A 72,089-nucleotide genomic window follows, 5' to 3' on the forward strand; every position below is an offset into this window, starting at 1 on the left:
TAGCTTTATCTAGCCGCCCGTTGCCACCTCCTTGTTACATTTTCTTTTCTGAGACACATTGTGCCTCATCCACCCTTTCTTCTTTCTCCTTTTGGTATCTTTATCCTCCTCCTCCTTTTTTTTCTTTTTTATTCTTCTCTTTTTTTGTCTTTCTTAGTCTTGTGTATCCTTCTCTTTTGGCTACTGTCTATGACGGTAGTCCCATATGACATGATGGACTGGACTATCTCCATATATAGTGTTATCCACATTTCGTGTAGCCGTGTATCCTTCTCTTTTGGCTACTGTCTATGATGGTAGTCCCATATGACATGATGGACTGGACTATCTCCATATATAGTGTTATCCACATTTCGTGTAGCCGCCCCGTACAGGAAGTGATGTCACAACTCGCTAACATCACACTGACATCACTCCCGTACAGAAGGAAGGTTACAGAAGGAAGGTTACGGAAGGAAGGAAGGAAGGAAGGAAGGAAGGAAGGTAGGTCACTCAAGCAACACGGTTTTTCAGAGTATATGCGACCTTCGGTTGCAATTAACCCTATGGGTCCGACCAGCCAAAATGCATTGTCTACGTCATCACTGCATGTGACGAACAGTGCAATGGCTCCCCCCATGGGTTGAAGATATAACTTTTTTTCTCTCAAAGGAATATATTGCAAGTGTTTTAAATAGTATATTTTGGTTAAAGAGGGATATTATAACATATCAAGGCCTACATGGCTTAATATTCAGGGATCACTTTAAATAATTAATTTGCATTTCATCGCAAGAAATAAGTATTAGATATACCTACCAATCAGCAAGAATTCTGGCTCTCACAGAACTGTCAAATATTTTTTAAGCAGTCCTCCTATTCTACACTCATTACCTGTATTAATTCATCCTATTGACCCACGTTTTACGTTGTTACCTGTATAAAAGACCCCTGTTCACACACTCGATCAATCAGACTCCAACCTTTCCACTAGGGCAAGACCAAAGAGCTGTCTAAGGACCCAGGGAAGAAAATGGTAGATCTGCACAAGGCCGGGATGGGCTACAGGACAATAGGCAAGCTGCTTAGCTCATACAGTGCATATCCCGAACTAGTTCGGGATAATTTGGACCTTATTAACGTCCTGGGTTCAGTTCGGGGCCCTCCCCAGGTTGGCAGAGGGAGAGCAGAGCCCAGGATTACAGCTTAGGCAATTGGCACCGGGTGAAAAAAATGGGTTACAAAAATCGTGGGATAAAAAAAAAATAATAAAAAAAAAATAACGTCCTGGGTGCCTATCCCGAACTAGTTCGGAAAATATTCTCTGTTCCATGCATATCCATGAGGTGTGCAAGGTTTAATCATGGCTAAATCGCCGAAAATAGGGCTTCTAAAATGCTTGGTAGCCAATAGCTAACTTCAAGCTAACTTCATCCTGTTCCTGTACATGCACAAAGGAAAGTGTTCAGGCGCATCATGGCTGCGCACGGCTTGTGCATATACCAGCGTATCTCTATGGTGAATTCTATGGCCATTGGGCGCCCTCTAGTGGTGAAAGCTGGCACTGAAAGCGTTAGTGAGAAGGCAACAACTGTAGGCACAATTATTGGAGCATGGAAGAAGCTCAAGATGTCTATCAAGCTCTCTCTGTCTGGGGCTCCATGTAAGATCTCACCTCGTGGGGTATCAATGATCATGAGAAAGATGAGGGATCAGACCAGAACTACTCAGGAGGACCTGGCCAATGACCTGAAGAGAGCTGGGACCACAGTCTGAAAGATTACCATTAGTAAGATACCGTATTGAGGGGAGGAAGGATGGGGCCATGTATCCTTACTGCGCTACACTGCAGGATTTTAATCAATGGTGGCGACACGGCGTAGTATCTTACAAATGGTATAGTAATCTTTCAGACTGTGGTCCCAGCTCTCTTCAGGTCATTGGCCAGGTCCTCCAGAGTAGTTCTGGTCTGATCCCTCATCTTTCTCATGATCATTGATACCCCACAAGGTGAGAGCTTGATAGACATCTTGAGCTTCTTCCATGCTCCAATAATTGTGCCTACAGTTGTTGCCTTCTCACTAAGCAGCTTGCCTATTGTCCTGTAGCCCATCCCGGCCTTGTGCAGATCTACAGTACCATTTTTCCCCTGGGTCCTTAGACAGCTCTTTGGTCTTGCCCTAGTGGAAAAGTTGGAGTTTGATTGATCGAGTGTGTGAACAGGGGTCTTTTATCAGGTAACAACGTAAAACGTGGGTCAATAGGATGAATTAATACAGGTAATGAGTGTAGAATAGGAGGACTGCTTAGAAAATATTTGACTGTTCTGTGAGAGCCAGAATTCTTGCTGATTGGTAGGCGTATCTAATACTTATTTCTTGCAATGAAATGCTAATTAATTATTTAAAAATCATACAATGTGATTTCCTGGAATGTCTTTCTAGATTCTGTCTCTCATATAGTTGAAGTATACCTACGATAAAAATTGCAGACCTCTCCATTTTTTAGAAGTGGGAAAACCTGCTAAATTGGCAGTGTATCCAATACGTATTTTCCCCATTGTATATGTCTATGTATTCAGTACACTCATGGTTGTGTTTAAATGGAGCTTATTGTTGAACAAAAACAAATTTCACCCTCTGTTTTACACCTGTAAACCTGGGATGATTCTGATTCTATCTGTAAAAACATTATCTACTTAATCTCTATATAATCATACCACACACTGTGAAAATAGAACAGTGGTGGAAAAACGAATCACTTTTTTACTTAAAAATATCAAAACTGCAACTCTGTTACAAGTAAAAGTCCATGATTCTAATGCAGTGGTTCTCAACCTGTGGGTCGGGACCCCCAGGGGGTCCCCACATTATTTTGGAGGGTCCCCAGATGATTAACTTAATGTGCAACATTGTTTTCTCACACAACAGTAAACAAACCAACAAAGTATAAGTGTATAGAGGCTATCTGCACATTTCTAAAGTGACAATTTAAGGACTTTTTAATACCTCTAAAATGACAAATTAAACATTGGCCAAATTGTCAAATATTAGAGGCAGAAATTTTGAATATAGCTGATCTACATGCACACAACGCCTCACAACGCGAGGCGTTGTGAGCATGTAGATCTGCTATTTTTACAATAGAACCATGTTGTACAAAATGTAATGGCTCAACTCTTAGTGCTCGTCGGGGGGGGGGTATTATGCAGAATATCCTGTTTCACAAGTTTTCAAATGAATAAAATGTAAATGTGTTCTAACACACTGTGAGCTTGTAGATCAGTTATTTTCAAATGTCTGAAATGTATATAGGGCTAAAGTTGACTGTACGTATATTATATTATATTATATTATATTATATTATATTCCCAATGCTCTGTAAGCATTTCTGAAACAATAACAACAGGAAATAAATGTATATTGATGATGTACAGTAAGTGTCCTTGTATTTATTTCTATGGAGTTTGAGTGAGTTTGTCAAGGTGCTCTGAGGTACTGTGAACAGCACAATGCTTAGAAAGCTTTATTATTATTATTATTATTATTATTTTTATAATTTTTATCCCACGATTTTGCAACACATTTTTTCACCCAGTGCAATGTAATCCTGGGCTCTGCTCTCCCTCTGCCGTGCCTGGGGAGACAACGGACTGACCTCATGCTTCCTTCAATACATAGTCCAAGTTATTTCTTTTCACCTGACAGGGGGGATTTTCCCCAGGATGGACTTAGCGCGTGGAAGGAACACGTTATTCCAACCAGTTCCTTTCCCCTCCATCAAGCGCCCCAGCTGGCCAGGGGGAGGCATTATTGAGACCAGGATTACTGCATGTTTTTTGTGAGGGTATCAACCCTAGGAGACACGGGGATAACATGCAAACTCCACACAGAAAGGCCCTATCGCCGACCCCACCTAGGGTTTGGGCGCTGATGACAAGGAGGGAGAAACACGCCCCCAGCACCCACAGCGTTCCCCGGCGGGAATCGAACCCAGGGCCTTCTAGCTGTGAGGCTAAGCGCTAACCACTGCGCCACCGTGCCCCCATTATTATTACTAGAAGCTCGGCCGGCCGAGTGTCTAGTCGGCGCCCTGGCCAACTCGGGAACAATTTAAATAGGGGATGAATGCCCTGCCTTTTAATGCAAACCCCATTATACCTGTTGTCATAGGATCTGTTTTGACCTGTTTGCATGTGTCCATTTATGCCCATATATGGGGATATCTGTCTGTCTGCATCCATTTTATGCCCATATATGGAGATCTCTGTAGGACCTGTATTGACCATCTGTTTGCCTGTGTCCATTTATGCTCATATATGGAGATCTCTGTATCTGTCTGTCTGCATCCATTTCATGACCATATATGGAGATCTCTGTATCTGTTTGTCTGTGTCCCTTTATGCCCATTATGGAGATCTCTGTATCTGTCTGTGCCTCCGACTGTGTTGCAGACACAGTGCTAGTTCCCCCTTTAATGCAAACCCCATTATACCTGTTGTCATAGGACCCGTTTTGACCATCTGTTTGCCTGTGTCCATTTATGCCCATATATGGAGATATCTGTATCTGTCTTTTTGCGTCCATTTTATGCCCATATATGGAGATCTTTGACCATCTGTTTGCCTGTGTCCATTTATGCTCGTATATGGAGATATCCGTATCTGTCTGTCTGCATCCATTTTATGCCCATAAATGGAGATCTATGCAGACACAGTGCCGGTTCCGGAAAACCCTGATGTCAGACATCAGAATCCGAACCTGTCGTGCTGGTTCCAGAAAATCGTGTATCGGATCGGGTCGAGGCCAGGCACTGCACTACCTGCTGCGGCGGGGAACGCGCGTGCCGAATTTGAAATAGGGAATGAATGCCCCACCCTTTAATGCAAACCCCATTATACCTGTTGTCATAAGAGCCGTTTTGACCATATGTTTGCCTGTGTCCTTTTATGCCCATATAGGAACATCAGAATACGTAACCATGGCATTTTTTGTTGACTCATGTGGCGTACGTGATCTCAGAGCCTTTTATGATGTGATGTCACAATGAGTCAGCGCTTGCGCCGATTTCCTCCGGAACAGCCTGATGTTAACAATCAGCCCCGCATAAGGAGATTCCGAACGTTTTGCGCCGGTTTGGGAAAACCGTGCATCGGGTCGGGTCGAGGCCCGGCACTGCACTCTGCGCCGCGGCGGGGAACGCGCGTGTCGAATCTGAAGCCGGTGGGACGAACGGTTCTTGAGATACGCGGATTACAGACAGACAGACACACACACAAGCAGAGACTTCTCGCATTTATAGATAGATTATTACCCTTATTATTTTGTGTGTGTATGAATTCAACAGCTAAAGAGACAATCTTAGACGCCCTTGAGGATCTGGAGAAGACTGAGCTGGAGAAATTCTGCAGTGCTTTGCGTGATCGTACAGAAGAACCACACATTCGACGAAGCACCATTGAGAATAAGAGTAGAACAGAGATTGCTGAAATATTAGTTCAAACTTTCACAGAGGACAATGCTGTGGAAGTTACACTGGATATTTTGAAAAAAATCAACTGCAATGATGTTGCACCTAGAGAATCGGAGGGGTAAGCTTTTTTCATAATCGATTACAAATTCTAAATACTGAGCCAAGGATTTAATATCATGTAGGCAAAACCTAATTTATACAACGGCAGTGTAACTTACGGTTACACCCCGCCACTCCGACATGTCTCCTTTCCGATATGTCTCCATTCAGACACTAACCCTATCTCTAACCCTAACCCTAAACTTAACCCCTATGTGAGTGTCGCCACTCCGACAATAAGAAGTACATGTCGGAATGGAGAGCGACTCCCGTAACTTACATCAAGAAAATACTTAAAGTACAAGCCAATAACGTGATGCAACACGTTGTTGGTTTTAGATCTGTTCATGGGCATGGTCTGTTGTCGTATTGTTATTATGCTACTTGTGGTTCACGGCTAGTTGCATTGGGCGGTTGAAAGATAATAATCGTGAAGCCATGTGGGGAAAAACATGTCCCTTTGTGCACCAAGCATCCAGTGTTTTCACGTGACAACTTAGCCATGTACAAGAAAATATGTCCAGAAGTGTTGATTAGTCTTGTGTACAGTATATGTAGATTGATTATTTTCAAGTTTAAATTCTTATTCTATATAAAGGTGCAGGAGTTTTACATACACCTATTTTGAATGTTGTGCAGGCTATTATTTCATGTCAGCTCAAGACACAGATAGCTTACATAGTTATTATCAGATATACCGCTCTGAACATTTGCACCTTAACTAAGCACCCGCCAACCTTGACCATCGGCCTTTTCCAAAAAATCCAGCACCTACTGTACTGAATTTGACTTGGATGTGCGTCCATTATCCTGGACTGATCTGAAGTAGACCAATAATCAAATGATTCTAACAGTCCAGTTTAATATGTGATTCCATGAGATATTAAATTATAAAAGCAAACACTATATTAAGCAAACGTGAATTTTCAGAGTAGAAACAGACTACATTTTAAATGGGTGTGAGGTAAGGGACCTGGATAATGGATAGAGGGCTGCTGACCCAAACAAGTTTGAGAACCATTGATTTATACAAAAGACTTCACCATCACTTCTACTTTAAGTTTCACTTTGGGGCAAAACAAGTCAACATCTTTTACGGTACTATGTAAGCCCACATGTTTCTCTTTCAATGTAAAATATATAATTATTTGATTGAATTGTTTTATTTCTTTCAGAACATTCCAAAGCAGTGGTTGCATCTGCCTCAGGTGAGTGCTGTAAAGTTAGTTGAAATAAAGACCAGAAAAGAAAATTACTCTGAGCAGACTCGATAACAGGAGATTAGATTTAACTGATACAACTGTTTCATGTTGAATATGTTACATATCCAATCAATTGAAAACAGCGGCTGTAGTTTTCATCAAGATGTATCTGAGTATCTGATCCAGTGTCCTGTGTTTTATTTGTATTCTTATTTAGATATGTTTGCAGTAACTTGCAGTAACTGAGGGATACAACACCTGTACTTTAGCATTTTTTTTTCTCTTTTTTTTTGGTATGAATTCAGCTATTAGAATAGAATAAGCGGAATAAGCATAAACTGTAGTCAACAAACTTCCAGCTTTAACTTATACTTATGATGGTTTTTGTATTATTATTTTCAGATTTGAACACCGTACCAGAAAGCACCATTATAAGAATTACACATGATATGTATTTGGTATTGTTTTATACAACAATAACACTTATATGTCCTGTGTAGATGTTCTCATGACACAAACAGTTCTAAAGAATTACAGTTATACTTCTTACCAAGTGTAACAAAGTGTAATAGACAACGCCACCCTTTAGTTGGCTGAGTTAAAGGGAACTCAATATAACCAGTAAACTCTTAAGTTTCCCCTCAGGGTGTCAAATGAATGACCAAGAAACAGTGTATAAAATAATAGTACAATGGTACTGATCTTTATTTAATACAAAAGGTTTTTAAGAGAGCATTAGAAAAGGTAGCTGAGTAATCTTAAAATAGCACATAGTATGAACAATATCTTGACTGTGGGAACCTGGGCGGTCCAGAGGACCCATAAGCATTGGACAAACTCAGTAGCCTACAGCAAGTGAACAGGCTAGATGTAATTCAGTATAAAGTTTGTCAACAGTCACTCAGTTGGGAAGCAGCCAATAAACAAAATACAATAAACAATTAAATCAAAAATAACAAATCATAATACTAAACAAAGGGACAGTTAATAATGAGGGCAGCGGCAGACACAACGCCTAGGCAATCTGTAAGTTAAATATAGAATGTCAGTTTCCATACTACATTATAATGTTCCTTAAATCTACATGATTACTACTTTGCCATGCGTTGCGCCTACCTGCTACTATGGTCCATTTAACACACCACTAGCAGCTCCCAGCTCACAGCCATTGCCAAGCCCTACAGTACAGAAAACGTCCCATTATTTGGATGCTATTTACAAACACAATATCATGTTATTTAAAATGCCCAACTATAAAAGCTAAAGTTAAGAACTCAAATGTTTGCATACCCGATCTCCTTCCCCCAGCCGTGCGTGTACGTGACGGTAGGTGCAGCAAACAATCACCGTACCGTACAGCTGCTAGAACCCCCCTTTTAAACTAATCAATGTGATCGGCTGCAGCTGTGCACTGACGTTGGCTGTGAGGTGACGCTGGCTGGGAGGTCCCACAGGCTACACAAGGATGATTAATAAAATAATTCAGCTTACTTAAAGCAGCGCTGTGTAACATTGCCATTCTAACCCGGGATTGAACGTCGTTTCCTGATATTTTTACCATTGAGCCAATAGAGCCTGCCTGCTTGCTCAGGAGATAAATTTAATTTGGACCTGACCATCAATAAGCAATCACCAAATAAATCTATTTATGTCAGCAGCAACTTGTGTTGGGTAAGTATACCACACTGTCCCTCCTCTCAATCTAGTCCTGTTGAATCCCAGTTTCTGCGTCGGGTTTGAACGGCAGTTGGTGCTGGTGGGACCATCACCACGCACAGCACTGGCCCGGTGTGATTTCACTCCCGCCGTTCTGTAGCCTACTAGTCCGTCCATATCGAACAGGTCCCGACACTGATAATTATTAATAGCCAATAGCCGCAGTATTTCGATAATAGTATATTATGTTTTAAAAAGTTATATTATCTCACTCCCCTTTTTCTTTTTTACCACAGTTTGAGAAGTACTGTCTTAGATCAACCCAGACAGTCCAAAGCTGATACTGACTGAGTTTATTACTTGGTGGACATTCTTCGACCAAAGTGTAAAACCAAGCTTGGGTCCTAACATTTACTGATCTGATGGTAACATAAAATGTGACTTGAATTAGTAGAAGCTGTGTAATGGCCATAATGCAGCGTTTTTCATATAGCGATATGATACATGGACGATATTGGTTCATTCATGGCGATACAATTTCAATGATTCAAAATTGATATAGTGACCTTTTAGCAAAGAAATTAAATCTTTGTGAAACGTGTCAATAGTGCATGGGGGGGGGGACATGGATTATGGATTATCTTTCAACACATATGGACAAACCCACACCTTGACATAAACAGAGATTACACACATTTATCGATAGACCAAGACTAGCTATATGGAATGGTAATTGGACCCCTCTTTCATTTCCCCTCTTAAAATTGGTACAAATACTTACTTACTTATAACGATCATCTTCATAGTAAAATGATACGATACAAAGCCAAACTGTACGATATTTTGCTACTATATCGATATAGTAGATCATGTAGAACGTGTCGATGCAGATCGGCTATTTGAAGTATTTTAAAATGTTTTTCAAAATGGTAAAGCTTTTTCAAAAGTGTGGGAAAAAAAAGAAAATAAGTTTAGGGTTTAGCATGAACGAAAATAGGACCCATTGTCTCATAAACTTTTCCCTCTCCCAGTGGCGTCAAGGACCTAACAGAAAAGCTACAGGGGCTGATCTTGGTAGCTGAGGGGCTGACGGAGGTGAAAGGCATCGATGCAGGAGCTGGTCAACTATACCCGCTCCAACAGGAGAACCACCATCCTCCTCACGGACACCCAGATTGTGCCGGTGAAAGATGCTTTCCGTTGCGCCATCTGCAGAGGTTTGTAAATAATTTTGTTCACGTTGACACTAGGGCATTCACAAATAGTGATTTTTAGTATTCGAATTATTCGACCTCAAAGTATTCGAATAGTCGAATATTCGACAGGACTGGCCAAACTGTCAAATATTAAGTACAAGAGGCGAACATTGCGAAAATATTTATCTGTGGAACCGAGTCACATTAAATGTAATACCTACAATTCCAAGTGCTTGTCAGGGTGGGGGTCCCCAGTTCAAATACACCAGGGCCATTGACAACTCATGACTTCCTTTCTAGCCAAGCTTTATAAACTATAAAGAAAGCAATAATAAAAAAATAATAATAATAAGCGAATATTCGACTTTTTATATTTTATAATATTCGCAAAGATAACTTATTTATAGGTTTTCAAGTGCTCCGGGTAAACATCAAACCCAGCATCTGTCTAGACCTTGCATCTGTCTAAATATGCTATCTAAATAACATTCTTAAAGGTAGGGGAAAGGATAAGTAACAACATCAGATACTTACATAGAAATGGAGATTTCTTTTTTACATAGAAATGGGGATTATTTAATGTGGTTAACATCTATTTTTCTTTGTATTGATGTTTATGCAATATTCCCACGGGCAGATATAGACACGATGACATCATCGCATCATTCAAAAGGCTAGCATTTTTACATAAATAGTTAGTGATACTAACAAATATTGGTTTAGATTTCCCAAAAGGAAATGCAAGTATATTTAATTCAGACCAGAAGCAGGGATAAAAACACTACCGTACATAAACATTAATGACCAGATAAGCAGAGGGAGGGATCTCCCACCACAGCAAATCCAACCCTACGTGAACACAAATCCAGGTTATGGCTTATGATCTATTAACCTGTAACATGTGTCTGTCTGTCTGTCTGTCTGTCTGTCTGTCTGTCTGTCTGTCTGTCTGTCTGTCTGTCTGTCTGTCGTACTTATGGCAAACAGAAATTAAGTTTGTATTCATATGTTCCTGTCTTAAAAACACAATTAAATCGTTAATCACAATTATTTGTGTAACAATTAATAATCGTCAGTTTAAATTTGTAATCGTGACAGCTATAGCGTGCATGCTTGCGTGTCCATGCGAGTTTGTGTGTGCTCAACCTATTACACCCCGTTTTTAGATCTTCTCTTTCTGAAGTCCGGCGCGGAAAGAAATCGGTACGTCTTACGAAATTGCTGCGACTTTGAATTCAATCCGCTGAAATATAAGTAAAGGCCTTGAAATGATCCTGTGACGATCGTTAGCTTCGCTTCGACTTCGACAATTTTCATTTAGGAGCGTCATTGGTATTCAGATCACTGCAAAGTGTCGTCCCCTTTCGGAACTCGGATTTGAAGTAGTCTGTTTTACATGCAAAATTTTCTTTCATTTGCTCTCAGATCAGTACACTGTACACATGTGCACCAAACGCCCTGTAATGGTTCAGTATAGAATAAATATGCGTTCCGTAGACCAGTGTTTCTCAATCTTTTTTGCCTTTCCCTGATTTCTGAATCCAAGTACCCCCTTTACCCGGCAACAGCATTTTGCCTGTCATTATGATATCAATAAATAGTGGTATATGATGCTATATGATAACCCCCCATTTCAGGAACATAAAATCACAAATAAGAAATGGAGTGAAAGAGTTTCAATTCATGTCAATAACTTCAATACATTCAAACAACTTTAAAACACATCCCAGTTACCTATTAACATCTAATGTGGGTTAGCAACTCAGGCTCATGTTTTTTTCCCCTCCTAATTCATTTGTAGTAAATGTTTTAACTATGATCAATATTAGCATGATTTATACTTCTATTTTTCTATTTTTGGGGGCAATTTCTCGAGTACCCATTGCAGTACCTCGCATACCCCTAGGGGTACACGTACCCCCATTTGAGAAACACTGCCGTAGACAACCATAATATTGAACATAGTACTGAGGTGGAAATTGTTCTGATGTTTGACTCTTGCAGATCCGATGACCGAGCCGGTTGTGGACCCACACTGCCGCAGCCTGATTGGTTGCGTGCAGTGCGTCGGGAGATGGATTGAAAACCACACCTCATGCCCCAAATGCTGTGACGGAGAATTAGCAGAATCATATTTTGTATTGAATGGCCTGGATGAGGTGATTTTACACTTAATTTTATTATGGTTTAGTTCCTAATGGTCTCCCTGTGGATGTTGACCACCACAGGGAGAGGCACTGAAGCCTTGTTGGATGCCGTTATGCATCTTAGGTCACTTTTTCATTGGATTCTATTGTTAAGCATTGTACACTTAATTTTAGTGTTGTTTAGTCCCTAATGGTTTCCCTGTGGATGTTGACCACAGGGAGAGGCACTGAAGCCTTGCTGGATTCTATTATGCATGTTAAGTCACTTTTTCGTTGGATTCTATTGTTAAGCATTGTACACTTTTGTACTGCATTGTTGTTTTTGTTTATTATACAACCATTTATTGTACAATTTTACTGCATTTTAGCATTTATTATAAAATGTTATTATTGCAAAGAATGAGCTTCCGTCATCTTTTACAGAGATACTTGTGGGGATCTCTTGTGGGGACCTCACACTCTGAGGAAGACTAAACGTTGAAACGTCAGTCACCCTGTCGCTCTACAATAAATGAACGTGCAGACCAGTTGAGTGCTCCATCTTTTATTTGGGTAGTCATTTTTGAAGTGCCCAGGTAATGTCTTTTTGATATAGTTTGTCCTTGTTGAGCACCGACGAGTCCTTCTACCAATAACTGCTGGCTGAAGCGCGCAGACATCTCCTACTTGTATACTTGTGGGGAGCTTTGTGAAATCGATGTTTCCAAGGATTGTTATTAAAAAAAAAACTAAACGGGTATTTAGTGGTCTTACCCACATGCTGACGGTGAAACAGTCAAGCTTCTGGAGTGAAGGTTATGGGTCAAAGCAACTGCAGACTTTGTTTTAATGATTAATGATTGTGCAAAATGTAACTTGCACTTGAATATACAAATATTCATACACTTGTCAGCTTTGTTAGATGTTAGTCTTTTGGCAAATGGTCAAATATGAACGGCCCTGTACTTTGAGACAAATGGGTCCATGTGTTAAACATACCCATCATTGTAACTTGTTCAGTTTCTGTGACAAGGACCACCTGCCCTGTCCATGGGGGCCCCTTTTCCACAGGCCCGACACCACACCACTCCACAACACACCGCCCACTTGTGACAGGTTTTCCACTACAAGGAACTGGGTAGAGTGGTGTGAAGGTGGTACTAAACGTGGTACTAAAAAGTATCCACTCTAGAGTAGGTCTGAGCTAGGCCAAACGGGGCCAAACACTTCATAATGACTGATCACTCACTGACTTTTCATTTAGACCACCAGGATATAGTTGTAATACATGATAATAGGTTCTATTGAGTTGTGACCACTATTATAATCTATTATAGTGAATTATAATTATCATAGTAATACAATAATAATTTAACTCATTCCCTGCCAGGCCCGATAGTCCCGAGATTATTCCAATGTATTTCCCCGCCAGGCCCGATAGTCCCGAGAATTAAAAAAAAAAAAAAAAAAAAAAATTCAAAAACATTTCTTTTTCAAAAAAATGTTTGGACCCCAAAAAATGGAGTAGGCATGATAGCAATCGCGAAATTGCATGTTTAACCCCCATAGCAACCCCATCTTTCAAGCATGGCAGCCATTTTGGCAGCCATCTTTGTTAAACATAGTGGCTGTTATCTCATGAATGCCTGAACGGATTTCCATTCGGATTTTTTTGTTTGAAAGCTGTGAGCAATGTGGACACACGTGGTGCATTATCTAGGCATGGGTGTGCATGATCCGTGCACACCCAATTACATGGAAGTCTATGGAGACGAATGGCAGGTGGGAGTACGGAGGTATGTTAAAATGGCGGTCAATGTGTTAAAGTGTATTATAATCACAGTTATAATCCATTATAGTGTATTATAATTTAGGATAGTTGTAATACAAATTTATATTGTATTATAATCACAGTTAAAAGGGTCAATTTGTTTTTACCGATAGGGGTATTTTTGTGTAGTGGAAAATGTAGATATTTTTATGTGGTGCGGTGTGGTGTGGTGTAGTGTGGTGTGGTTTGGTGCTAAAACTGCAGTCGAAAAGGGGCTAAAAAGTGTAACAAGATAACATCCAGGAGAATATCTGGACAGTGACAGCCACAGAGATCAAAGCTGCCAACCAGAGAACTGCTGTGCCATGGGAGCCAACATTGTAAAGTAGGGGTCTTCAACGTTTTCAGGCCAAGGACCACTTAGGTGAGAGCGAGAGAAAACGGACCCCCACAACCTTTTCATAGATTCCATTCCGTTCATCATTTGACAACATCATGATCAGAGTATTTTGGATTCATTTCAATGTGTTTTCAGATATTTAACCACTTGAACTGTCAATACTTAATAAACTTGACCTTTCACTCTGTACTTTTCCCCCTCAACATTCAAAGCTCTTTGCCGAAAATAGCCGATCTACAAACTCACAACGCCTCACTTTGAGCTTCTAGATCTGCTATTCTTGGCTAAAGTTCCCAGAATATTGACAATAGGGTTCAAGTGGTTAATATAAAAAAGTAGAAAAATAACTTTCTATCACTCAAAGATTTGGAGTACCCCCTGTAGTAACTCTGAGGATCCCCTGCTGAAGACCCCTGCTGTAAAGTATGGATTGAGTTTGAACAAGGGGGCACGGTGGCGCAGTGGTTAGCGCTTCGCCTCACAGCTAGAAGGTCCTGGGTTCGATTCCTGCGGGGGACACTGTGGGCGCTGGGGGCGTGTTCCTCCCTCCTCGTCATCAGCGCCCACACCCTAGGTGGGGTCGGCGATAGGGTCTTTCTGTGTGGAGTTTGCATGTTCTCCCCGTGTCTCCTAGGGTAGATGCCCTCACAAAAACATGACTACAGGTTAGGTAGTTGGCACTGGATGAGAAAAATGGGTTGCAAAAATGTGGGACAAAAATATAAAGAAAAGAAATAGAAAAAAAAAGTGTTTGAACAGTAAGCTGGATACTTAACTAGAGTATGATGTCATGTGTCAGGCTAAGTCTGACACCTACTGATGACAAGAGGTATTGCATCAAAGTCAAGTCAGTCTTCTGGAGCAATAATTCTCAAAGGGATTTGGGGTAATTTGGTGCCAGGAAAAATGTGACTTGCATCGGTGGTAGTTTTCTGTGTGTTAACACTGTTTATAACCCCACACCAAATTAACCATCCAACTTGAAACTGATGGTTCTGTCTTATAGACCCTCTCATTGAAAGATGATCGGGTTAAAGCCCAGACAGTTTTTAAGATTGTTCTACTACAGACAGTTAAAGCACAATATCTTAGATAGAATACTTCTGTTTTCATTATATATGTAACACAAAGATTTATTCTGTAAATAAACTAAAGATGTAGGCTAATACCATGTTAAATAGATGTACCCAAATTGACCACACCTACAGAAAATGAAACTTTTGGTTGACCTTTTCATAGAAAGATGTGTAATACCTGTTTCGTTTTTTAGGGTTTTCATATGTGTAGAATCAAGTCATGATGTCTGTTTTTTTTCTTCTTCATGTCAGGTCAATCTCACATGTTAAATGCCAGGTCAAGGCAAAACATGAAAACATGACGAACATTCATGGTTCAGTTTATTCATGATTTATTTTAGTTAACATGTCACAAGAACTGATATTCATAATAACTTTGAGTGTAAAATTATACAATATTTATCATTTGCAACTACTTATCGGTATGCTTCTGCTCATACTCTGGATCAGAGCGTAAAACCACCACATCCCCCTTCCCTGGCCCCAGCCTTCCTGATTGGCAAGCACAGCATGCTATTTCTCACATCCTGGTCTATCTCGTCCTCAAGTATCCTCCTTTATCATCAGTAACCATCGGTATAACCACCTGATACACCAACAGGACTTGCTCATCACTGAGCATGTGTATCACACCCTTTCCAGAGATGGTTGCCCTAGGAAATCATGGGGATGTCTGCCTCGCCAAGACTAGACGTAGTATCCCTGGACAGATTAAAGTGAAAATGGGCCCTGTGCAGAAAATCACCACAGCCCCCCCCCCCCCCCCCCCGAGCCACCATCCTTTAATGCCTTGTCTTTATGAGAAAATATAGCATACATTTTCGCATTACTGTCAGGATGTAGATTCTGGACCCAAAAGCGGACGGACACAGGTTCAGGGTTAAACAGGGTTTTAATAGCTCAAAGCAGGTAGAATAGTCCATGAACAGAATATCAAAAACCCTGGCAAACAAATCCAAATCCAGCAGGCAAAAGGGACGTCAAAAATCCATGCAACGGTCAGAAGAGGGAAGTTAACAAAAGCAAGCAGGTGGCACTGGGGAGCTGAGGACACACGAACTGCAGGATATAATCTGGCAACCAGAACAACAGACAAACTGGGTTTAAGTAGGGCTGAGTGTGACACATGAATGGAGTGCAGGTGTGAACCTCCACTCTGACTGGCTGACTGGGAATAAGCAGATGAGTGGGAGTGACGGCACTATAATGACAAGAGATGACAATTAGTCAGAGCAGAAAACACAGGGCAAAAATCATACTCAAAAACAGTCCCAGAACCTAAACCTCAGGCCGTAGTCCTGACAATTACCTTGTCAAGTGCAACATTCAACCGAGCCATATGAATGTTGAGCATTTAAAATCAATATCCATCCATTAAATCAGCAACATGATGGTAGACAGTTTGTTTTAATTGATGACAATGCGAAAGACTGTGGAGATTGTGTACAGTACAGCTGAGCACTAGCCCCCTTGGCTCCAGGTCCCCTGTGCAATGAACTTAGAAGAGACAAAGTGAAGGCACCAAAATGAACCCCTTACAATGTGGTCACCTTAGGTTCCAGGAACTGATTGCATTTCTTAGAAAAGTTGTGAAACAAACAAAGTATAACACGTACACAGTAACAACTGTGGAGCTTTCTTTTCTCCGCCTAGAGGTACCAGAACTAGAAACACCTTTTGTATAGGGGGGTTAAGTAGTATGTTTTCATATATTGATATATTTCATTATTCATATATCTTCGCCTAGTGTTATGAAATAAAATGCATGATAGCACCCATAAAGCTACCACTGGTGCAAGGCTATCACATATTTTCTAACTCTAGACATGTATACCATGACAAAAGTGTGTGTGTGTGTGTGTGTGTGTGTGTGTGTGTGTGTGTGTGTGTGTGTGTGTGTGTGTGTGTGTGTGTGTGTGTGTGTGTGAGAGAGCGTGCGTGCGTGGGTGCGTGCGTGCGTGCGTGCGTGCGTGCGTACGTGCGTGCGTGTGTCGGCTATTTTCGGTACTTATTCATGGTCTGGAGAGGGCACTTTTTAAAGACGGGTAAAAGGGCAGGGGCTTTGATGTCTACCGGTATGTGTGCACGTGCCTGAATAAGACACAGTCAGACAGCAAAGATGACGCATATATAACACTTCACAATAGGAGCTAATGAAGATGTTAAAATGTTTTAATTTACTACTATGTATTGTTTTAGAGATGTTAGCGATTTTGATTTCAGTGGGCTGGGGGCGTGTGTACAAGTGGCTGAATATGTATTTTTAGACACAATAAGCTGGCGATTTCTTTATTACTATTTACAGTAACACTACTAGCCCCCATAAGTCACGTCTGCCCATCACAATCTGTACATTGCCAGGCCGGACATTCCACTAGAAGTGCAGTGTGACAGGTTGTCGACTGGGCCTCAATTAATGGACGCAGTGAAGGAAGTCAGGGCAGCCCCGAGCACACACACACACACACACACACACTGGGCCCCTAATCCCGGGAGCACAGGTCACACACACACACACACACACACACACACACACACACACACACACACACACACACACACACACACACACACACACACACACATATCCTGGTACAGCTCCCTCCTCCTATAGGCTGTGTTTAGGTTAGGCTGCAGCGCACACACATAACTTTGTGCATACCCAACACACATGAATGCAGGGACGTGCTGGGCCCCTGATTCAGCCCGGGAAAAAGAGTTGTAGAGGCCCTCATTGCGCGCTATAGAGAGAGATCTCTCTCTATAGCGCTGCTGCTACTCAAAGATTTGCCATTTCAGATCATGACAAGTGACAAGCCAGTGGGCCAATTACATGAGTTATATTTCGTCGTTGTCGGGTGGAAACCTTGTATGTCCAAAACCGTTTGTTTTGTATTTATCATTTTAAAAATTATTTAAACTAGTGAAAACAGCCGATCTACAAGCACACAACGCCTCGCGGTGCGAGGCGTTGTGTGCTTGTAGATCTGCTGTTTTCACTACTTTTATGCGACGGCCTTGTATGATGAAGCAGGGCTTTGCTTTGCGAAAAAATCTACAAATTTGAAACTTGGAGATATGTGACAATTTACTTTGTTGGCCGCCCATCCCCCAAAATGGAACGAAGGCCGACATTTTATTTAATTTTTTTTTCCTAATGGCCGGCCTGGACCGGCCGGGAATGGGCCGGCCTGGACCGGCCGGGAATGAACCGGCCGTTCGGGAGTTGTCTCGCTTTCCCCAATGGCCAGCACGTCCCTGCATGAATGCATGTACAAGTTCGTAGAAACCCATGTTAAGACTGAATATAAATACTGTGGTTGAACAAAGAGAGGTGTTCTGTTGGAGGGTTCACCATGGAAGCTACATGTGTCTAATATTTAGGCCTATTCCCCGTCTCTTCAATAAAACCAACTATTGATGGACAAAGGACTGGACTTTTACATTTGTTTCCGTGGGCACAGAGAGCCCCCAAACCCCCACAATACACACCATAGGCTACTCGTGACAAGTCTTGCACCTAATGCATGACAAATGGTAAAGGCTGCATTCATATAGATGCCTTAATGGTCCACGTCACATTGATATAAACCAGTATGCGCACGCCGGTCGGCACCAAATGAACCCCACCGTTCATAGGATGCAATGGATGGCACTCGTGTTTAAAAATGCATTCCATCAAACTTTCAGATGCCGTTTTTCTCCCAGTGTGGAGGAAGAATGCTTAGGATTTTTACTGTAAATTCTCACTCTTGAAATATATAATCCTTAGTTTCTGTTGATTGTAAACAATAATAGCGATTCAAAACAGTTGTCCTTCAAACCCCACCTCTATTCACCGTCATCAGAACAGAGGGAGCGCTCCTCTTGATCACCCACCCGATCCACTGGATCACCAGAGCGTCTACTGCTCGCCCAGCTGCAGTCCATGAAGCCAAATTATGCTCCGTCCTGCGACGGTGTCGCGCGCAGAGCCGCAGACCTCCAAGCTCAGAAGGGTTGCATTGGTGACGCGATGTGAGTTTGTATATCAGCTACTCGGTTGACGTGGAACACCGTTGCGCAATGAAGTATATATGTCTCGATAAGGGCGCACCCATGGGAGCACCTCACTAGCACACAAGATATATATATATAGAAATTCTTTATTAGGATAACCCCTTGAGATGTATCATCTCGTTTTCGAGGAGCTCCCACAGGTTGACAAACATCATACATTTTATACATATACACATACACATAGAACTTTCACATATACACTCTAAAAACAAAAACTAGGCTCTACTCAATTTTATTGGTGAAACATTTTTACACTCAAAAATATTGAGTAAATATTACTGTTATGAAATCAGGTAGATGATACTCAATTAATTTGAGTAAAAGTAACCAAAACTTTTACGTACTTATTAACAACTAAAATTGAGTACAATGACCTAAAGAAATTGAGTAGATATAATTAAATTATTCAGTCAATGCCACAAAAGACTACAAGTAAATACATTGAAATATTAAGTAGATCTAATTGAATATTAGAGTATGATTTAACAAAACAAATATGTCACATTTACTTTATTCATTTACTTTTATTGATTTAATTCATATAGTACCATTTACCCCTTGCATTTACTTTACCTTTTACTCCAGGAGTACATGATGTCAAATGAATACACATGAAATAATTATGCAGATAATTATGTTTTTAATCAACTAATTTTGACCAGTGTAACACCACATCAAGTATGAACATTCAACATACTTTAGTATGTAAATGACATGCAACAATGCCTGCAAAAACAATATGTTTAAAGATAATGATCAGGAAAGGGGTATCCTTGACACTTTTAAAATTCTGTTTACTAAAGAGCAGTGTGTGTTCACAATACTGTATATAAGTACCTCTAATTGAACTGTGCATACTGTAAGTAAGCAGTCTGTCAAACATTATGCACCATAAGAACAATGAGCCCATCAAATGAACAGTAAGTCATAACCACAAAATACATTAAAGACAGTCAGAGGCCATTTGGCATGAAAGAAAATCACAACTTGGAATATGAAATAATAAATAAGCATTTACAGTAGCTCAACATTTAAACATATACACGTGTAATGTCTATATGCTAAACTGACCTGTTTGCATTATGACTCGAATGCACCAGAAACAAACACTTTACATTAACTCATTACTATCAGCAACAAATACCATTGCAAAAATGCTGTTTTGACAATAAATCCACAGTAGGTTATACCCACTTTCTGAGAGCATCTTGCTGAACAGTAGTCGGCAAGCAGACATTTTTTCAGTCTCTGAACTTTGGCTGAAAGGTGTCCAGGATCCAACTCAACTAGTACTTTTTGGAACATCTCAAGACCATATCTGAGGTTCTTGGGGTATCTCAGATTAAAGGCATAGAACAGTCCCAACAGATAGCAGCAGACCCCCAAGATTGTTGAGGGCAGTGATGCCCTTAATCACAATACCTACATCAGTAGGTTCATTCATTGAGTCCTCTTGGTTCTGCAGCAGGTAGATCTTCATCTTCATCATCACCTCCTCTGTCAACTTCTCTTCTACTCTGACAGGTGCACCAGCAGCTTCCTTCCTGCACACATTGTGAAGATAATTGTTTAGAGCTCACTTTCAGGCTAAATGTTACAAAACACACAGACACACATTGAGCAATCCTAGCTGTCTCCACACATGCAGCCCTGGGCATAATCTTGAATCAGTTGGACCAGACATGCAACGGATGCAACAGCCATTCAGCCAATGTCACAACCTCATTCTCTGGACATCACTATGCTGTTCCTTTGCATGTGATGGTCTCATCCACGATGACATTAAAACGTCAAAACATTTATTTTACTAACTTGAAAGTCCTTGATCTTGACACTATCTTCTTCCAGATGGTCGATGAGACATCGGATGATGACCTCTCGTGTTCGTTGATTGGGGATTCCTCTCTGCAGAATAGAAAAATAATTATTTGAACAATAAAGAAAAAGTATGACTGCACTTTCATAACTAACATGAACTTTGGCAATACAATTGTTTCCACAACCCAGTTTTAGCAACGGAAGCTGGGAGACTGTCCTTAGTAGCTATTAAGACATACATTTAGAAATGAATAATCAGGAGAGAGAGAGTTGCAGGGGATAAAGATGAGTTTAGCATAAATTAATATAGTAATTATTGTCATTAGCCAGGTGAAATATAATTAAAGCAGTTAGAGTAAATGAAAGTTTCATACCTGAAGTACAATACTCATTTGTGCCCAAACTGCCCTTCTTGGACTGGAACATGGACAGTAGTTTGGGGGTATAGAAGTCCAACATTGCCATACATTTTGGCTCAAGATTCAGTGTGGTGATCATCCTGAACTTTGCACTAACCTGGAAGACAGAGATGATGGGAAGAGAGTAAAAAAGAAGACATGTAGATAATAATGTAGGCCTATACCTGTGCATTTTATCTTCATTGTACACCATTGTATGCAGCTGTGCATAGCTTGTAATAAATGCAAAAAGTCACAATGACTAGAGGGCTTGCACATTCCTCTCACTGTAACCTTAACTAGCTGCAAACCTTTGTAAAGAACATAAGTTATACCCAATACATTTGTGTAGCCTATATGCACAAAGATACAGTAAATCTACTTACCAATATTTGCAAACACTCTCCAGGTTTCTTGTTGAAGAAGATGTGTGCTGCTGCTGTTTGTTGACAGAATGTTCCAGTAGAACTTTCCCATGAACCCTTGTGTACAATTTTGAATCTTAGTCATATCTACTCAATTGTTTAAGTTGTTGTGAGAGATGAAAGATTATTAAGTTGGAATGAATAATAATTAAGGGTCTTTTTAAATTGATCCATATAAGTACTCCATACTCAAATATTATGAAGGAAAATTACCAAAACAAATTGAGTATAATTCATGAATAAAATCAGTTGGTCAAATACTAATTTATTCTCATGAAATTAACTCAAATAATATATGTACATCTAACTCAAAAAGAGCAGTTGGATTTTTACTCATTTTGTTTGGTGTGACCTACTCAAACAATCACATACATGATATTCAGTGATTTTATTGAGTAAATATAACTTTTTCTAATAGTGCTATTTACTCGGTCACAGAATTCTTTCTTAGAGTGTAGGTAAGACAACATCATCAAGACAAGGGGACAACAACAACAGAACAAAACAAGACCAAAACAAAACATACTACAAATAGGACAACACTAACAACAGTAATAGAAAAGTACAGAGCACATGATGGATCATATGGTTATAAAGTTATAATGATACATTATTCAAAGCACAAGAGGAGGTTGAATAACCAGTGCTCCCCAAAACAACAGGTTTGGGGATCTGTTGGGAATTGATTACATGATACAGTCAGCTGTGCATTCAGTCTCAATGTTTGTAAACAAATAATTGGCCTATAGTGCCTTTATCTGTATTTCTTTATCTTTATTTATACTGGTATTCCAGTGCAAAGGTCAAAGGATAGCTCTGCATGGAGACTCTCTGTGGGCAGGGGCGTCACACTAAAATCTGGGCCCTGGGTACAAGGATTCACTGCGGGCCCCCCATGAATGTTAACTATTGAACAATAGCCGATATACAAGCTTGAGTGCCGCGCTGCGAGCTTGTAGATCTGCTATTTTTGAAAATTGTGAAAATGTGTGCAAGAAACCTATGTTTCCATGTCAGTGGTGCTCAAACTTTTTCATGTCAAGGACCCCCAAGATGATATGTATTTGGCCACGGACCCCATCTCAAAATATTTAGCTCCAGGGACCCCCCAGAAGCAAAATTTGAGTTACAAATATTTGCTTAAAAAATACATATATTCAAAGATTTGCACACATTTTCACGACTTTTCAAAAATAGCAGATCTACAAGCTTGCCGCGCTGTGAGCTTGTATATCTGCTATTTTTCAATAGCTTAAGTTACTAGGGCCCTTCCACCTTGGGCCCTAGTAACTCAGTCCCACTTCCCCCCCCCCCCCCCCCCCCCCTTTGTGACGCCCCTGTATGTGGGTGTGTCTCAGGTCTGCTCTGTCCTATAGGCTAAGGATTGGTGTCACATAAGGATATGTGACACCAGTTTGTACACAGGCATCCTGGCTCCCACTAAACCAGCTTGTGCATATTGTTCACCTGATTATTTGTTCCATCTGCATTTGTAGCTGCATGCATTATTGACACGGTAAGTTAGCAAATATATATAATGTTGTAGTTAGTTGTGTTTTGTTTTATATATTTATAATTGTTCATACACACATACACCATTCTCCATACAAATTAGAAAGGCAAAACAGGGAAAAATGCAAAATTGCAAGAAATGTTCAGGAAAAGACTGGAAACAGCATTCTATTCTATGTCTTTTTTTAATGTATTCTTCTTGCTTCTTTTACTGACAATTTGTATGTGTGAATTAGAGATGCGCGGACAGGCTTTTGAAGTCATCCGAATCCATCCGCGCAAATTAATTATCCGCCCATTATCCAACCGCATTAATTATATTATCCAATGTATCTATCCGCATCCATCCGCATCCGCATCTTCCATATTATGTTGAATTATTATTATTTTTACCCATATGTTCCCAGAAATGCATTTGATTTAGCCTAAACGGAATGTCCGTTCATCTTTTTTTATTTCATTTTTATGAATTGGTGCTGCGCTGAACATTATAGACGGAGGTCGCTATGACACAGTCTATTAATGAACCTAACCTACCGTATAGCATTCTAGGCTAAGGCTACTGCAAACATTTTTACTATATGAATTTAAACATTTTGCTCAGAGGAAAACATTAGAGAGACTACAATAGCATGAATTAACAGTAGATCATGGCCGATCTATAAATATCATTTTGGCACAGCATTTTTGCGCACTTATCACACATCAGGAGGACATTTCTATGGGATACAACTACATATTATTATACAACACAGAGAAGTACCTGGTTTGAAATAAACACGTGTTTATTTTTGAACAAATACTGTTTGGTTTACTCTGCCTTGCCTAAAATAAAAATATAAAACGAATAAGTCATTCTGCCATCACATAAACACAGAGACTGGAATAATTATTCCAGCAGTATTCTCTTTAAACATATAACGTGACAGTGATGGCATGATTGCAACTTCCCAAACAGTTAACTGAAATGGCCTATGACAGTATAGGGCTATAGCCTATTTAAATGTTCACCAAACTAAATAAATCAACATAAAAATGTCACTTCAACTTCGCGCACTGTCGCACGCACAAAACACAAGCCAGTGATGAACAACATATTATGGACAAAATAATAATAATAGGAATAAAGTGCTCACTTTAATAAAACAATATCAATGTCACTGCAACTTCCCGCACTGCCCACGGCACGCACGGTCACAAACACAATCCAGTGATGAACATAAATAACATATAATTGGACAAAATAATAATAATAATTGGAATAAAGTGCTCACTGGCACTGCTCACTCACGGTTAGCTTATAAAGCATTCTGGAGCCTAACCAAAACTGATTCCTGGCTGTCTATAATATATTATAGAGGCCTATTTTTTAACTGACTTTTTCGCCGTCTTTTTCTTTGCACTGTGCAAGTATAAAACACCGTTCACTCGCAGCACTTGTTGCGGGAACGCAAAGGAACCGTTTTGCAAGCTGCTGGAGTCGTGGGAATCTGTCTTGTTTCTCCCAGAAAAACAGTAGATTTTCATCTGACGCAGTCAGCTGGAATGTTGTGGAGCAGTAATCATCCACTTCATCTGTGGCTGCGGGGGTCTCATCTTCCCATTCGGAGAACAAGTCCACCACCTTCTGTTTTTTTGCTGACAGCGGACATCTGTCTCGTTCCCCTACAACACCAGGACACAGGCTATATTAAGGCACTGTGCTTAATTACGCGCGAGGCACAACATCATTTCATCAATGTAAATGGCAACATGATTTAATGTTAACTCATTTTGTGCCCGCGATTTTCGGTCGCAATGATGTCCAGAGTGCCTCACGCAGGCTCCATCCGCTTGCACTCTCTTATTTTGAAGGCCAGAAGTGCCACAGCGTGATCACTTCCGGTCTGACGTCATCGGGTCGTGCGCCGGAATCGACCGTTGTTTACGTGGTGCCATGCTGGATTGCATCAGAGCGTTTATACATGTGTTATATAAGCGAGCATCTGCCTCCATCTTCGCTTCTAAAGTGTAGTTTTGAGATAATGGACATTAAAGATGAGATCCCCCGTCCACCTCAATGTTATGGGATGACTATTGTGTGCTCGTGGAGCCGTGATGATGACAAATCAGCGCGGATTTTCGTCTCCGGACATCCGGCCATTCTACTCGGTAATGTACTCAACGTTACAGTAATTTATTACTTTTTGCGCGACATCACGCATTCGGCACTGTAAGTACTCTAGTACTTATTGCGTGACATCACGCAAATGGCACTAGATGAGTTAATGTTACGTGCATCCCCAAATAATAAAATATTATTTTAAATGTATAGGCTACCTTGTTGTGCAGCTACTGCTGGCTCGCTGTCGGGCTCTCCTCCTCCATCCTCCTCCTCCTCGCTCTCGCTGACGGAGACAGTCTCAGCAGCCCCAAGTTCACTCACAAGGCCCCGCACTTGTCTAATGACCTCTTGTCTGTCCTCCGGAGGTAACATCTTCAGCGATTTAAATTTGGGAGACAGAAACGTGGCGATCTTGTGGGTGGTAGTCAGGGCCAACTTATCCTCAAGCAGGCTGGCTGCACGAACACGCAGGAGGCCTATGTATGATGGATCTCCAAACTTTGGCTCGCAGTGCTTCTTGAGCATATAGTACCAGAGTACCACTGAGTGCATTGTAGGGTATTTCTCCCCTTCTAGATCGGTGATTGCCTGTTTGAAGAGAGAGAGGAATTCGATGACGTGCTTCATCTGATCTGGGAAAATTCCCTCCATTCTGTGCAGCTGGTCTTTTTTTGCCATAAGCTCCCTGATGTCACCGAACTGTTTAAGGACAGATTCCAGCATGTTTATCTTGCTGTTCCAGCGGACTTCACATTCTTGCATCACAGTGTTGGCCAAACACGCAACAGCCCCTGATTTCTTCAGGTATGTGACAAGGCTTTTAACCTTTTCTAACATTTCCACAACATCTTGGATGGGTTCTGGTGCATTTTTCTCCGAGAAGGTGTGCCTCAACACCGTGTTGAGGATGTGAGCAGAGCAGGGGATCCAGTTATAATGCTTAAGAGCAGCTTTAATGTTGGGCCCCGAGTCACTGACGAAGGTGATTTTGTCTGCTGACAATCCATAACCAGTGAGGACAGTTAGGATTCGCTCCCGGAGGTTGTCTTGCGTTTTTTTTTGACTCGCATCGAAATCCGCTACAGCTAAAATCCTACTTTCGAGGTGCCACTTTCCTCTGTCCTTCTCGTCATCGTTGTCGCCGCGGACGCCGTCCACGACCACGTAGTGGCATGTGAGGACCGTGTATGAACGCTGATTAAACTCGTCGGTCCACATATCTGTGGTCACAGCAAGTCCTCCATTTTCCATCACTTTTTGGACAAGTTCAGCGAGTTTCTCTTTATCTGTAGCAGCCAGTGCCTTCACCCTGTCACACACAGTTTGTCGGTGGGGAAGAACACACTCCTTCACGTCAACAGCATTTAGCTCCAATGTTGACGAGGGTTTGGGCTACCTGTTGGAATCCTTCGCCACTCACTATATCAAATGGCCGCATGTCGAGGCAACACATGTCGACACAGTCATTGACAAACCGAGATTTAACACTAGCTGGCACAGCGTTGATCTCACTACGAAGAACGAAGCCATCTAATGTGCTCTTCTGTGCTGGCTGGCTTCTCTCTTTTGCACAAACATGATGCACCATGTTAGTGTGCCAGTTTTATGGCTATCATACCCATAGATCGTCGTGCAGCTGTTGCACACCACGTATCCTGCACTGGACTCGTCGTCAGGATTAACCACCAAGCTGAACTAATCCCAGGCTGCACTTTTACTCCCTTCCTTTTTCTTTGTTTTTAGTTCACCGCTTTTTAGTTTCTCTCGCACTGCTGCGAGTTGAGCTGCCTTCTTTGCCTCCATTGTTTTGAATGTAAGGAGGACCCCGCTGGCGCAAGCGCACAGGTACAAAACAATGCGCCGTGGTCTACTCTACTGGCTGGCTAATTCGTGCCTCATGAAAAATAACGTGTTACAAATTATACAAAATAACACACACTCACACACAGACAAAGCATAGCCTTTTTTATTCATATATATATATATATATGTCATAATTTATTTCCTTCATTTCATCCGCGGTTATCCGAAATTAATTAATTAATTATATTTGGTTGATCCGAATCCGCCCTCACCGCGGATCACCGCGGTCCACCGCGGCTAAAACCGCTATCCGCGCATCTCTAGTGTGAATGTATGGCAACTAGAACTGTTGAACAGAATTTCCTTTGGGATTAAAAGGATCCCTGGCTAATACGACAAATATGCCTTAATACATTATAATTATCCTCTATAACTACAATGTAAAATTAAAAACACCTTAAATATTTTATTTCTTCTAGAAATAGCTAATCTTTCACTCAATAGTGGAAATACCTGTCGCAAGTTGATGATGTCATAAATGTCATGGGTGATCTATCCCTATGGAATTTATGGCATACATGTGCAAAAACACATTTGAAATATTGATTTGATGCTCATATTAACCATAGGAAGTATTAGGTTTGTTTTTATTTGCACATGCATGCCATAAATTCCATAGGGATAGATCACACATGACATTTATGACATCATCAACTTGGACGGGCATTTCCCCTATTGAGTGAAAGATTAGCTATTACTAGAAGAAATAAAATAATTACGGCGTTTTTAATTTTACATTGTAGTTATAGAGGACAATGATAATGTATTAAGGCATATTTGTTGTATTAGCCAGGGATCCCTTTAATAAAGTGTCTGTCTGTCTGTCTGTCTGTCTGTCTGTCTGTCTGTCTGTCTACAGTGTGACAATGGCTCTGGACATAGGTGGGTTGGTAGGACTGTTGGTCTTCTATGCTCTGATCCTGGCAATGGGCATCTGGGCCTCTAAGAAATCCAGAAAGGAGGAGAAGAAATGTGTGGGCTCCAGGACTCACGTCACCATACTAGGGGGACGCAACATCAGCCTTTGGATTGGAGTCTTCACAATGACAGGTAAGGACGTCTAAGATTCAGATTCAGATTCAGATTCACTTTATTTCTCACTTAGATGCTCTGGGTACTAGGGCATTCACCAAATATTAAAATATTCGAATATTCGAATATCAAAGTCATTATTCGACGTTGTTCACCGAAGTAGATTTTTCTTTTTTTAATAAAATATATAGTTTATAAAACTAGATAGGAAGTCATAAGAATGAGCTGTCAATGCAAATGAATTTGTTAATGCTCTATACAAGGGGTTCTCAAACCTTTTTAGGCTGCGACCCCCAAAATAAACATAATTATTTGAACTGGGGACACCCACCCTGACAAGCACTTGGAATTGTAGGTATTACATTTAATGTGACTCGGTTCCACAGATAAATAATAGCCGATCTACATGCTCACATCGCCTCGCAACGTGAGGCGTTGTGAGCATGTAGATCTGCTATTTTCACAATGTCTGCCTCTTGCTTACTTAATATTTGACAGTTTGGCCAGTCCTGTTGAATATTCGACTATTCGAATACTTTGAGGTTGAATAATTCGAATACTAAAAATCACTATTCCTGAATGCCCTACTAGGTACATACATGGGAAAATCCTACGCTCGGAAGCTCCAGTTCAATAAAAACATGATAAAGCATATAAAAGACCTACATTAAAAGTACGTAATGAACAAACACAAGGTATGGCAATAATTAATCAGTAAGTTGTGTTTGTTTGCCTGTGCTTATGCCATGGTGATCTGACTGAGATCTGAATGAGATTCCAAAGAATACTGAATTAAATCCTGACTGAGATGGTAATTAATAGCATATAAAATATCGTCGTTGTCGAGATGTCCAAAAACCGTGCGTTTTGCATTTTCTATTTTTAAAATGATTTTAACAGCTATACGATACATATCACGATACATGGTTAACAATACGATACATGGAGGATATCGGTTCATACATGGCGAAACGATACGATTCGATTCAATGATTTAAAATCGATATAGTAACTAAATGAAATCTGTGTAAAAAATCTATTATTATGGATGTAAACGCTGTGATTCTCTGGCAAATACATGGACATTATATTTCAACATATATGGACAAACCCACCTTGACATGAACACAGAGATTACACACATTTATCGATAGACCAGTAGTTATATGGAATGGAAAGGCAATTAGACTCCTCTTTTTTCATTTTCCCTCATAAAAAATCCAAATACAAGGTACAAATACTTAGTTTCCATACAATCAATTATTTGCATTGCACAACGATTCGATACCGATTACCACATTTTAAAATGATACAATACAAAGCCAAAACAGTACGATATTTTGCTTTTGCAAACGATATAGTAGATCATCGCAAATTAAAATAAAATCTTCGATACAGTTACTATATCGTTACACCCCTATTGTGGGACACATCCGGAGAACAGCAGACATACAAGCTCACGTCGCGTCGCAGATGCAACCGTTGTGAGCTTGTAGATCACTCTCGGCTGCAACGCCGGAACTGCCGCACACCTTCTGCGCAATACACGATGGAACGTTGGAAACTAGCGGATATGTATTTGGCCGCTGCCTGTACTTTGGAAATGACTGACATCATTGATACGTCTGGGATCTCCACCATTTCTTCTGAGACTCCTACATTCAATCCCTCTTATAACTAGTCAAGTCGCTTGTGTAACTTCGTTCAAATTTTCGGGGGATTATGAAAATTATATATTTTTCGAGACTTCAGAGTATAACAAATCAGAAAATCCATGATTCCATTTGCAAAATCCGTAGGAAAATTTTTGACAGTTGCTGAAAGTTCACTTTCAGCAACTTACACTATACTATAAAGGAAAACAAAATACCCCCAAAATATCTGCTTTAAGTAGCATGTGAGGGGTCAAACTAGTTTTTTTTTTAATGATTATGAATCCATTGCAAGCATTTGTTTTGCATGAAAAAACATTCCTTGGGCTAAAAATAGCCCCCATGAAACTGTGAAAAGTGATGACTCATCATTAAACCATAGTTTTGTCAGGCCGTTTTTAGCCTAAGGAATGTTTTTGTGTGTGCAAAACAAAGGCTTGCATTGGATTCAGAATCATTAAAAACCCCTAGTTCGATCCCTTACATGCTAGTTAAAGCAAATTTTTGGGGGTATTTTTTTTCCTTTTTATTATAGTGAATGAGACACAAACTTTCAGCAGCTGTCAAAAGGGATTTTGCAAATGGAATCATGGATTTTCTTATTTGCTATACTCTGAAGTTTCCAATAATATATAGTTTTCATAATTTGAACGAACCTTTCATGTTTGGACATGAACTGGACTATACTGTGCACATATACTGGAGCCTCGGAGGAGGGGGTGGGTCTAACTTTTGAAAATCAACAGAAACAGTGGAGGGAGAGGGAGCTCAGCCAAAGCTCTTAATTGCTACCTTTGAACTTCAAAGGGGGGTAGTGCTTAACTCGTTAGCATCAATGACAACGACCTGTTTGATGCCTGTCATAGAGGGGAGGGGGAGGTGGGAATTTTTTTGTGTACACACAAGTCAAACACAACCCCTCCCACCAGATCTCTTGTGATTGGGAATTTCAAATCCCCATCCATCCATCCATCCATCCATCTTCAACCGCTTATCCGGAATCGGGTCGCGGGGGTAATAGTTCCAACAGAGACCTCCAGATTTCCTTATCCTGAGCAACTTACTCCACTCCCTCAGGGAGTATACCGAGGCGTTCCCAAGCCAGTTTGGAGATATAATCCCTCTGTCTGGTCTTGAAATCTCTTGTCAATGGGACAATGTCCCATTGACAAGAAGGGGTCATGCTCAAGCTCCCTCAGCCCTATGTTCCCTCAGCCCTATGTTCCCTCAGCCCTATGTTCCCTCACTCCCTAACAATTTATTATACCCTATGTTCCCTCAACCCTATGTTTCCCCCAGCCCTATGTTCCCTCAATTCCAAAATAGACCCTATGTTCCCTCAGCCCTATGCTCCCTCAATTCCAAAATAGACCCTATGTTCCCTCAGCCCTATGTTCCCTCAACCCAAAAATAGACCCTATGTTCTCTCAGCCCTATGTTCCCTCAGCCCAAAATAGACGGTGCCACCAGGAGTCGGTGGTCCCCGGGAATTCCCAGTGAGCAGCCCCGTTTGGGTGGTCATTTGGTAATTTTTGCACATTTGGTCAATTTTTACAACTGGGGGTCCCCTAGGGACCTGGGGGTCCCTGGAGCTCCAGGGGTCCTTGGAGGTTGTAGTTTGGCAGGCAAAGAGTTTGTGTGGAAATTTTGGCATGGATCGGGGCAACGGTGGTGGAGATATGAGTAGGGGGAAAGTGTGGCGTGTGACGAGTGACGTGACGGAGGGACAGGCAGACGGACGGAGGGACTGACGGCCGGTGGAGGTTTGGATAGTATGAGAGTGTAAGTAAACTGCGAGCTACGGTCGTAATTAACCAGGTTAGCATTCACCAGTATCATCAGGTTAGCATTCTTCAGGTTAACATTCACCAGGTTAGCATTCACCAGCATCGGCAGGTCAGCATTCGCCAGCCTTCAAAAGGTTAGCATTCACCAGTGTTGTCAGGTCAGAATTCACAGGTTAGCATTCACCAGGTTAGCATTCAACAGCGTCGGCAGGTTAGCATTCACCAGCATCGGACGAATGGTGCGTCAGAACAATGAGATGTCGGACCAATGCCATGGCACCGTCTATTTTGGGTTGAGGGAACATAGGGCTGAGGGAACATAGGGTCCTATTTTGGGATGAGGGAACATAGGGCTGAGGGAACATAGGGCTGAGGGAACATAGGACTGAGGGAACATAGGGTTGAGGGAACATAAGGCTGAGGGAACATAAGGCTGAGGGAACATAAGGCTGAGGGAACATAGGGTTGAGGTAGCTTGAGCATGGACCCGACAAGAAAAGGCTACACCACCTCTACTAATAACTAATTAAGGTGTGTGTGTGTGTGTGTGTGTGTGTGTGTGTGTGTGTGTGTGTGTGTGTGTGTGTGTGTGTGTGTGTGTGTGTGTGTGTGTGTGTGTGTGTGTGCGTGCGTGCATCTATGTGCGTGCATCTGTGTGCGTGCATCTGTGTGTGCGTGCGTGTATCGGTGTGTGTGATCAGCTACCTGGGTTGGAGGAGGCTACATTTTGGGAACCGCTGAGGCTGCCTACACTCCCTCTCGTGGTCTTATCTGGGCCTTAGTGCCCCCCCTTGCCTATTTCTTAAATCTCTCCATAGGTAAGAAACATGATGTCTGTTCATTCCAAATTCAATGAAAAGCATAATGACATTTGATAGATTCTATATTGACATATCTTATTCAAACTGGCATGTGGCTGGAGGTCACAAAATTGTCAGTGATCTGAACAAGACACCTATGTCCGCGAGCATAATTTGTTTTATGTTAATGCAAAGTAATTTCTTCTTTTCTGGATCTACATTTGTTATTATTTGATTTCCAATAATAAATATGTATACATTTGCATAAAGCAAGCATGTTTGTCCACTCCTATGTTACTAAGAGTATTGAAGACTTAAAGGAGTTTTTTTTTTCTATTGATTACTCACACCATAATACATAATATTTTTGGGGGGATTTTGTCGCATTCCTAAGACAAAAAATGTATTCCAATAATTTTACCCCATTGATGATGGGGACCCGAATGCATTTGGGTCTTTTGGGTATTTTAACTATTTTCGTAAATGAATGCCCTATACTCCGTCATTCTATGTCACGCAAAAATAGACGATCTACAAGCTCAAAACGTGTCGCGGTGCGATGCGTTTTGAGCTTGTAGATCAGCTATTTTGCTATTTTTGAATCGGAATCCTGAAAGTAAAAATTTCATTCAATTTCAAATGCATTTAGTTATACTTATGTTAACTTTATGGACTTAAATACACATTACATTCAACATGAAAAAGACAATATTTTACTTGTCATTAAAGTTACTACAGACTGAAGTAATTAAAGCGGATCATGTTTGCATGTTTGGAATTGGAACAGCTGAAATCAATAATATATCAGTATTCTGATATGAACCTGCGGGCCGCCTTAAGTGAAGGTGGGGGCCGCATGTGGCCCCCGGGCCGCCAGTTGCCCATGTATGACCTAAGCCCATAGCAGTTACCTTAGCACTCGCATACCCTCAATGACCATACATGAAAGCTAGATAGCATTTTTAGGTTTTATGTTACATTTTTTACTGATTAGGTGCTTGGTCTACCTACATTATTTTTTCTAGATTGATATTTCTATGCAAATGATGTAGATGTATTGTTGTATTACCTTGCTTATTGTATTGATGTATGAATTACAAGTAAGTCGCTCTGGATTAAGAGCTTCTGCTAAATGCCTAAACTGTAAACCGTGTTTGGTGTGCGCACCCGTGTTTAAAATCATTCTATTATTCTATTCATGCTTTGTCCCAACAGGAGGCTTGTTCTTTGCCAAGCCAATGAGGTCACAGAGGTTTGTGACAATGATGGATCCTTTTCATCGTCGTTATGGCAACGGTATCACCACCATCCTTCTGATACCCATTCTGATATGTGACCTGCTTTGGGTTGCCATTATCCTGTTGGCCTTGGGTCAGTGATAAAAATTTTTTTTTTTTTTTAATAACAATAATAGTCTATAAATATTGTCTTTAGTGAGTACCTAATTGTGTTGGGATGACTTGCTCAAAGTTATTAATCCTTAAAGGAGCTATAGTCAACTTTTTCTTGAAAAACGGATGCTAAAATAAAAATAATGTTTCGAAAATATTTTAGAAAAAAATATGCTTCATATATGTGTTTCTATTAAAAAATGACGACAAAAAGTTAAAATAATGATAAATTAATCATTTTGGCCATTGTCAGGCTGACACTTTGTTTACATTCTAGTATATTGTGTTAGACTAGGATGTAAACAAAGTGTCGGCCGGACAATGGCCAAAATTATTATTTTATCATTATTTTATGCTTTTTGTGGTCATTTTTGAATTGAAACACATATATGAAGCTTATTTTTTATAACATATTTTCGAAACATTATTTTAATTTTAGCATCCGTTTTTCAAGAAAAAGTTGACTATAGCTCCTTTAACAAATGCTTAACAAGTCATTAATAACTCTTTTACAAATAGTTTATTAATGATCTATTAACTACAAAAACATGTTTAATCCTTCTTTGGACAATGGATCCATATGGTGTGGTCAGACAATGAAACAACTAAAGTCAATGGGACCTCAGTGAAAAATTGTGCAGGAAAAGATCAAACACATCTGTTCAGAAGGATCTACAGTATTTACAAAAGCAAAGGAGGGCAGAACTGGACAAGTAAAGCTTGATGAAAAAGATTTTCACCCTTGAGAGAAAGTGTTTGAAATTGTCCAAAAATAACAATATACTGTAGTAACACTCCACAATCATAGTCAGTGGAAACCACTGACCACAGCCTAAGGTCCACAATCAGGTAGGTAGGTAGGTAGGTAGGTACTTTATTGATCCCCGAGGGGAAATTCAAGCGTTACAGCAGCTCATAAAAACGTCAATGAAAAAACACATGATGATAATAAATATCTAAAATAAATGCATCTAAGCAAGTTAAAATGTTAACTGACAAACCAAACGAAAACATTACTAATAGAGATCTGAAATAACTTGTATCCCACATCCCCCATCCTAACTGGCTTGGTCAAGCCAACCAGATGAGGAGTTGTACAGTCTTATAGCTGTGGGCAGAAAAGATCTCCTATAGCGTTCGTTTTTGCAAGTTGGATGTAACAGTCTGTTGCTAAAGGAGCTTTTTTGCCCTTTCACAGTGTCATGTAGTGGGTGAGAGGGGTTGTCCATGATGGCCAGGAGTTTAGTCCTGATCCTGTTATTGGCTACCTCCTCCACAGTATCCAATGGTGGTACCGAGGACAGAACCCGCTTTCTTGATAAGCCTATTCAGCCTCTTCCTGTCGCCCTCCTTGATACTGCCCCCCCAACATACCACCGCATAGAGCACTGCGCTGGCCACCACTGATTGATAGAACATGTTCAGCAGAGTCCTACACACACCAAAAGAGCTGAGCCTCCTCAGAAAGTAAAGCCGGCTCTGGCCCTTCTTGTACAGGACATCCGTGTTCCCAGTCCAATCCAGTTTATTGTCCATTTCCATCACCTCCAGCTTATAAATCTGCTCACCTCTGATTAAAGTTAGGAGACAGTGTCACAACAACACTGCATTTCTTTAAATCCTCCCATGCCCTTTATCATTATCTAATCATCTAATCACTAGTCATGTATGTCGTACAGTACATGACCTTTCTATTTCCATTGTTCCACATATCTTGCATCTCAACTATGCAAGGTCTAAGACTTTCTCATCATGATAGAAGATTTCTCATCAAGATATCACCACAGTGGAAAGAAACCACAGCTGTCGAAGCTACTGTACCATAACATTGTTTTAGATTGAAGGTAGAACTGGTCGAACTTGATCTCCTCCTCACCTCAACTAACCTCTGACAAGCCAGTAATCTCTACAATAACCAAATGACACTTACCCACTCACCTCTGCACCTAAATGGCCCTTTGGCTCATGCAATGGAAATACTAACTGTACTGATAAGACCCAAATATTGAAATCCCAAATACAGAATAGACGTTCAGCATGTCACATTTAATGCCCCTCTTAACCTCCTGGAAGTTTTTCTTCAGAATATGTACTGTAACCTCGTTAACCCCCCATTTTGGGCATGTCATTGTAGACCAAGTAAATAAACACATAAGTAATGAGAAACATTTCTGAAAATGTGTTGTGAGCTTGTAGATTGGCTTTCAAAACAATGCCTTATGTTTCTTTGTGCTCAATCTGTAGCATATTGGCATAGACAATTAGGATTTTATTATGTATTTCTGGTCAAAAAAGAAAAAAAAGAGAAAGAAATATATAGGCCTATATATATATATATGTTACAGTCAGTTTGGGTAACTCAGTGAGATTGGGGTGCTCGTTTTGTCGTTCACCACACACCCCTAACACCACCTGGATTAATTCACCTTGATAGTCTCTTATCAGCGCACCTGTGTAATTCTGCGTATTCATCAATCGTTTGCGACACCTCTTTCGTTGTTTATCCACTAGCCTAGCTTAGCTGTGTTTAGCCATTAGCTTACTCTGCCTAACTCTAACCCTAACCCTAACCTTAACCTCTGTAAAACTATGCCTAACCCTAACCCTAACCCTAACCTCCGTGGGGTGAGGCGCTATCATTCCTGCCGACGCTACGTTGTCGTTGTTGTTGTGGTGGATCAAAGCGACCGCTTGTTCTGCCCCGCACCGCACGACGAGCGCTCCTGTTCTCAATTTCACTGAAACTCAAAAAAACTGACATATTACGTAAAAGACTAAAAATAACACTAAAACTAATCAAAACTAAACTAAAACTAAACATTTACAAAAAATAAAAACAAAACTAGCAACCCCACTTTAAAAACGAATTAAAACCAAACTGTAATTGAAAACAAAATCACAAAACTAATCAAAATAAAAACGAATGAAAAAATCCAAAACTATTATAACCTTGGTGGTAACCAACCTAACCCTAACCCAAATAATAACGCTGTGCTGACAATCTGAAATGTATTTTTCAGTGAGAGTGAGCTGCTCTGCACTGCAGTAGCCAGAGTTGATCAGTTCTTTACAACAACAACAACAACACAGTGCACAGATACAAACTTTCCTCCATTCTAAAGTGTCAGTGAGTGCGGTGCATGTCTTAAACACCAGCAGATGGCATGCATAATGTTCACATGTATCGATAGACAACAACATTGTTTATTAGACACAATCAGAATTACTATAATAAGTGCTTTGCGATTATTATAACCGGTCATCACGGCCCTCCCTCACTGCACCACACACTGTCTGCAGCTGTCAGATTCTCACAGAAAACAACACTGCCCAATGTCCAACCATACAACATTACACAGGCCCAGGGACGTGCTGGCCATTGGGAAAAGCGGGACAACTCCCGAACGGCCGGTTCATTCCCGGCCGTTCGGGGAAAAAATTAAAAATAAAATGTCTGCCTTCGTTCCATTTTGGGGGCTGGGCAGCCAATAAAGTAAATCGTCACTGTCGGGCAGAAACCTTGTATCTCCAAGTTTCAAATTTCAAAGCCCTGGTTCATCATACAAGGCCGTCGCACAAAAGTAGTGAAAACAGCAGATCTACAAGCACACAACGCCTCGCACCGCGAGGCGTTGTGTGCTTGTAGATCTCCTGTTTTCACTAGTTTAAATCATTTTTTAAATGATAAATACAAAACAAACGGTTTTGGACATACAAGGTTTCCACCCGACAACGACGAAATATAACTCATGTAATTGGCCCACTGGCTTGTCACTTGTCATGATCTGAAATGGCAAATCTTTGAGTAGCAGCAGCGCTATAGAGAGAGATCTCTCTCTATAGCGCGAAATGAGGGCCTCTCCAACTCTTTTTTTCCAGGCTGAATCAGGGGCCCAGCACGTCCCTGCACACGCCTAACACAGCATGCCATGCAGGGTATGAACGCAAAGCGCTGCACGTTGTATGACTTACCAATATAGTGCTTTCTTTTAAAGGACAACTTTCTTTTTTTAGAACATAGGTTCATATTTTAGATTGTAATTAGAGAAAAGAAAAGATGAGTGTTAAAATGTTTTCATTTACTGCTTTCTATTGTTTTAGCGATTTTAGTATTTGGATTTTAGTGGGTGGGGGCATGCGTACAAGTGGCTATATATGTCTTTTTAGACAAAATATGCCGGCAATTTTGTGTTACTATTTACACCAGCCCCCATAAGTCATATCTGCCCATGAAACATTGCGGTGCATCTTGGGAATGGGCTTATTGTGTCTAAAAATACATAATTACATTAGCCACTTGCATGCATGCCCCCAACCTGGGGGGCATGAATGCAAATCAAAATTGTTAAAATCACTAAAATGATAAAATGCCATATGATCTGGGGCAAAGTGTGGTGTTGCCAGGCAATACCACCTGGAAAAGTAGTGTTGCCATGGCAATACTGGCAACTGGTGGCCATGTGAGAACTCCAATGATCCTGAAGGTGCAAGGGCCCTATTTTGGCACACAACTTAGGCGATGCTTTATTTTAATGCAAACACGAGTGCACACACCACTACTGGGTGGTGTTACTGCTACTGAATTAGTCTTGGCTGTGTTTAGGGAGCATCATCAACACCCCCAAACTGCCCAAAATCTATAACCTTTTTTTAACCTTGTGTCCCACATTAGAATGAAACACTATGAGAATATCTTTACGAGGTATATACTGATGTTTCTGGTTGACATTGGCACATTCCACTCAGGTTTTTTCATCTCACTCATGTCACTTTGTCTTCTGACCTCACTCAGCAACGAAATAAAAATAAAATAAACACAAATAAAAATAAAACAATTTACAGGAGGCAAGCAGTGATCACCCCATGATGTGCACTGCAATGTAGTTTCAAATGCACATTGCAGGTGCTTTTTGAGCGTAGAAAAAAAAATAAAAAGAAGACATGTGTGACATGCATGATCTGGGCAGATTGCCCCAGGAAATGTGCCAATCTCAACCCAAAACAACGGAACGTACATGACTTTACAATGGTACATTCAACCATTCAAACACTGATGTATTGTGCATTTTTACAGGTGGGACAGTCAGTGTGGTCCTTGATCTTCCTTCGTCCTACGCCATCATCATTTCTGCAGCCGTTGCTGTCATCTACACACTACTGGGAGGGTTTTATTCGGTTGCCTACACGGATGTCATCCAGCTCGTGATCATCTTCATCAGCATGGTGAATACTACTTATTGCAAACAGCCTCAACAGTCAACTTCATGTGGGGGTCTAATGTATGTTGGAGAGGCTTATTATCTATATCATATATCTATATCATATGTTTTCAAAGTGGGTGACGGGGCACCCTGGTGTGCCGTGACGGCAGTCCAGGGGTGCCGCAAGATCATTTGATAATATTTGGAATTTAAGTATCAAGTTATTTTCAGTCAGTTCTAACCACAACGTTTTCCTCGCAACATAATCACTAAAATATTGTCACTGTCAGGCAGAAACCTTGTATCTCCAAGTTTCAAATGTGTACGTATTTTGGTAAAGCAAAGCCCTGCTTCATCATACAAGGCTGTCGCACAAACTAGTGAAAACAGCCGATCTACAAGCACACAACGCCTCGCGATGTTGTGTGCTTGTAGATCTGCTGTTCTCACTAGTTTAGTACATTTTATAGATGATAAATACGATGAAACGAAAGGCTTTTGCACACCTACAGCGACAGGTGCCGTCGAGGAGAGACCAAACAATGGTCGGCGAACTGAAAAGGCAAAAACTCCACGCACACTGTCTTCCAATGCAAAAAGGGGAATTTAATAAAGTAATGCAACGTTTCGGTATTTAAACCTTCATCAGGCAAACTTTTGTACAGAGTGTGAGAGATCTTTTTTAAAAGGCTGACAGACCTATGGTGGACCAATCAGGACGCACCAACATTATGACATCACATTTTTAAGGTGATATACTCTCAAAAGAGAAACAAAATTCCATACATCTGTGCATTAATACCATATTCAACATTTTAAAAAACATGACAGTACATAGTAAGGGAAAAATGCCAAATATGAAGTATGAATAGTACAAAAATCATGTTAATTAATCAACAAAATAATAAAGGCAAAAAAGCAGGTGGAACCATCATGAAAAACTGTCCCTGTAAAAAAGAGAGGAGGGAAACAGTTTAAAATATAACCAGGTCAGCTTAAAATAGAAATAACCAGCATAAGTAGAAAAATACAAATTGACACCATAATTAAAAACGTATCAAGATAAGAACGAATCAAAGCATGACATTTAGCAGTAATTCATCATTCAGGCCTTTTGGTGCCAAAGTTTGCAAACTAAAAATCCAATATGCTTCACGTCTTTTAAGCAGCAGGTCATGATCGCCACCTCTGCGTGGCGGATCGACCTTTTCAATGCCGCAAAAACGAAGTGTTGAGATGTCATGCTTATGATCGTTGAAGTGTACAGCCACTGGGTAATCCCTATCATTTCTACGTATAGAGCTTTTGTGTTCACTAATCCTTAATTTTAGTTTTCTAGTGGTTTTGCCCACATAGGCTAAACCACAAGGGCAAAGCAACATGTACACAACATGAGTAGAGGCACAGGTTATGACACTTTTAATCGGGAACAGTTTGTTTGAATGAGGATGGCGAAATGTTTCAGTTTTATATGTGTTATTACATTGCGCACAGCTACCACACCGATAATTGCCATTTGGAAGTGGAGCTAAGAGCCTCTGGCTGGGCTGGGCAGGAGAAGATCTCTGATCAGCATGAACCAATCTGTCTTTCAAATTCTGTCCACGTTTGTACACAAAAAGAGGCTCGTGTACAAAAGTAGGGGCCAGAGCAGGGTCGGATGTCAAAAGATGCCAGTGTTTTTTAAAAACTGGTTTTATGACTCCCAAGTGAGGAGAGAAAGTGGTGATGCATGTTACTGAAAACTTTTTCTCTTTTCTCTCACTTTTTCTTAATAGGTCTGCCCGTGGTTTTTTAAGTGCCATATCACATGCTTTTTTAATCCAATCAGCAGGGTAACCCCGCTGAATAAATCTACTGTAGCTGTCATGTCATCAGCTTTCTGGATATAGTCCTCAGTAGAGGTACAGACTCTCCTCAACCTAAAGAACTGGCTTTTTGGAAGCCCTCTCTTAAGAGGAGTGGGATGAAAACTGCTTGCCAACAATAAAGTATTTTTATCTGTTTCTTTTCGATACAAGGTGGTAACTAAAATATTGTTTTCTTTTATGATCCACATATCGAGAAAATGCACTTTTTGCGCACTGCAATCCATGGTAAACTGTAAGTGGCTGTTAAAACTGTTCAATAATTTGTAAAACTCTTGCAGTTCATCAAAAGAGCCTTGATACAGACAGAATACGTCATCAATGTATCTATACCACTTCAGTATTTTGGGCAAGTGTGCATTTAGTGCTGGGTTAAACACGTAGTTTTTCTCAAAAAACCCCACATACAAATTTGCATAGTTTGGGGCACAAATAGAACCCATGCTTGTCCCCGACATCTGTAGGTAAAAATCACCATTAAAATTGAAGTAATTCTTTTTCATTACCCAATTTGTGAGTTCAATGATGAACTCGTTAGGGGGAATAGAGTTAGTGTCGCGATTATTAAGATAAAAGCCTAAAGCCTCTACACCACCCTCATGGGGTATGTTTGTGTAGAGGCTGGCAACATCAAAGGTAACCAAAAACACATCGTCTGGCAAGTCAGTTAAACATGAAATCTTATTCATAAAATCAGTAGAGTCTCGAATATATGCTGGTAAAGAATGAACATAAGGTTTAATAAAGGAGTCAACAAATTCAGACAATGGGGCCAACAATGAGTTAGTCTGGGCTATAATAGGGCGACCAGGGGGGTCGATTAATGATTTATGTATTTTAGGTAGGGTGTACATGACTGGACGGACAGGATGCTGACAATATAAAAAACCATGTTGAGCTTTAGTGATCCAGCCTTTAATTTTGGCATCTTCTAAAAATAAACGTACTTCTTGTTGAAACAACAAAGTGGGATCACTCTTAAGTTTTTTATAAACATTAGTATTGGACAATTGAGACATGATTTCTGCTTCATATTTGTCTTTGTCTTGAATGCAAATACCCCCGCCTTTATCTGCCGATTTAATTACAATATCCTTGTCATTAATCAATTCATTCAATGCAGTCTTTTCATTGTCCGTTTTTTTTTGACGTGAAAAGGCTGGTTGATTTTTTTCATTATGTCTTGTTCGACTACCCTGCAAAAAGTATTGATAGAAGCATTGAAAGTATTAGGGCAGAAAGTACTTTTTTGTCTAAAGGAGGTAGCGGTGGCGCCTGGTATGGCACTGCTGTCCGTTTTATTTGAAAATAAATGTCTCAGTTTAATTTGTCTGAAACATTTAAACAAGTCCACTTTTAAGCCAAATACATTGACTCCACTTGTGGGAACAAAAGAAAGGCCCTTGGAGAGCAGTGACAGTTGATCTTTGGACAGTTCTTTTGAAGAGATGTTGATTACCGTGTCTTTGTGTAGCTGCGGGTCCAGGGCCGGTTGCTCTTTTGGTAACCGCCTCCCCCGCCTGCATTTCTTCTTTGGCCTCCGTTCCCGCGGCCCCGGACGCGGCCGCGGCGCGCGTCTAAAAAAGGGGTACCCGCCGGTGCAGGACCACTGGAGGAATCACTGTCGAAGGTATAGTCGCTATCCGTGGAAACGTGTCCTCTTGAAGGGTAGACTCTCCGGTAGGAAGAGGTCCCTGAGGGCGGTCTGGATCCATGACTGGATGCTGGGGCGCTCGTGCGTAATTGCGCATCTCCAGGCCTGGAGGGCTGGGAGGGTTGAGTCGGCGCCGAGTCAGTCACGGCTTGTCCTTTCTTTTGCCATTCGTAGACTTCATTTCTCAGATAGTCTTCGGTGTCACGTTTATATTTCTTAATCTTGCGTGCAAGCAAATAGTCTTTGTATTGCTGTAAAGAGTCTTTTATGGACTTATCCATTGTTGAAAAGTCGACTCCACTTTTATGTTTAAGAATATCTTCTTGTTCCTGGATTAGTTTCTTTACCTCGTCTGCTTCAGAAGATACGTATTCTATGATGAGCAGCATGAGGTCCAGGGAACATTTATTAAGGATCTCTCCCCATTTATGAACGAATTGTTCATCTGAATTCCCAATAGTTGGAGCTTTTTGCATGCGTAAACCTTTTGGGATCTTTTTGTTTCTCCAGTATTCACTTAAAGTCGAGCCGTGCAACAGGAGACGTGTTTCTTTTTTATAGAGTCTCTCTAGTTTGGCTTTTAGGTCGTCAGAGGAGACAGACATTTCCATTATAGTGTTCGGAATTAGGATTCTCTCGGCGTCCTGACTGGAGAATTCAAACGTAGTCGCGCGGTTCTGAGTAAGCGCGTTAATATCTTGAAAGGAGGTCATCATTGCAAAATAGCTCCAAACAACTTGCAAAAGAGTAGGGTGCCAAAAGTAGAGACCAAAAAACTGGTTTTGGCTTGAATCAATGAAACGAAAGGCTTTTGCACACCTACAGCGACAGGTGCCGTCGAGGAGAGACCAAACAATGGTCTGCGAACTGAAAAGGCAAAAACTCCACGCACACTGTCTTCCAATGCAAAAAGGGGAATTTAATAAAGTAATGCAACGTTTCGGTATTTAAACCTTCATCAGGCAAACTTTTGTACAGAGTGTGAGAGATCTTTTTTAAAAGGCTGACAGACCTATGGTGGACCAATCAGGACGCACCAACATTATGACATCACATTTTTAAGGTGATATACTCTCAAAAGAGAAACAAAATTCCATACATCTGTGCATTAATACCATATTCAACATTTTAAAAAACATGACAGTACATAGTAAGGGCAAAATGTCAAATATGAAGTATGAATAGTACAAAAATCATGTTAATTAATCAACAAAATAATAAAGGCAAGACATAATGAAAAAAATCAACCAGCCTTTTCACGTAAAAAAAAAACCTAACGGACAATGAAAAGACTGCATTGAATGAATTGATTAATGACAAGGATATTGTAATTAAATCGGCAGACAAATATGAAGCAGAAATCATGTCTCAATTGTCCAATACTAATGTTTATAAAAAACTTAAGAGTGATCCCACTTTGTTGTTTCAACAAGAAGTACGTTTATTTTTAGAAGATGCCAAAATTAAAGGCTGGATCACTAAAGCTCAACATGGTTTTTTATATTGTCAGCATCCTGTCCGTCCAGTCATGTACACCCTACCTAAAATACATAAATCATTAATCGACCCCCCTGGTCGCCCTATTATAGCCCAGACTAACTCATTGTTGGCCCCATTGTCTGAATTTGTTGACTCCTTTATTAAACCTTATGTTCATTCTTTACCAGCATATATTCGAGACTCTACTGATTTTATGAATAAGATTTCATGTTTAACTGACTTGCCAGACGATGTGTTTTTGGTTACCTTTGATGTTGCCAGCCTCTACACAAACATACCCCATGAGGGTGGTGTAGAGGCTTTAGGCTTTTATCTTAATAATCGCGACACTAACTCTATTCCCCCTAACGAGTTCATCATTGAACTCACAAATTGGGTAATGAAAAAGAATTACTTCAATTTTAATGGTGATTTTTACCTACAGATGTCGGGGACAAGCATGGGTTCTATTTGTGCCCCAAACTATGCAAATTTGTATGTGGGGTTTTTTGAGAAAAACTACGTGTTTAACCCAGCACTAAATGCACACTTGCCCAAAATACTGAAGTGGTATAGATACATTGATGACGTATTCTGTCTGTATCAAGGCTCTTTTGATGAACTGCAAGAGTTTTACAAATTATTGAACAGTTTTAACAGCCACTTACAGTTTACCATGGATTGCAGTGCGCAAAAAGTGCATTTTCTCGATATGTGGATCATAAAAGAAAACAATATTTTAGTTACCACCTTGTATCGAAAAGAAACAGATAAAAATACTTTATTGTTGGCAAGCAGTTTTCATCCCACTCCTCTTAAGAGAGGGCTTCCAAAAAGCCAGTTCTTTAGGTTGAGGAGAGTCTGTACCTCTACTGAGGACTATATCCAGAAAGCTGATGACATGACAGCTACAGTAGATTTATTCAGCGGGGTTACCCTGCTGATTGGATTAAAAAAGCATGTGATATGGCACTTAAAAAACCACGGGCAGACCTATTAAGAAAAAGTGAGAGAAAAGAGAAAAAGTTTTCAGTAACATGCATCACCACTTTCTCTCCTCACTCGGGAGTCATAAAACCAGTTTTTAAAAAACACTGGCATCTTTTGACATCCGACCCTGCTCTGGCCCCTACTTTTGTACACGAGCCTCTTTTTGTGTACAAACGTGGACAGAATTTGAAAGACAGATTGGTTCATGCTGATCAGAGATCTTCTCCTGCCCAGCCCAGCCAGAGGCTCTTAGCTCCACTTCCAAATGGCAATTATCGGTGTGGTAGCTGTGCGCAATGTAATAACACATATAAAACTGAAACATTTCGCCATCCTCATTCAAACAAACTGTTCCCGATTAAAAGTGTCATAACCTGTGCCTCTACTCATGTTGTGTACATGTTGCTTTGCCCTTGTGGTTTAGCCTATGTGGGCAAAACCACTAGAAAACTAAAATTAAGGATTAGTGAACACAAAAGCTCTATACGTAGAAATGATAGGGATTACCCAGTGGCTGTACACTTCAACGATCATAAGCATGACATCTCAACACTTCGTTTTTGCGGCATTGAAAAGGTCGATCCGCCACGCAGAGGTGGCGATCATGACCTGCTGCTTAAAAGACGTGAAGCATATTGGATTTTTAGTTTGCAAACTTTGGCACCAAAAGGCCTGAATGATGAATTACTGCTAAATGTCATGCTTTGATTCGTTCTTATCTTGATACGTTTTTAATTATGGTGTCAATTTGTATTTTTCTACTTATGCTGGTTATTTCTATTTTAAGCTGACCTGGTTATATTTTAAACTGTTTCCCTCCTCTCTTTTTTACAGGGACAGTTTTTCATGATGGTTCCACCTGCTTTTTTGCCTTTATTATTTTGTTGATTAATTAACATGATTTTTGTACTATTCATACTTCATATTTGGCATTTTGCCCTTACTATGTACTGTCATGTTTTTTAAAATGTTGAATATGGTATTAATGCACAGATGTATGGAATTTTGTTTCTCTTTTGAGAGTATATCACCTTAAAAATGTGATGTCATAATGTTGGTGCGTCCTGATTGGTCCACCATAGGTCTGTCAGCCTTTTAAAAAAGATCTCTCACACTCTGTACAAAAGTTTGCCTGATGAAGGTTTAAATACCGAAACGTTGCATTACTTTATTAAATTCCCCTTTTTGCATTGGAAGACAGTGTGCGTGGAGTTTTTGCCTTTTCATAGATGATAAATACAAAACGAACGGTTTTGGACATACTAGGTTTCCACCCGGCAACGACGATATGCTATAAATATAAGGTGCTGGGAGTGAAAATTATAATGTAGGGGTGCCTCGGATTAAAAAAATATTTATGGGGTGCCCTGAGACAAAAAAGTTTGCGAACCCCTGGTCTATATCAGCCAATGTGCTAGACCGGTGGGGGACGGAATGCTGAGGTGGAGTGCAACACCTGCCATCAGCTCCCACCAGTACTTACCACAGGACTTGGAAGCGACTACTAGAAATATACTCATGTTTTGATATAAGACATATATATGTTTGCCCTAATTTATACTACCCAGTTTTGATTTGCCTAATAAGGACAAGACTAAAATATTATGTTTAATGCAATAACTGTACCTAAATAAAATCACTCCTCTAATCACATTGCTGCAGTTTTTACTTTTCTTTTCTTTCTTTCTAGTGGCTCTGTGTTCCCTTCCTGCTTCTCAACCCATCATGATCACCATCATCATCATCATCATCATCATCATCATCTAATGTCACGCTTACACCCAACCTTTCCTGGTTGGGTGAGCTGAAGATGGAGGATGCTGGAAAATGGATAGATGAATTATTATCGTTGGTTCGTTGTTGCTTTTTTAGTATCTGTTTTTTGTATAATTATTATTGTGTAATCCATGTGTGCACTCACTGGTTCAGCGCCTTAGTGTTTAGGCCTGATATTACTGCTATTATTTTAAATAGGCTTATGGCCAAGTGTAAAGAGTACTCTTTCTTATCTTTCAAGGATTTGAAGTCAATTTGGATCAGCAATCAGTATGCCACACCATCTCTAATATAATGATACTGTGTTAAAGGGCTCTCTCATCTTAAATTAATTTACAAAAAGCAATACATTCAGTGCATGAAGTTTGATGCGGGTGCAATAGATAGGCTATACTTATAGCGTGTTCAGCAGAACAACAGATGCCAGGAGGTAGGAACACTCACAACTTTAGCCTAGTTAAATCCCTTAACTTGATCAGTAACAGGGTGGGGGCATGCATTTCCTATTTGAATCCTCCCCACTTGCATCATTCCGAGTAGGTCGGTGCCCGACGGGCACAGGTCTAGTGACTGTAAAGTAGGACATTAACGAAAAAGTCGACAAGTCGACTCAGTCGACTTCATTACACAAGTCGACTCCCACCAGAGAAAGTCGAAGTTGAAAAAAAAAAAAAAATCTATTGTGAAAATAGCCGATCTACATGCTCACAACGCCTCGTGAGCATGTAGATCGCCTATTTTCACAATTTCTGCCGCTATATATTTGACATTTTGGACAATGTTTAATTTGCCATTTTATAGGTATTAAAAAGTCCTTAAATTGGCACTTTAGAAATGTGCAGATACCCTCTATACACTTAAACTTTATGTTGGTTTGTTTACAGTTGAGTGAGAAAACAATGTTTCACATTAAGTTAATCATTTGGGGACCCCCTAAAATAATTGGGGGGGGTCGTGTGTGATGTGATGCCGTCATCAAACGATAAAGTCGACATCAACTCAAGTTTTTTACTGAGTCGAGTCGACTTGCAAAAATCACAAGACAAGCTACAAGTTACATCACAAGTTAATGCCCTAGTGTGTGTGTGTGTGTGTGTGTGCGTGCGTGCGTGCGTGCGTGCGTGCGTGCGTGCGCGCGTGCGGTGTGGTGCGTGCGCGCTTGCGTGCGTGCGTGCGCGTGTGCGTGTGTGCATGCTGAAGACTCTGGGAGGACTGTGCTACCAGGCCTTCTACCAGAGGATCCTTTCGGCTGCATCAAATGCTCAGGCTCAGATCACCAGCTTGGCCGCAGCTCTGCCCTGTCTCATCTTGGGAATTCCCTCCATCATCATAGGAGCAGTGGCTTCCACTGCAGGTACGTTGTGAACGCACACATTGCACACACTGTTAAAGAATGAGTATCTACGTTTCCTAATTGTTGTCATCGTGACGATCAATGATAAATACAAGAACCATAACTTTCCAGAACTAAGAACTTTCAAGAACCTGTGAAGTTCCGGGACCAAGTTCTGCTTACGTTTCCATATAACCAGACCTAACCGGGAGGTCCCATGAAAAAGAGCAGCAGCGCTCCTGGCCCCTTCCATAGGTTCCCAGAACTCAAGTTTAGTACTACTGTACATCAAGAGTAGGATCTAAAAAAGGTTCTCAGAACCCGGGTTGTGAGCTATGGAAACAATAACAAAAAATACTGTATTATACCGAATATAACACGATATTTTATTCTATAAAACACATCCTCAACGTTATGTATCTTTCAGGACCTTTCCCTGCTCTCCTCACAGCCCCGCGAACTCCTACGGTAATTACCGTACACTGTCTACATATTGTGCAGCGACATTTAGACCCCGCGGCTCATTTCACCTCCCGTTTGGCAAAGTCAGATGGCTTTGGCATTGAACTTACCGGGGCGCGTGTGTGTGCGTTGTTCTCGCGTTCTGATTTAGGCATAACTATAGGTTAGGCCTAAATGGGTTAATGCATGTTATCTCTGTATGAGCTTTGGGAGCGTGTCGCTGTTACTACATGTCATCTTTTCGACATCGGACTCTAACCCTCACCCTAACCTTAACCTCCGTGGAGTGAGTCGCTAACCCTCCGGTCGAAATGACGGGCGTTCGCAAAAGTGAGATTTCCCCTGAGCTTTCCTATAATAATTTAAAATAAAAAGGTTTTCTTTACAAATAACTTATAATATATACAATATATAATATTTTGTCTTCAACATATTTTTTTCCAAAAATGATAATTGAAAAATAGGAATTGTCTTATAATCAGAGTCGTATAATATTCGGGCTAATACGGTAGGTTCAGGTTCTGGAAAGTTCTGGTTCCACCCCGTGGTGGACAAGGGGCTTCAGACACAAACGTGTGGAAGTTGATCTTTTCAGACTGGAACCAGACACAATACGGACTTCCACCTCCGTTTGAGCGTGGGGAGGCAGGGAATGTGCTGCCGCTGGCCGTGCAAAACTTCACCCCATACTGGGTGTCAGTGTTGGGTATCGGAGCCATAAGTGCCGCTGTCATGTCTTCAATGGACTCAGTCCTGCTTGCTGTTGCCTCCCTGTTCACTCATAATATCTACAAGAACCTTCTCCGGAAACAGGTTTGAAACTGTGTACAGTATTAAGTGTCTCTGCGAATGAGCTCATGTGCACGTTTGTGTTTGTGTGTCTTTGTGTGTCCTTAGGTACGTAACCATTTACTGTGACTCTATGCATGTGTGTGTGTGTGTGTGTGTGTGTGTGTGTGTGTGTGTGCGCGTACTGGTGTTTGTGTCTTCGTGTACGTGCAGTCTGTAGGTGTCTACGAGTAAGAAGTCAGAGAGCCAATAAAAATCAAACCCTCTTTGAAGCGATTGGTGCATTTGAGCAGTTCATTTCATGAAGCTACTGTATATACCCTGTGTGTGTGTGTGTGTGTGTGTGTGTGTGTGTGTGTATGTGTGTGTGTGTGTGTGTGTGTGTGTGTGTGTGTGTGTGTGTGTGTGTGTGTGTGTGTGTGTGACGGTGTGTGTGTGTGTGTGTGTGTGTGTGTGTGTGTGTGTGTGTGTGTGTGTGTGTGTGTGTGTGTGTGTGTGTGTGTGTGTGTGTGCGTGCGTGCGTGCACGGGCATGTGTGTGTGTGAGGAAAGTGTGGCTGTGATTGTAAAGCATATTACATGCTGTAGCGTGTATGTGTGTGTGCGTGCGTGCGTGCGTGCGACACCTATTGTTGGTACTTATTCATGGTCTGGAGAGGGCACTTTTTAAAGACGGGTAAAAGGGCAGGGGCTTTGATGTCTATGTGTGCACGTGCCTGAATAAGACACAGTCAGACAGCAAAGATGATGCATACATAGGCTATATCATCTTTCACCATCACTGAAGTGACAACTTATTTAATGAATCTTTTTCCATTCCCTCTCCAGGCACCAGACAGGGAGTGTGCATGGGTGATCCGCATAAGTGTTCTGCTGGCAGGCGTGGCTGGCACAGGCCTGGCCTTCTCCGGGGAAGGTGTCCTGTCCCTCTGGCTGCTGATTTCAGACCTGCAGATCTGCGTGATATTCCCCCAGATCGTCTGTGTCCTGCATTGTAGCCGCGCCAATGGTTACGGCGCAGCTGCCGGCCTCGTCCTGGGGACCTTGCTGAGACTTCTAAGTGGGGTGCCGATCCTCCACCTCCCCCCTGTCCTGCTGTTCCCCGGTTGGGCGGAGGATGAGCTAACAGGGGAGATCATCCAGAGGTTTCCCTTCAGGACGTTGGTAATGTTGCTAACCTTGCTCGTCATTGTCTCATCCTCTTTGCTGGCACGTCTGGTCTTCGCCCGCCACGTGCTGCCTCGTTCCTGGGACCTCCTTGGTGTCTTGAGGGAGCATGGGGATGCCATAGGTTTAAGGAATGTAAACGGAGTGAAGAGAGAGGATGTAGACTTACCCGCTACTACTGATGATTTGCCCGAGCCACAACCCGCGACCCCAACCCCAGGTGACCCCAGAGGTGGAGACCTGAGATGTATACACCCTGCTAAACCCGACCCCAATTGGCTAACAGCATCAGAAGATGTCTGCAGACCGTGCGAGGACCAATGTTCTAAAAGCACGGCTTTCTGAGCAGAATTGGTCCACGTAGAGCAGAACATCTCCCTGGTCTTAATGTGGGAATGTCTTTCTATCAATTCTGATGGTTTCTGGTTGACATTGGCACATTTCACTCAGGTTTTTTTTTCATCTCACTCACGTCACTTTGTCTGCTGACCTCACTCAGCAACAAAATAAAAATAAAATAAACAAAAATACAAATAAAACAATTCACAGGAGGCAAGCAGTGATCACCCCATGATGTGCACTGCAACGTAGTTTGAAATGCACTACATTGCAGGTGTTTTTTTTTTAGTAAAAACATAAAAAAGAAGACACATGTGACATGCATGGTCTGGGCAGATTGCCTCAGGAAATGTACCAATCTCAACCAAAAACAACGGTACTTTCGTGGTCCTGAAGTATTACATTTTACAACTCAATTTCGGCTCTGGTTCATTTGCCCATAATGTTGTTTGGCAGCACATTTGAACCGGAAACACATGTGACACCTTAATATTATGTCACCTACTTTTATTATTTTGTCCTGCCTTTATTCAATAGCACTGTGAGAGAAAAAGGAAACAGCTAAAGAGTCGGGGAGTGACTAGCTTGCAGCAAAGATAAAGGTGGGTTTGGGAATTAAACCTGGGACTCAGATAAAACGGGTATCAGAGCCTATCTGTTACGCCATTTCTGTTCTGCACACTGTGTTGGGCAACGTCAACCCCAAGCTTTTTATTTATTTTTAGGAACATTTATTGAGTAATGAGTAAATATTTTCTTTAGTTCTTTTTTGTTTCGTTTTTTGCATTACCGTAAGTTTACTATGAAATACAACAATAAGACAAACCCATCAAATGCCTACAGACAGAGTATAAGAAAAGGAAAATACTAATTCCATAACACTTAACTATAGACCATATTCACACCGCGGTCTCTATAAAGCAGCCTGCATTACAAACCATTGTGAACAATGGAACGATGGTCCCAAAGTATGAGTTCTATTCAACCAATTTATTTTTTACCAAATTGACAAATGGGCAGATGACAACATCAATATCCCCAAAAGGATTAAATAGAAGGGTGTATCCACAATATTCATGGTAGTTAGGTTGCAACCTTACTGTGTACAAAGACTTGCTATCTGTGCAGTGCTTGCTCCACCATCATATTAACTATTTGTTGTTAGATTGTTTCTGATTAAAATGCAAAAATCTCTATACAGTAATATTAACTATATGATAGCAGAGCAAGCACTAGTCTGCATACTGTAGCAAGTCTTTGTACAGAGTAACACTGATACTCAGTGTCACTGTGTAAAACACCAGCATTGTCTATTTTTTTGCGTTTTGACCTTCTAGATCGGCTATTCTTGGTGATTTGGTATGTTTTTTCGTGGGTTTTTAAGTGGGCCTTCCTTTATGCCCATATATGAGTCATTCTGTACCACATCACTGTGACTCACTGACATCACATGACATCGCTTCCTGTACTGTCAGTCAGACAATACTGACAGTCAGACAAGCTACAAGATTTCTCAGGGTATAATGAGGCGACGCCAATAAGGCGATCTTTGGTCGCAATGATTGTACATAAGTTTAGCATGTGTTCAGCTTCTGTGAAGTCCACACTTTTTAAAGCTTTTTGCACACCTATGTATACTGCCCATTTGTGGCGGCGCTACAAAAAGACCAGAATGCAAAAACTCAATGTTGCATATAATGAAGTGCCACGATGCAACAGTGCAAGTGAAATGTTTGTAAATATTGGTGTACCCACCTGCTCTGCTGCGTTGCAGAACCTTATGTAAAAAGTATATGAAGGCTGTCTGATTCTGCCGACTGTAATTTTTTTTTTTTTTAAGATTTGTTTTTGGGCTTTTTATGCCTTTATTGATAGGACAGTAGACTGACAGGAAATGGGGAGAGAGATAGGGAATGACATGCGGCAAAGGTCATCCGGATCGGGAATGGAACCGGCAACGCCAGCAGGCATCATAGCCTAGTATGTGGTATGCGCCTTGACCACCAGGCCAGCGGGCGCCCCGACTGTGTAATTTTAATATTGACTAACCCTCTTATTAGCCCAATGGTAAAGATTCCAGCGCTTGCACAGGAAACCCGGGTTCAGATCTGGGATAGAATCAGGTTGCATTACTCATAGACATATAAAGGTAGATGCCTCCTCCAGCTCTGGGGCGTTAAAGGACAACTAAAATGTGGGGCATGCGTACGCATGGGGGCATGCGTACAAGTGGCTAAATATGTCTTTTTAGACACAATAAGCCAGCAGCTTCTTTATTGCTATTTACTGTAACACTTCCATAAGTCACATCCAACCATGAAAGGTTGCGTTGTATCTTGGAAGGGGCTTATTCTGTGTAAAAAGACATATTTAGCCACTTGTACACATGCCCCCAACCACTGAAATAAGTATCTCTGAAACAATAGAAAGAAGTAAATGAAATCATTTTAACACTCACCTTTATATTCTTTAATTACAATCTAAAATATGAACCCTTGTTTAAAAAAAAGAAAAAAAAATGTCCTTTAAGAGGACTGTCAAGCTTCCGGAATTCTGAAGGACGCTTCCTTGTGCGTCAGATCAGGCCAATCAGATGCAGGACTCCCTCTTTCCCACTGCAAGGGGCAGAGTGCCTTCCACAGTTCCGCCAGTCCTGTTTTACCAGTCGCGCCATGAGGGAGGCATCTAGCTTTTTATATCTGTGGTATTACTACACATAGAGTTTCAGTGAGGGACAATGCTGCCTTCTAGAGGGGATTAGCAGTAATGGACAAATACAAACTTTCACATGATCACACATGCTGCAAGCCTGTATGTGTTTATGTTTAGATATATTACTACATAATATCTGGGTAAGGTTTCAGTAAGATCCGGCCACCTTTGACTGTCTTACTGTACACGGTCAAAAGTTAGATATTAACAGAAGCAAACAGACATCATAAAATATTCATTCCACACCCTTAGTGTTCCCGGTCAAAAATTACCACCATAGGATATTACTTCAGTGGTCCCGGGTAAAATTTGACAGGCCTATTTTAACACCTTCTAAGCCAAGGGGGGCCCCTTAATGTTAAAACCGTACTATATCGCACATCCCCCCAGGGACTCTCAGCCAGGCCGTCTATTCCCGGACTTTGTCTTTAAAACCGGAATAAAAGCTTTTGATCCGAAAATCGGCGATCGTCTAACCTTCCCTAGTCACCACTCGTGCACTGATGGCTCATGCAGACCGTGCATGAAGCAGAGGTGACGTCAGCGCCTCTCCTTCTCCAAGGCACCTTCCACCCATCCGTTTACTGTCTACACACTCGAGCTCCTCCTGCAGCCATGCTTGGGGCTATGCTAGCGAAACTTTTCAGTTCTGTTCTTCAGTCACACATGGACTATTTGCGGGGACATTTACGTGAAAGGATCGCGCACGCGAAACGCACGGGGACATCGACGATCGGCCAAAACCCCCATTCTATCCCAACGGAGATCGAGAAAATCATGGTGAGTTACTGGCCTGGGGGGAAAAAAAAAAGAAAAAACAGCGGCGCTGTTCAAGATGGAGGGGCTGCGGGGTCATGTTTATAAACATAATATTATGTCTCAGATCACAATACAATAATAGAAATTTCACGGCTAATCTACCAACCACCATTCTATTTCGGACTGCAACGTGTTAACTACTTGTAAAATAACAAAACACACACACACACACACACACACACACACACACACACACACACACACACACACACACACACACACACATATATATATATATATATATATATATATATATATATATATATATATATATATAGTATTTTATTAGGGGCCAAGCCTGAAGTAATAGTGTAATTGTGTAATAAGGAGTAGAGGTGGGTGAGGGTGGGTTAAAGTGGGTGCAGATGGGTGAAAGTGGGTGGGTTTGCATAGAAGTGGGTGAAAGTGGATGGAGGTGGGTCAGGGTTGGTGAGGCTTCCACTCAAGTTCAATCTTCCATGTTTCTATGGCTTACATTGCATATTGCTTATAGTTTTATTTTTATTTTTATTTAATTTTTTGTCTATAGCTTGGCCCCATTATCGCTGCTTACAGCTATATTGTTATGATGTATGAATGTATATAAACATTGTAATAATGCATTATACTGTAGGTCACTATAAGTGGTATTGTGTGCTTTAAGTAATCATGTTCCTGGACGTGTAAGCAAAACCTTACACGAGTGGTGTTCCTGCATAATTTGAATACTATATTATGTTTTACTTTGATCAAATAGGACCTAATTAATTTGATCCCATTAGCAAACACTTTCAGTCTATTTGGTTCCTAAATATCAATCATTTATGAGGTGAGCTCTGAGCTGGCCAGTCTCTGCACTACGCATAAAGGCTCTAATGAGTGAGATCCATTCCAGAATTACCCTAATTGAAGTGAAAATCGATTTGACGATTTTCTTATTTTTTTTTAAATCGTCCAAAAGAAATAACCGGATTTAACTGTGGACTTTGAGATGGAGAACATCACCTCTCAGACTACAGGGTCAGCTGAACCGAAAACAGTGGACTCTGAGATGGAGAACATCACTTCTCAGATTACAGGGTCAGCTGAACTGAAAGCAGTGGACTCTGAGATGGAAAAAATCACCTCTCAGGAAAAAGGTGCTGAGTCTGATAGTACAGAAGACCTCATTGCGGCTCCAAATACAGACCCAGAGGGTGAAACAAGAATGGATGGAGAGGGAGCCAGGAGAAAGCTGAGGAATGGAGCCGAGAATTCAACCAAGTTTGGAGGACTCCTCCCATGATTAAAGAGGGTAAAAATAGATTATTGTGGAAATAACATACATATACATATAACACACATTTTAATAATGCTTTTTTAACATAGATATTCAATGAGGGTATAACTTTTTTCACTTGAATATGGACAGACTGTGTGTCCTCTCCCTGAATGTTAGGTGCAGGGACAACTCCCGAAAGGCCGGTTCATTCCCGGGCCGGTCCAGGTCGGCTATTAGGAAAAAAAGTAAAATAAAATGTCGGCCTTTGTTCCATTTTGGGGGCTGGGCGGCCAAAAAAGTAAATAGTCACTGTCGGGCAGAAACCTTGTATCTCCAAGTTTCAAATTTGTAATTTTTTTCGCAAAGCAAAGCCCTGCTTCATCATCATACAAGGCTGTCGCACAAAAGCAGTGAAAACAGCAGATCTACAGGTGCGAGGCGTTGTGTGCTTGTAGATCGGTTGTTTTACCTAACCCTAACCCTAACCCTAACCCTAGTTTAAATCATTTTTTAAATGATAAATACAAAACAAACGGTTTTGGACATACAAGGTTTCCACCCGACAATGACGAAATATAACTCATGTAATAATTGGCCCACTGGCTTGTCACTTTGTCACAAATCTTTGAGTAGCAGCAGCGTTATAGAGAGAGATCTCTCTCTATAGCGCGCAATGAGGGCCTCTCCAACTCTTTTTCCCGGGCTGAATCAGGGGCCCAGCACGTCTCTGGTTAGGGGGATTCGAAATAATGACAAAAGATCCCAACTCTTTTCTTGGATCAGAAAACAACATGCAAACATTGTAATGTTACAAGAAACATATCTTACTAATGATCTAATTGAAAAAGTGAATAAGGAATGGAAAGGAAAAGCTGTGCATAATACTGGGACAAACCACAGCAGGGGTGTAAGTATTCTATTTGACCCTAAATTCACCCTTTGTCAAGTCCCGCCCATTGTCCTGCCCCTCTCCACACCCATTGGTTGCTTTGTCTTGGTGGGACATTCAGTGGGACATTCCATCCACTGCCATGTTAATTCAGTTGCTTCATATTGTTATTCTGTGGGCTCAATTCTAATTTCAAACTTTGTTTCAGTCAATTGGAGCTGCTCAGTGGCAGCATAGTAAATCAGCATGTTTTTAAATGTTTTTATTTCTCCAAAAATTATGTTTTAGCTAATTCAACATAAAAAAGGCAGAACCAGGGCGGGACAAGGCAGATAGAGCCTGCTGGTTGGTCAGTCAGGGACCAACCAGGAGTCTAACAAAGGGTGAATTGACCTGCAAGAGTTTAAGGATGACCTTGGGAGAAAAATACGTGTCAATTGTAAGATTGCAGATAAAGTATATTCATTTCTGAATATTTATTCCCCTAATGTGTGTGCAGACAGGATCTTTTCTTTTAAATGAGCTGTCCAGCTGGCTTACTGGTATTGATATACACAACATAATTATAGGTGGGGATTGGAATACTGTCTTGAATTTGAAAATTGATAAAAGCCCACCTACAACTCACTCATCAGTGTATTATGGTAAGGCAGCCGAGGTAATTGGTTGTCTTTGCAAAAACTTCCAACTATATGATGTATGGAGAGAGAAATATCCAGGATTAAAGCAGTTTACATGGAGACGTAGGAATCCAGAAACAGCTTGTAGATTGGATTTTGTTTCTAATTCATCAAGATCTAAAAGTGTCTCTTCTTTAATCTGCCATAGTTTTGACAGTGATACCAGAACTCCATAAAATAAAAAGAATCAAAGAAGACCAGAGGCAGTTGATTAGATTTTCACATAACTTTGCAACGGCAAGCATATGAAGTACAGATTGAACCTTTTCATGTTGCTTGGCATTTCTGGCAATTCCCTCCACAACAGACATGTTTGTGAGGGGACATACTGTGTTCCATGACAATGCTTCATGAGGGTGCCCATATTGGATTCAAATGAAAAGGTTAATGCAGCCCATAATAGCCCCTACTGTTTGACACTTTGAGCAATATCTGTGAGCGAGTTTACGTAAAAGTAATGTTGTTTTTCCTTAACTGTCTTTGGAACTCAATGACAAACATTTTGATACCAAGATGCTTCCAGTCTTTATGTTATCCTGCAATATATCAGAATCTGTCAAGTAGCACAAGGGGGCCCCACAAGGGGGCCCCACCAGTTGTCCGGGGTCCGGGAGTTGCCAATGGGAGGTGGCACTCCTAACGCTTTCCTGCAGCACACTCCCGCAGCTTTTCAAGACACCCCCACAGCTATATTAAGACACCAATACCTTTCAGCAGAACTCAGTCAGCTTTCCTTCAGCACTCAGAAACTCCCTGCCATACTGCAACCATCCTGCAGAGGCGATAAAAAGTCGCCATGTGTGCTTCAGTGACCAGTTTATCTCTGGCACCACTCGACCAATCTGGTTTGTACCATGGTTTGTACATCATGGTACAAACCATGATGTGGTTTGTACCAGTGGATCATATTATGATGTTGTATTTGTTATTTGTAGTCTGGTTTCCTGTATAATGTTGTTGGTAGAAACCTTTTGCAATATGCATAGAGACAGGAAGTACCGGTAGTTTGATCCCGATGGGGAGAAACAAATAAAACATATACAAGCACATCTGCTCTGTCCTCTGTGGACAGTTAAAACACACAATACAACTGTTAAACTCCATGAGGAGGCTGTTCAGAACCTGACTTGTAGATCTGCTATCTCTGTTTCTTTTGCCTGACACAAACAGTGACAATATGACTATATCTTTTTGCTATATTATATTTGTTTCAATTCTTCATTTTTCTTATGTACTGTAATGCATTCTCACTATATTATACAATGGACATTCACCTGCTAAACTAAATTGTCTGCAATAAAATCATATCTAAAATGGTGATTCATAATTTGTCACTTGGCTTGTCATTATGAAAGATTGGCTTTAGTCATAAAGCAGCATTTACATTTACACAGTATATGTTTGTGTAACATCCGGGATTCAAACTCTGGTCTACCACGTGAAAGACCAAAGGGACATCCCAATGGACCAAGGGAGATACTAGAGTTTTGAGGCCATCAGGCTGAGGCAGTGAGTCACTGTGCCACACACGCACGCACGCGCACACACACACGCACACGCACACACACACACACACACACACACACACACACACACACACACACACACACACACACACACACACACACTTATGTGTGTGTGTGTGTGTGTGTGTGTGTGTGTGTGTGTGTGTGTGTGTGTGTGTGTGTGTGTGTGTGTGTGTGTGTGTGTGTTAAAGCTGCTGTGTGTAAAAAACGCGTGACACGGCGACTCGCTAACAAAGTAGGCTGATGGTAAAGCACTCAGTTACAGTGCCCCCCACACACACACACACTCTCTACTCTCACGTCAAAGAAAGAAGGAAGTGAAATCTCTGCCTGAAGCAGGGTCAAGTGCAGTCGGCAATATTTTAACAATGTATTTGTCCCTTTAACAGAAACTGCACATTTCTGGTAAGGACAAGGAACTTGCAAATATCCGTTCAAAACCACAAATCATCTGACCAGATGTTTCCAGCAAAAAGTGAACTGAGAAAAGGAAATATGTACTGTAGGGCTACATGAAACTTGATCAAGTGCTGTCATCAGCATTTTAACCCTTGCATTGTGTAAGACACGTTCTGTGTTAACAGGTCACATTTTACACGTGATTTAATTCAGCCCAAAATAAATAAAAAAAGGTTTAGGTTAGGGTGTCATCTTTCAATATCGCTTGTTTTCAATCATAAAAGTGTTACATTTCAATCATTGCATGTTCTATAATGAAGACAATGGATAATGATGTTATCTGGCTATCATAGACTAATATTGTGACACACTTCCAAAAATACATATTTTTATCTTTTTCATACATCTCTGGTGTTACCGGTCAAAATTGACCCGTATACAGTAAAGAGCGTAGAGGAAAGAAGTAATTTATTTTCATAAAACAAAACTTTATTTTACTTTATTTTACAATGCACACCCATGTGCTATCAAAGCCACAAGACAGACTCAAGCGAACAACATATCTACAAGCTAACAACATATTGTTAGCTTGAATATCTATTATTTTGGTCACATGACATCCTGTATACATTAGGCCACACTCATGCAGCTCGTGCAGCGCAGCACTACATGTTACAAAGTTCATTTTTAATTTTAGAGAAAAACTATATTTTATAAAACATTTGATACATTCCAAAACTTGACATCATTACGATGTACTTTGCAATACAAACCCCGAAATCAATCCTCCAGTTCTAGGCAACACAGAAGGGGGGGGGGGGGACTTTTTTCTTATTTCCACATAACAACTCAAAGGTATATTGTTGACATAGTTCATTGTTGAAAATGGGTGGTTCTCCCCTTTAACTTTTTTTTTTCTTTTTTTCCCAAAAAATATTTCCAGGAATATCATGACCGTAGGAACCCTGCGGAGGTTATAGACTCTCGAACCAATGGATTAGGCCTATAGCTGATTGACCAGAATAAAACACGGATGCAACCCTGTACGGGTCTTTGGAATTTTTGTGTTTGGTTAAACACATGAAAACCTTTACTCTACAGTAAGCTACAGCAGTGGTTCTCAACCTTTTCAGGCTGTGACCCCCAAAATAATCATATTTTAAGAGTTGAGGTATTACATTTTGTATAGCACGGTTCTATTGTGAAAATAGACTCTACATGCGTTGTGAGGCGTTGTGAGCATGTAGATCTGTTATTTTCACAATGTCTGCTTCTATTTGACAATTTGGTTTGATTTGTTATTTTAGAGGTAATAAAAGTCCTTAAATTGTCACTTAAGAAATGTGCATAATAACACAAGTTTCCCAACAGGCTTACTGGGGGAAAAAATGTGTGCTTCACTTCACCTCTCTACACAGCTGATTCAAATCACTGAACAAGCACCATGTAATCACCATGCAGAAATTCAGGTGTGCAGTAGCACAGCAACCAGTCAGAAAGAAACAGCTAAGGGGAACAGGAAGTGATGCCCACTTTCACACACTGCGTCTCAAGTCTTTAAATGTTGCACATTAAGTTAATCTGAGGACCCCCCTGGGCCACAGGTTGAGAACCACTGAGCTATTAGTGGTCTGATATGTACTGGTTGAACCGGTCCAACATGTTTCTGCTCATGGTTGTTCTGATCCTCACCCACAGTGTTTTATTTTATTTTTTGTCTTACCCTTCAGGGATGCGTAACGTTATTCCGACGTTCGATAGTCCGACACTGGTGAATGCTAACCTGTGAATGCTAACCTTGTGAAATGCTCACCTGCCGACACTGGTGAATGCTAACCTGCCAACGCTGGTGAATGCTAACCTGGTGAATGTTAACCTGGTGCTAAACCTAACCTTAACCCAAACCTTAACCTCCGTAGGATTAATGGGACATCGTCCTTCAGCCCGTCAAATATGTTTCTGCACACGCCCACTCACTGTTGGTTTAAGGGACGGGTGATTTTATATCCTTGGTCCCACGCCGGTTCTGTCCAGAGAATAGCACATCTACAAGGACACAATGAGCACAGTGCCATGTGAGCTTATAGATTGGTAATTCTCTAGCCTGATTTCAGACTGCGCTAGAGCTTGAGTCTGACATTGTCCCATTGACAAGAGATTTCAAAGGGGAGGGGATTTGAAATTTGAAATTCCCAGTCACAAGAGATCTGGTGGCAGGGGTTGTGTTTGACTTGTGTTTACACAAAAACATTCACTAACGAGGTGTGCTCAACCCCCTTTGAAGTTCAAAGGGAGCGATTGGCTTTTGTCACAGCTACGCTTAGTGCTCTGGCTCACGTGACGCTACATCACTTCCGCCCCCCCCCCTCCCCCCCCTCCCCCCCCCTCCCCCCCCCCCCCCCCCCCCATGCAGGGAAAACGCGACCTGGTAAACAGAGCCTCAACCAAGCCAACTACTGTTTTAACTTGCCCACAACAGCTTATTTCTTAAGGTAAGGTTTATTCTGCTACTTTCCGATTTTTTACCATCATGTTCTCTTGATAATCTGATGAGCCTTTTACATTTTTGCCTTAGTTTGGGCTGAGAAAACATCTAGCATTATCTGCTAACATTGCTGTCTGCCTGTGTGTTTACAGTGTGGTGATAGCAGGCAGTTTTGTATTTATTCATTTAACTAGAATGTATTTGTAATCAGACATGATGACATAAGAAAGTCAAGCACAAAATCACCACTCATCAGTGGAAATCTATTATAACCAAGTGATAATCCTTTGTAACTCAGTGTGTTCATATAGCTAGCCTGGCTATAACCAACATAACCCTAGCTATATAGTCTACATTTTCTGATTAAATAATTTGTTTAGTAGCCAGGGAACATATTAATTGTAGACCTGATACAGTTTATTATTTACAATGTACTTCTTCCCTCCAGCCACTGTCAGGACTGTAGTGGCAAATACATTTAGTTTTTCATGTATATTTTTCCACTAATGTACATACTCACTCACCATGCCGACTCTAATCTCCTGATTGATTTATTGAATAGCCTACTGTACATAATTATACAGTGAACGCATTACAGAGCGACATGAAAAGTTTGAGAACCACTGCTCTAGCTTGTGTCTAGAACCAAATGAACCTGTGACATAAGAGAAAATTAGGAAATAACATGACTTGATGCATTCATGTTTATGCACATTTCATTTCTGAAAAGGTAAATGATAGACAAGTAAGCTATTTGATGGTTTCTTTGTAGACCTCCAGGCACTGGGCAGGGCTGCATGGCGGTGGTGGTGTCCTGTCCTCCCTGAGCCAATACTTTTCGTGAGTTCTTGACCAAGCACTGCAATCTGCATTATTTGACATACAGTGCCTATCCCGAACATGTTCGGCTTTATTTCAGTCCAATACAACTTTTTTATTATTATTTTACTTACCCTGAGCTGCTTGTAGAGCCGTGGGTGGTCCTGGCTCGTCCTACGCTAGCCAGCTAGCCATTTTACATGGTCCGACGATATATTCCATTAAAAATGGTTTAAAATACATTTTTGAGCCCCCCAATGTTCACCGAATGTTCGGCGCCGCTTCCGGAACGTAGTCCAGTATGCCTATCCCGAACATGTTCGGCTTTTTTAATGAAATGAATAAAATGATCCGAGGCCTTCTGAAGCCTCAGCCTAAATTTAAAATCCAGTGTTCCAAATCCGGGGGCCGCCAAGCCGGCCGTTAGCCGCGAACGGCGCCGTGAATCGCCGCCGAATCCAATGAAAAACCACATCTTTGAAGGGCCATATCTCTGGATTGTGTTTTTAGGGATGCGCGCCGAGGTTTATTTACGGCAAAATCGCCGAAAAATTATCTTTAAAATGACAACATGCGAATAGCTATTCTGTAGCATCATCATCCGGGACCTTTCCATGACGTGCACGAACGTGAGCACGCGCGTCACTGCAACGTGAGCCCACGGATGCTAATGCAGTCCCCTATGGGAGAAAGTCTGGCATTCTAACGGCGCCATCTAGGGGCTGGCACTGGAAGCGTTAATATACAATTTATTTTACAAAATAACCCAGAGGACATGTTTCCATTGTGATCTTATGTTTCAAATTCATCAAGACATTTATAGACATAGCAAGCAGTCAAAAAGCCATTGGATGAGTGGTCAGTCACATTAACCTTTTATGTTTAAGTTGAGCAAAGTCATATTGCTTTGTTAAAATTCTAGTGTTTGTTCAGTAGCAGGGGTTCTCCCACTCTCTCCAGCTGTTTAGTAAACACAAAATGCATTTTAAGAATGGGATACCTATTTTGGAACACTAGAAAATGTAAGCTGTTAAATGTATACTCTTGTGAAATTGGAAACCTACCTGCTATTGTATTTTCTGGTGATTATAGAGCTGGACTGCTGGAGAGACCTGAGCTTTATTAATTTGAGCTTTAAACTTCACACAAAGACCCTTTAGTTTTATCAAAAAATATCACGTATCCTATACCTTTAACATATACATTATATTGTATTTCAAATACACAAAGAAGCAAATAATCTTATTTGAAATACACAAAGAAGCAAATAATCTATTTCCCCATAAAACTCATTAAAAATAATGTGATATCTTTTGGACCTAAAATGTATCACTAAATTGTGTCGATATTTTTCACACTTCTAGGCAAAGGTTCAAAACCTCGGGAGCCAGTTTACAAGCGAGCTCAAGAGCGGGGTTGTGCTGCCTTGGATGGCTGTGCAGAGACGTCTGTCCCAGGGGACAACACAGCACCCAGAGGTCAGAGCACCGTACAGAGGACAGGGGAGAGTCCAGCAGGTGTGCGACATCACAGGGGACAGTGGACCCGAAGCCCGTGCAGAACGTTACATAGGCCTATATGCCCGGTTGTGGACTGCAGTCTTTTAATACATCACCGGCTGCCATGACATCTGGATCTGGGAGATCCCCTGCAAGAAGGGAGAAATGTCAAATGTGTATTATGATGACACCTGCTTTCACACTAAAGCAGACACCCATACGTATCATGTCTCCGTATCACCTCCCTGTACATGTTTAGAATGAAAACTGGAGGAAATAAAACTCATTCCAATATACTTCTCCTTATTGTTAATGGTTGCACGGTTCAACAGAAATTCAGATAATCAGATAAACCACCAAACTCACTCACTCACACACTCACACACTCACGCTCTAACGCTCTAACGCTCACGCTTATCTACGTTTATCTATTCACTCGCTTCAGCAACTGATCCCAAAGTTCACATGGTATTGGCCATTAGCATTATACCAACGGTGACGGAGCCCGAATTTCATTTCTCCCAAATTAAAGCTGTTTATTAGCGTTTTCTTTGCCTGTTGTCATGGTTACGGTCCGTTCCTCCAGGCCATGGGATCTGTAGCCCCACACACACACACCCCTCTCTCACAGTTAGGAGTGTGCATTCTCTCTCTCTCTCTCTCTCTCTCTCTCTCTCTCTCTCTTTTACCAGGTGCGTTTGATGTGTGTCTCATCTTCCAACGGGTATGAAAAAACTATGTGGAGCAAGCGCATTCATACTTCTATTCACCTAAATTTGCTGTTAAATTATTTGCATCATAAATATACACTCCTCCATGAGCTGCTCCTTACATTATGATGCTCCCACATATTCTCACGCACGCACCACAGTAACTTTCCCCACAACCCACACTCTGCACATATTTTGGAGCACATATCTTCGAACGGGTAAGGTCTAGTGTAGATAAAAAGAAAGACCAGTACTTTAAAACAAGTACTGAACCTTTTAATTATATATCATGACACAGGCCTTGACAGGTATATTGGTATTGGTATACATATAGGGCTGTGGTTGGTCAAGAAGGTTAGTCTTCTTTGGCCTGGGGCCAACCTATGTACTAATGCAGCTAACTAACTCATTGTTTTGACATGTGTGGGGATGTCTAGCTGCAGCTAGGCTAAGTCTTCTTGGTTGTGAGTACAACACTGCCACTATAGTCCTGACAGTGGCTGGAGGGAAGAAGTACATTGTAAATAATAAACTGTATCAGGTCTACAATTAATATGTTCCCTGGCTACTGAACAAATTATTTAATCTGAGAATTTAGACTATATAGCCTGCTAGCTAGGGTTAATTTGGTTATAGCCAGGCTAGCTATATGAACACACTGAGTTACAAAGGATTAGCACTTGGTTATTATAGTGTATGTCCACTGATGAGTGGTGATTTTGTGCTTGACTTTCTTCTGGCATCATGTCTGATTACAAATACATTCTAGTTAAATTAATAAAGACAAAACTATGACTTGTGTAAACACACATGGAGGCAGCAATATTAGCACCTAATGCAAGATGTTTTCTCAGCCCAACTAGGGCAATTTCTGAATGTCAAAAATGTAAAAGACTGATCAGATTATCAAGAGAACATGATTGGAAAAAATCGGAAAGTAGCAGAATAAACCTTACCTTTAGAAATAAGCAGTTTAAAACAGTCGTTGGCTCCGGTTAAGCAGAGCACACACTGTCACACACAGCCTGCAGGCTGCAGTTTGCTCTTAATTTCCCAATTAAGAGCTTTGGCTGAGCTCCCCCTCCCTCCACTGTTCCTGTTGATTTTCAAAAGTTAGACCCACCCCCTCCTCCGAGGCTCCGACTCTCATTGGCTTGGTTCTGCCTAAACCAGAGAAACTTTAGTGTCATATGACAACACCAGACCAAGAGAACCAGTCCGCTCAGAGAGTGGGCGGGTCTATGGGCTTGGGCCAGGCAAGTAATTATTGACACGGTGCACAACCAATATAAATATAAAAAGCATTAGCTGTACTCTGTTCCCACTGGTCTCCTGAACAGCTCATTTACACATGGATGCTGTAACACCTTAGAAGGACAGTCTTATACATGCCTACAACATGTTTTACACATTTCTATGTACATATAATGTTGTGTTTTAAGATAGTGGGGGTTAATAGTATTTTACTTTTTCATTCAAAAGCATTTCTGTCAAAATGCGACTATTCATTGTGTTGAAGTTGCATTTGTCAAGTCATTACACTTGAAGGCCGAAGGCACGCCTGGCCACACAGCACACACGCACGCACGCACGCACGCACGCACGCACACACTCACAAGAAAAGGAAGTAGCTACTGAGAGTAGAGTTGGTCCTTCTATGTCAAACAGGAAGTCATAATTATGTGGTTGTGATGTAATGCTTATGGTTTGTCTCGGTTGTGTTTTGCAACAGACAGCAGCTCTACAGCTCCTTAAAAGAAAAGTCTGAAACTAAAACACCACTTACAACATGTGTTACGCATTTCCGTATTGATAAAAAACTGTCTGTCTGACATTGCACTCGTTCACTGCTTGACATGTCTGCCATTTAATCTGCTGTCTAATCACAGTTCATTTTGTCAAAGGTTGTCAAGGAGATTACATTTGGACATGGCTGCTAAAACAGCTAGAGAGGCAATCTTTGACGCCCTTGAGGATCTGGGGAAGACTGATCTGGAGAAATTCTGCAGTGCTTTGCTTGATCGTAGAGAAGAACCACGCATTTGACGAAACGCAATTGAGAATAAGAGTAGAACAGAGATTGCTGAAATATTAGTTCAAACTTTCACTGAGGACAATGCTGTGGAAGTTACACTGGATATTTTGAAAAAGATTGACTGCAATAAGGTTGCACAGGAACTAATGAATTGGAAGGGTAAGTTTTTATCCTAATTGATTACAAATTCAAAATGCTGAGCCAATAAGGGTTTAATATCATGTAGGCAATGAATAGAGTAGTAGACTATATTATAGGTTGTGGGCCTCGTTTAGCTAAAAGTTCTACTATAATTTAATCATTGACCCTAATGTTTCGCAACAGGGGGTATTCAGAGAACATCCAGGGTTTAATATATTCCAGTGCAAATTGTCTTAATTGATCATTTTGTGAATGGTGTTTAGTTGCATGTTTAATGGGGTAATAATGGTAGGCAGCTCCACAGTAAATCCTCCATTTTGAATGGAGTTGGAGAAGATGGAAACGTCTTGGGCAGCAACAGGGTTGTTAAGTAACGGATTACATGTAACGCCGTTACGTAATCAGATTACAAAAAACGTGTAACTTGTAAAGTCCTAGGTTACATTTTAAAATGTGTAATCTGGATTACAGTAACGGAGGTGAATGACGGGGGTTACATCATGGTGGATTCCATTCTCCCCCTCCCCTCATGAATTTTACAAATAAGTTATAAAAACACCAAACAATAAAATACTCAAGTAGAAATACCAGTACACATTGTCACAGCATCGCTTCAGGGAACAGCAGCATGTTATGCTATGTTCAGTCGTAAGACGGTGGTGCGCATCGAAAATAGCAGATATACAAGCTCACAACGTGTCGCATTGTGAATTTGTAGGTCTGCTGACACCATTTCCACCCGGAACGTCTCTCAGCCAATCAATGACTACTATTTGACGTATCCCTCTCTGTGATTGGCTGGGATACCGGGTCCATTGTAACACGTTGTTGTTGTTTTTACTCTGAGCGTTACGTGGAGAGGTTGGTTGAAAACACTGGGCATTTATTCGTTTTCTGTTGGGAAATAAAAGCTAATAATCTTATTTTGGAACGCTGTTTCTGCCTTTAATTACAATGGCAGCACTGATAAGTTTAACACTAACAAATAGGTTCGGGGACGATTTATGGAATATTTACAACAATCCATCTGAAAGGAAAACTGCACACAAGACAGAAGGAGATACTGATATGATCGATGAAGGCTTACACATGCTGTTTCTACAACGGTAAGCGAAAGGCTGTCCTTATAAAGTTTCCCATAGCATCTGGCTAGTGTTAGCTTCAGGCTAAAGGTGGCTTGTTTAAGCCATTGGTTCTCAAAGTGGGGTCCGGGGACCTACATGGGTCCTTGAGGGAGTTCCAGCTCAGGGAGTCCCCAGCTAATTGATAGTTAGGAACCAAATGGACCCTTATGGGTCTGTAGAGTGTACACAATTTAAATGCACCCCCAGCTAAATGCTAGTTTGGAAACAAATGGACCATGGGTCTGTAACTCTCACTGTGTACAGTGAGAGTTAAAATTAACATTGATTTTACAATATAAATTGGGGTCAGAGATAGAATAAATGGGGGTCCATTGGCTAATAAGTGTCCATTTGGGGGTCCTTGACATGAAAAAGTGGTGAACTTGGTGGGCGCTGGTTTAAGCTTCGCTTGTTTAGCCTTGGATCAAGACAGTCATAGGTCAGTCTTGTATCGAGGCTGGCTATGGATTGTTATGAGTAAAACATGATTTTATTTTTTATTTTTTTTGATGGGAGAACGGATGCTGGTCGTTCTCAGCAAGAGTATGTCAGTGACAGAGGTTGGTTGTTTGCATTGAGAGGCGGCCGACGTCACAAGTGAATGCTTGGAATTGGAAATTAACAGTACAGCACCTTAATATACATATTTCTTATATATGCCTACTCTATGTACAGTATACAGTATATATGGACATTAAACATTTGGCCATTGCTTAGAAAGAGAGTACCAGTCATTTGCATATAAAGCTATTAAGTCGTTTTTCTTTATTTTGTTTGTAGGTATACTTTTGCCTTCTGTGTGTACTGTGCCTGCATGCCTATGAATAGGATGGGGAAGGTGTACACTACTGTATTTTAACATCATATGGTGGTACTTGGAGAGAAAAATATTGTCTTGAGTGGTACTGGTAAAAAAATAAGGTTGAGAGCCTGATCTAACCTATTTTCTGAACATGCAGTATTTTGTGTGAATTACAGTATGTGTACAAGTGGTGTTATCCAGTATGCAAATCTTCAAAATTAGATATTTTATGATAATACTGTTATCAGTCATAATAAATCGAGTTTTGCTTAAAAGTAATCCAAAAGTAACTGAAAGTAACCAGTAGTTACTTTTTAAATTGTGGTAATCGGATTACGTTACTGACTACACTTTTTTGCAAAGTAACTTGTAACTGTAGGGGATTCCTTTTTAAAAGTAACCCTAACAACCCTGCGCACACACACACACACACACATACAGACAGACACACAGTGCGTTCATAGCTGGCTGGCAGAAATGAGGGATGGGGAGAGGAGTAAGTAAAGCAAGTAAGCAAGATTTTTGTACTGTATGTCTTGTGCCAATACGATTGCTCACAAGAGCAGTGGTTCTCAAAGTGTGGTCCGGGGACCCCCAGGGGTCCTTGAGGGAGTTACAGGGGGTCCCCGGCTAAACGATACTTAGGAACCAAACGGACCCTTATTGAGTCTGTAACTCAGAGTTGATTAATTTTACAATAATGGATTGGGGTCTCAGAGATCCCACTAATTGGATTGCTCGTGTGCTGGCCATGTCGTGGGCATTTTAATTATAACTGTGAGATGAAATGATTATTATTAATTTTGTTTTAATTGTAGGTCAGAGTTTAGAGTCCAGATGCACTCTCCAGACCCAGACCAACACATCCCTTACCATGGTAAATGTAATACACCTTTCAAACTTTATTTTGGTGTTCTGTTGATTTTGTGCCACTCCTAGGATTGTACATTTTGAAACTAGCAGATCTAAATAACAAGATTTTAACAAGTTATAGCATGATAATATTTGTATTGTGACAGATATACTGAATATTTTGTGGCAGTGAACCCCATAGAACCGCACATTTGATTGGATGTGGTTCAGTACGGTAAAACTGTCTATACCAGAACCCAAAAGAGAAATGAGGCTGGTATCCAAATGAAAATAAACAGCAGAACTACGAGCTCACATTTGTTGCTTTGCGCCACATTGCTAGCCTGTGGATCTGCTATTTGAAAACAACTGAAAACGTATCATCCTCACAGCCAAAAATATTTGAATAACCTGTAATAAAACAAGATGGCCCAACTGATATTATAATTGGATATTCCAGATAGATAGATAGATTTGCAATGCACAGCTCTAATTATACCCTGTTATTGTTTTTGTTTTTTTCATACTCTAGACTTCCTGCAGCTCCCTGTCTGTAAAGAGGAGGAACCAGAGCCTCCACAGATAAAAGAGGAACAGGAGGAGCTACTTCAAAAACCAGTGGAGTCTGGTGGGTCAACGTTGACTTTACTAGCTGTGAACGTTTATGATGATGAAAACAAAATTGAAGACATCAAAACCCACGCTGATGTAGAGGTCTGTGGAACATCACAGCAAACTAGTGATGACCAGGTCCTCTCTTCAAACACTTCTGAATGTGACACCCAAGACAGCGATGAGTGGGCGGAGAACAGGGAAGATCAGTCAGCTTTAAACACACGGATATCACACAAGACACGTGATGTGGAAGGGCAAAGACCTTCTTCGAGCAACAAACTGTCGCAGGTTCACAAAACATCTAAACAAACTCCAGACATGAGAAATCACACAGGGATCAAAAGATTCATTTGTACAGAGTGTGGCAAAGGCTTTAGTCAAATTGGTTCGCTGGAAATACACATGAGGATTCATACTGGGGAAAGTCCTTTCAGTTGTAAAATATGTCGCAAAACATTTAAGACAAAGAGCAGTCTCAAAAAACACATTAGGATTCATACAGGGGAAAAGCCCTTTAGTTGTTCAGAGTGTGGCACACGCTTTAGCAGTGATGAAACTCTGAAAAATCACATGAGGATTCATACAGGGGAAAAGCCCTTTAGTTGCTCAGAGTGTGGCAAGATGTTTAGGTTTGAAACCAGTGTAAAAAGGCACATGAGGATTCATACACAGCCTTTAAAGTCCTTTATTTGTACAGTCTGTAGCAAAGGCTTTGCTTACAAGAGCAGTCTCAAACAACACATGAATACTCATACGGGGGAAAGGTCCTTTACTTGTACAGTTTGTGGCAAATGCTATATTAATAATCAACATCTGCAACGACACATGATGACTCATACAGGGCAACGCCCATTTTGTTGTACAGATTGTGGCAAAACCTTTGTTCATGAAGACAAACTGAAACGACACATGATGACTCATACAGGAGAAAAACCCTTCTGCTGTACAGTGTGTGGCAGAGGCTTTAGCCAAATGGGTAATCTGAAACAGCACATGATGATTCATACAGGGGAACGCCCAGGGGCGTCACACCAAATTCTGGGCCCTGGGTACAAGGATTCACTGCGGGCCCCCCATGAATGTTAACTATTGAAAAATAGCAGATATACAAGCTCACTGCAAGCTTGTAGATCTGCTATTTTTGAAAAATCGTGAAAATGTGTGCCAAGAAACCTATGTTTCCATGTCAGTGATGCTCAAACTTTTTCATGTGAAGGACCCCCCCCATCTCAAAATATTTAGTTCCAGGGACCCCCCAGAAGCAAAATTTGAGTTACAAATGTTCACTTAAAAAATACATATATTCAAAGATTTGCGCACATTTTCACGACTTTTCAAAAATAGCAGATCTACAAGCTCGCAGCGCGGCACTCGGTGCCGCGCTGTGAGCTTGTATATCTGCTATTTTTCAATAGCTAAAGTTACTAGGGCCCCTCCACCTTGGGCCCTAGTAACTCAGTCCCACTTTCCTACCCCTTGTGACGCCCCTGGGAATGCCCACAGAGTGTGGAAAAACCTCTGTTCATGAAGACAAACTGAAACGACACATGATAACTCATACAGGGAAAACCCCATGTTGTTGTGCAGAGTGCAGCAAAGGCTTTGATTCACTGTCTAGTCTTCAGAAACACATGATGACTCATACAGGAGAAAAAAACTTTCTGCTGTATAGTGTGTGGCAGAGGCTTTAGCCAAATGGGTAATCTGAAACAGCACATGATGATTCATACAGGGGAATGCCAATTTTACTGTCCAGAGTTTGGCAAAAGCTTTTTTTGTGAAGCCTACCTGAAACAACACTTGAAGAGTTCATTTGCAAAAACAGATAAAAGCCATTTTGGAAAAAAATGAGATGACTATTGTAAAT

General features: G+C 40.9%; 1 pseudogene across 1 annotated transcript; it reads left to right on the forward strand.

The window, feature by feature from the left end:
* Positions 1-28,022: 28,022 nt before the first annotated feature.
* LOC308281577 (high-affinity choline transporter 1-like) lies at positions 28,023-50,881 on the forward strand (annotated as a pseudogene). Its single transcript has 8 exons — positions 28,023-28,206; positions 32,329-32,445; positions 33,643-33,798; positions 38,893-39,041; positions 46,701-46,862; positions 47,987-48,140; positions 49,177-49,394; positions 50,198-50,881. The product of its transcript is annotated as a high-affinity choline transporter 1-like (transcript).
* The last annotated feature ends 21,208 nt before the right edge of the window (positions 50,882-72,089 follow it).

The sequence above is a fragment of the Nannobrachium achirus genome (genome assembly GCF_963921795.1).
Source record: "Nannobrachium achirus genome assembly, chromosome: 3".
NCBI classification, from domain to species: Eukaryota; Metazoa; Chordata; class Actinopteri; order Myctophiformes; family Myctophidae; genus Nannobrachium; species Nannobrachium achirus.